At 39.9% G+C, this 72,089-nt stretch overlaps 1 protein-coding gene across 1 annotated transcript; it reads left to right on the forward strand.

Annotated features, from left to right (window-relative positions):
* Positions 1-22,457: 22,457 nt before the first annotated feature.
* Positions 22,458-35,368, forward strand: LOC121168425 (guanylate-binding protein 1-like). The gene is made up of 10 exons (XM_040998533.1): positions 22,458-22,647; positions 23,147-23,274; positions 24,081-24,190; positions 25,701-25,897; positions 27,619-27,861; positions 29,614-29,894; positions 31,392-31,604; positions 33,534-33,636; positions 33,959-34,152; positions 35,196-35,368. The coding sequence occupies exons 1-10, from the start codon at positions 22,458-22,460 to the stop codon at positions 35,307-35,309; spliced, it is 1,773 nt and encodes a 590-aa protein (XP_040854467.1). The 3' UTR covers positions 35,310-35,368.
* The last annotated feature ends 36,721 nt before the right edge of the window (positions 35,369-72,089 follow it).

Genomic DNA, 72,089 nt, shown 5'->3' on the forward strand with positions numbered 1-72,089 from the left:
CTGAATACCTATCTTGATAGGCAGGGCTCAAGTGTATAGATTCTGAGACCCAGGACCTGAGCCAAAAATCTAATCCCTTTTTTAAGATTTATTTTACTTATTGGAAAGGCAAACTTAAAGAGAGGATAAGCAAAGAGAAAGGTCTTCTATCCACTGGTTCAGTCCCCAACTGGCTGCAACAGCCAGAGCTGAGCCGATCTGAAACCAGGAGTTAGGATCATCTTCCAGGTCTCCCACATAGGTGCAGAGTTCAAAGGGTTGGGACCATCCTCTATTGCTTTCCCAGACTACAAGTGGGGAGCTGGATAGAACATGGAGCAGACGAGACATGAACCAGCATCCATGTGGGATACTTGCAGATACAAGGGAAGAATTTTTTGCCATGAGGCTATATCATACCAGGCCCAGAAGAGTAATTCCTGAAGAAGCTATATCCTATTTAGTCATATTGCATCTGATATCATAATTGAAGTTGGTTAACTTTTGGATTCTTTATTTTATATAAGAACAATGTAAATTGAGATTTTTCTAAAAGAACATATCCCATCCTAAACTGAAAAATGTTGTATGTGGAAGCATATGTTTCACACAATTTTGTCTGTGATGAGTTTTTAAAACTTCATAAAAAACATAATATGTAAAAATTGGTCAAATATTATTTGTGCATGCAAATAGAGCCATGTTAATTCATTACAATGTGTCTGAGAAGAACCTCCTTTAAAGATAATACAGCAGTCTGGAAAGAGTCCCCCAAAAAGCAAGATGATTTCTGTCAAATCAAATCTCCACATCAGTTTAATTAAAAGAAAATAATTTTTGTTTACACCCTAATTGAAGAGTACAGACTTCAAACAATAAGAATAACAGAAAACAGCATGGACATCCCAATTAGTGAAGCTTATGTACTTCTTAAATTCTTATTGAAAGTCCCTTAAGAAAACAAGATTGATAATGTGTTTCTGTGGGACAGAGGTTGACAAGTGTGTCAACACCCCTCGTAAATTGAGGGCTTTATGAGTTCCAAGAAAACTGAAAGGTGATAAGCTGGACTACTGTTGCCATAGAGCATACCAGAAAAACAAAGGAATGACAGCATTCCCAAGGGACTGATTGAGAGCCGTTTTCAGTGGAGAACAGACAGAATGGAACAGGGCCTCCATTGAACAGTGAGCAGAGGCACAGGGATGTTGCCGTCAGTTACTCCTGCATCTGAGCACTTGACTACATGCTGATGAGCTCCAGCTTTCCACAGCAAGAGAAAGCAGGCTTCCATGGCTCCTGACACAGGCAGCTCTGACTGAGGAAGAACTCCAAGGTATCCACTGGCTTCCAATTTGTCCTCAAGAGATGGCAGCGGTCTGGAAATCTAATTTGCTCTTTGGAGTAAGGACACATGCTTGTCCTCCCACCTCCATTCCACTCCCAACCCCCAACCACTCCCCACAACTCAACCTGCCAAAATGGAGCTATGAGTCCATTTCTTCACCCAAAAGGGATGAGGCTGTGAATATATCAGCCAGCTCCAATAACCCCCAACCCTTGCACCTCACTTAGCCAGAGATGCTCCACCATGCACAATCTGGAAGTTGTTCTGGTCTCTTCCTGCATCTCTGTCAGAGATCCCTGACTCCATCTAGTACATGTGCTGCTGGAACTAAGTATAAGCCTTTAGCACGCCACAAGTCCCAGAGACATATTTCTAGGAACGAAAGCCTTCAAAAGAGAAACAAAATACTGTTCTTATGAAGGTATAGGAAGAAGAGATTACTCACATGTTTGAAAAAAAAAGAAACATAAAACATGAACAATAAAGGGAAATTTTCTCCCCAAAAAGAACACAATAATTCAATAATACTGAGTAGTGAAGAAAAAAATACTGATGCAATGCCTGAAGAATATTTAAAAGCATTATTTAAAAACAGAGAAATTAGGAAATCAGTACATGACATAGACAAAACTTAAACTAAGAGATACTGAAGAAAACAAAAAGAAATAACAGAAATGAAATATTCAGTAACTCAAATGGAAAACATAATAGAAATCTTAATAACAGACTTACTGAGGCCAAAGGAAAAATATCCTATCCAGAAGACAGGATTTTTGGAAATAATTCAGCGCCCCCCACAAAAAAATTGAAATACTGAAAACAGCACTTGTAATCTATATATCATCAAGCGGCCAAATATGTAATTTCCTCAAACTTTTAAGACAGAAGTAATCCCAAATCTTCTTAAACTATCCAAAGCAAAATATTATGCCACTTAGATACATTTTTTGTTGGCTAAGAAAAGGAAATGACAATTTTTGAGTCTTAGTGTCCAATAAAATGCTCTTCTCATTATAAATATCTTAAGGCATTTGAAGCTAGCCACAGAACATACTGAACCAAGCATGTGCTGATCTCAGCACAGGGACTGTGCAAAAGACGTATCTGTATGTCCAGAATGCAAAACAAGCTTTAAATTTTTTCAACTCTAGCCCTTGATAAGCTTGGGTTGATTACACACTATAGTTTATGCCCTAATTGACTTTAATTCATGCAAGAATGTGTCTTTCCTGAGAAACACTTCTGCAGCGCTTTCTGAATAACATCTCTCTAAATTTTGCACTTGCATCCTAAACTAATTCATCTTGTAAGAATTCAGCCTCAATGAATTGTCATATAGGAAGACTTTAAGAAACAGGAACATCTAAGAGTGGCAGGTGCAAATTCTTCTATATATCCATATGCAGATGAGAAACAAACTACTGGCAACCCTGTAGAAGAACTAGAGCTCTATTATCTACCCTAAATCTTAGACATGCTTTGAGAAAAAGGAAATGATTCCCAGTGACAATTCCCTGTCTCAAGGTCTTGGTTGTCACACGATTGAAGACATGGGAGCTGAAATTTTTTGTTTGGGCCTGCAAATCCCTTTCCAGATGATTTTCTGGCACTTTGTTCGTATGAAGTAATAAATTTTTGTCACATGTGGGTTGTTTAAACACAAAACACTTCTGTTTTGGAAAAAAATACTTGATACATGTTCTACACGTGTTGGAATTTGGGATTCTGGGATTTTTTTTTCCCCTGTAGAATTATAAAAGGATATTAATCAAAAAGATACCTTGAAGGTAAAGAGGCTAGAGAATTTTCAAGAATTTTTTGTGCAAACTACAATTGTTGTGCCTGTAAACCTCCCTTTATCCAACCCTGTGTTGCTGTGTTAGGCTATTCTACACAAAGCATGGGGAATCCGTGTAAGTTTCTTTGAAATAGAATCAGTGCTGAGAAATCAGCTGCTTTTTCTTCTGAACAATGTCTGTTTTTATATCAGGAAACTGAAGCGTAGCTTCCTGGAATGATTGACGGTCTTTGTAAATGTTTATGAACTAAAGGAACTTCTTAGCTACCAAAACTATTTTACAGATTAAGTAAACCTATTGTCTGTAAATGAATTTAAGAATGTCAGTGAAGTAGGACATAATTTCAGGTATATTTAAGACGATTCCATTTTGGAATGTGTCTTTATATGAATTTTGCAAACACACACATACAGATAGAGATGATAGAGACAAATGCTTTAAAATTATTGGTATTATCTCATTGAATAAAATAATTTTTCCATTATTTTATATGGACATTGTTTTACATGAATTTCTTTTCAATAAACATAAAATATTTTTATCATCATGGAAACATATCACAGTGTAAAAAATTCTCATTTGAGGACAATTATTCATTTCAGTGAGTAATTTCTAAATAACTTATGTATTGGAAATTTCTTTTCAGCTGGTCATTTGTTGTTAGACACATGTTTTTCACAGCATTGGTTGTGAAGAAGGCACCATCATATTAAGGTTTTCTGGCACAGAGGAATGATTCATACAGGAAAAGTTCTTGGAAAGGGATTATACTGACCCTAGGATGGAACAGAAACTAGGTTTTGACAGAATTGCAGGAAACAAAAGAGGTACTTTCTCCTGCTGATACATCAAAAAAAAAAAAAAAAAGAACATAATGAAACAGCAAGAGCAGACTGGAACTGGGGCATTATTGCATTTGTTGTACTTTGCAAATTTCAGAATATTTCAGAGTGTGCCATGTATGTGTAGAGACTGACCCCAATTTACTACCACGAGGTGGTTGATAAGCTGAAGGATTGCCCTCAACTGGAATAATCATATGAAAAGCTTTCGCAAGAACAGGGTTGTCTGAGTGGATAACAAATCATTTGTTAGATGGCTTAAATGTTAGTAGAAAGAATACTAGATGGCTCAGGAAAAAGTGGATAGGTGTCACTGTTTTAATGGACAAGACATCAAAGCAGCAACCCCAGCAGTCCCTGTCAGGTGTGCTGTGTCTGGGGTAGAACCAGCTGTTCTTCTAGCCAAGGCAGATCGAATTCTGTCCTAATGTCACACTAAGACCAGTATTTCTGCCATAGCATGTCACCATGTCTCCTGCTTCAAGGACCAGGCCTCCCAAAGCATAGACAGTGGTTTAAAAGTTCTTATCCAGGCCAGCACTGTGACATATCAGACTAATCCTCTGCCAGCAGGGTCAGCATCCCATACTGCTGTTGGTTCTATCATATGCTGCTCCACTTCCAATTCAGCTCCCTGCAAATGGAACAAATGTTCAAGCTGCTGATTACCATTGCACCAAAATTACAAGCATGCATGGTCATGGATCTGCCTTCTTACCACACGATGAAAAGTGCACTTGAAGTACTGATTTACTTCAGTGAATTAACAAATATCTATTGATTGTCACACATGTGAGAGGTATCTAAACTTACAACAGATAATAATTGTTGATTGAACCTCAAAGTCTGAGCATTCTTGTACTCTATGGCATCCTCTACCTCAGTCTTGAACTTTTTCTGATATCTAAACATGTAAATAATTCCTTCCATCAGCTTCTTCTGTGACTCCATGAATGTCGCTTAGTTATATGTAAGGTGCTATTTGATATAAATATGTCCAGGAAGAAGGGACAGCTGTGTTATACCACAGCTCAAGACACTGTCTATATTGATGATATTTTTGGGAAGACATGATGCAGAAGAAAGATTCATCCTCTCTTACCAGATAATATGAGTATGCAATATGAGTATGCAATTTAAGGGAAACCAGAAGGTAACTGGGACTAGCTAAGATCCAGGGGTTTCAGCTGGGGAACTTGATTGTAACTGTGTACTGCTCACAACTCTAAAGTAAGACTATGCCCTGAAGGCTGTCTACACACTCTATACAAACTGTCCCCTTAGTTCCTACCATTTCCAATGAAAACTTGATCATCACGAGGGGGGGGAGGGGGAGGACATGGTTTTTTGTTTGATTGTTTGCTTGTTTTACAGCAATTAAAATATAGCAGAATATTCTAAAGTTCTTGTGAAGGTACCCACACATTTTTCAATTTTCAATTTGAATGAGAGAGATGAATTGGAAGACAGGATTAAAGAGCTCACCTTCACAAATTTACTTTCCAAATGTGTGGGAAAGCTAGGGCTGGGGCTGGGGCTTGGCCAGGCAGAACTAGGAGCCAGGATCTCAATCTTGATCTTTCAACCAATGGTGGGGATCTAAGTAATCCAGCCATCACTCTTTATAAAAGGCTGAATACATGTCCAATTTCACTGCATTTAATGTCAGGAGACAGGAATGACACAGTAAACTGAGTTGGATTCTCTGCTGGTCTGAGATACTTAAATTCAGCTTTATAAAATCCCATTGGAATGCCCTATGTGTATCAGAAATTAAACTTGCTTTCAAAAATTTGATACATACTGAAAATATATTTATATTTGTTTGTCTAATTTCTTCACCTACCAACTTTACTAACTTGCCTAATATAGAGATTTATATTGAATAACCCTTATTCTATTATGAAACCATCCTGTTCATAGAGCTTTCATGGCATTTCTCTACTCAAGTTGCAATCAATGAAATATGGTCCACCTTCCATCTTCCTTCAAATTCCATAAGCTTGTGAGATATTCATGACCACACCAGAAGAAAATTATTTTTTATCTCCCAACTTCCATTTTTTTTCTTCTTTTCCCATCATAAAACACCCTTTCTAATATCTAGGCAAATGATTAACAGGAAACTGGATCAGATGTGGATTTATCAGACCTGAACAACACTCATATGGAATGCTGGCATAGCAAGCAAAGCTTAATCCTCTGCACCACAACTCTAGCCCAAACATTTTACTATTTTTAACACTGACTCAATTCCTGCTTTTTGCTTTGGCTTTACTCATTGAAAAACTCTACCATTCTTTTCTACTTTTAATACTTAAAAAGGAATTTTTATTTATTTCTCCTTCTGCTTCTGAGATGGATTCCAATGACAATCTGCAGCAGACTGTCCTTCAGCATCCAATGTTAGTAAATTTAAGATAAATAATACAAGGTTCAAATGATCTCGGGGAGTGCTATACTCCCCCTTTTTTGTTTTAATAAGGTAATCCTTAATAGTATGGTTGGCACACTCCACAATACCTTGTCCTTGAGGATTATAAGGAATACCTGTAACTAGTTGTATATGTGGGGAGGCAGCAAAATCACAAAACTTACTACTAATATAGCAAGGGTCATTATCAGTTTTAATAACTTTGGGAGTTCCCAAAATGGAAAAACATGCATAGCAATGGACTAGAGTGTGCCTGACTTGTTCCCCTGTCTGATGAGTAGCTAGAATAAATCCAGAGCAAGTATTGACAGTAACATGCACATACTTTAGTGTCCCAAACTCTGGGATGTGTCATGTCCATTTGCAAATAATCTTACTATAATTCAATCAACTTGATTAACTGTCTCCACAAAAAAGGAGATAAGTCCATTGGCATTCTTGAAGCCTCAGAAGAATGCCAAGGGAAGCCCTAAAATTTGAAACTTTTGAATTTTTGGATGCTTTTTAAGGATGGTTAAAAACATCTGGACCATGAAAATTTGGGGGGGTTTAATACAATTCTGCAAAGTTCAAATTCCAAATAATTAAGCAGAGAAATAAGTTGTATTTTGTCTGGGGCTGTAGCTAATCCTGCCTCAACTGAAGGGAGAGACGCTGAAGTTGATCCTGTAAATCTTTCACAGCTGCGTCCAGGTTTAACAGCACCAATGGCACAGGTGGCGCAGAGGACTCTGTGCCCGGCCAAAAGAGATTTTGGCTCAGCACACACTCTATGGGCATATCCTCTATAGGTGGAGGATCCTCGGAAGACTCACTTCCAAGGAAGCCCTTCCTCCTCCTCAGAAGAGGACCCCGAACTTACTTTGCAGTTTCTCCAGACTTTGTCTGGTCTGGGGTTCCTTATCCTTTTTTATCCTGGTTTGGGGTCTCCAATGTCTTCCTACTCTGGCTTGGGGTTCTTTCTTTCTTACCCTGATTTGGGGTTCCTTCTTTCTTACCCTGGTTTGCAGTTCCCTTCCCCTTATTACGGATTATTTTTCAAGGAAGAGTTGCACCTCCACTTGAGGGGATGACAAAGTATTTTTTACCAAGTGCCAGAGGAAAAGGTGGCTACAAAAAGAGCAAACCATGGGAATATGTCACACACAGTTTGAACGAACTTCTGCGAGGCCTTAAGCTTAGTGTTGATGCCTTGTGGCTAGAGCAGATCCCTGATTCCCTTCCATCTGCACTTTATCAAGTTTCTGCCCCATGATAAATTTTATTTATGCCCCTGCAAAATTTTTAAACTTGCCTCCAGATTTCTGGGGTCCCTCAGATTATCCCTCATGCCACAGGATGGAGAGAAGGTCTGGGGATGAAATCATTAATGCCCCTCCAGAGTTCCAGGGGTCCCTCAGGTCATTCCTCATGCCCTAGGACTGGGAGAGGGTCTGGGGATGAAATCACTTATGCCCCTGCAAAATTTTTAAATTCTAAACTTACCTTCATAGGTCCAGTGGTCCCTTAGATTGTTCCACGTGCTGTGTCCTGCGTGAGTCACCATTTACTCCGGCCAGCAGAGCCAATAACGTGGACACGGAGAGGGTCTGGGGATGACGCACCGACAGGAGACCAGTGATGGTAGAAATCTCTGCAAAGTCTTGCTCTAATGCTCCTTCACCTCTCCTTATATACTCTTCCCCCCACACACACACATTCTAATTTAGCCAGGATATTGGATACAGATAAGTCCAATTAGTTTAGGTGTTTTTAGCCACAAGCCCAGTTCCTCTTCCTGCCCAGGTCAACAGCGCTAATCAACTCCTTAGCCCACAACAGGAAAGCAGTGGAGACAATGGTGTGGTGTTGCAGTGATCAGATAACCCAGTGGCATTCAGCAAGCAGCAATCTGAGCTCCAGCTGCAACTGAAGCTCCATCAGCAGTCAGATGGAAAGTGGAGTTCATCAGGAGCTCAGGAGGTGAACCCAGCCAATGTTGCCAAGAATTCTATTATCTTCTCAGTCCTATCACAGCTAGAAGATGTTCTAATCATGTAGCTAACACAAGCTAATACTCATCCTTTCAATGGTTATCTGGAATGGTGATAAAAGGATAAGGGTATATATTTTTACTTCATCCCAAAGATGTTACTATTGATTTGACATGAGGAAAGCTGCAACAGATTTACCAGCTAATAGGATACTTGAGAACTACATCATGAAGTATAATTATTTGTGTGGTATGCTGCTACCTCCCTGTGCTGGCTATGTGTTAGATGTGAGTACTCAACACATGATCACTCCTGAAGCTTCATTTGCTGTTTCCCAGGGTGGGCATTTTCAGAAAGCAGGAAACAGAGGTACAGCTTAGATTCCATCCAGGCACTCCAATTTGGGATGGGAAGATGGATGCTGTACCAAAAGTCCACAGCAAATGTGTACTCTGGATCTCTCATCAAACATATACACAGTTGACTTTCATTTGCTTATTTTCTTTTTCACATCTTAAACTCTGGTAACCACTGTTGAAATTTTTAAGTGTATAAATGTGTCATTTTTTTGTATTTCATGCATGATCAACATAATACAATGTTTTTCTTTATCTACTTCATTGCTTTGTTTCACACAGACATGTTTCAGCAAATAACAGGCTCTCCTTCATTTCTTAAACAAATAATATTCAATTGGGTATATATGCATCAAGTTTCTTATATATTCCTCAATTGGTGGAAGCCACAGTCTTCAAAAACCAGCTATTGTTAGTAATGCTGCAAGAAACATGAAAGAACAAGTATGTTTAGGATGCCAGAGGGATTAGTGGAAGATGTGACAGTCTACAGTCAATTTCTTAAGGATCTTCATGCTGTTTTTCATAATAACTGCACATTCCCACTAAAAACGTGAGTTTCACATTCTAAAAGGCTTTCTATCTCTTTTTTTGTAATGACTATCCTAATAGATGTGAGGTGGTATTTCACAGTGGGCTTGATTTGCATTTCCTGGTGAACAGTAACATTGAACATGTTTTTGTATACTTGTTTGTTTTTGTATCATTTTGGGGAGAAATGTCCATTTTCATTTTCTGCCCATTGCTATTGGATTGTTGGACTTCTAATATTTAGATATTAATCCCTTCTTATACATGACTGTATTTGTAGGTTATCCTTTTATTATGTTGTTTGCATTCTTTACATACTTTTTTCCTTTTGATATAGTCTATTTACTTTTTCTTTTTAGCCTGAGATTTTGGTGTGATATACAAGAAATCAATGACAAAGTCAATGTTGATGAGATTTCCCCAAAGTATTCTTACAGGAATCTTTCGCTTCAGGTTTACACTTAGCTCTTTTATCCAGTGTGAGCTTATGTCTGTATATTGTGTAACATAGAAATCTAATTTCATTAGGTTGCATTTGGAAATCTTCTGTTCAGCCACTGGTTCACACCCCAAGAGGCCACAACGGCCAGAACTGTGCCAATCCAAAGCCAGGAGCTTCTTTTAGGTCTCCCACATGACTGCAGCACCCCAATGCTTTGGACCATCCTTAATTGCTTTCCCAGGTCACAAGCAGGGAGATGGAAGAGAAGCAGGTCTGCCGGGACACGAACTGTCGCGCCTCTTTGGAGCAACACTAATATGATGAGAAATCTCGAGGGCCTGGAAAAACCGGAACCACTACCACAACTGGCACACACACACCGAATGAACGAACGAACACACACACAAACGAACGAACAAACGAGCGAACAAAAAGCCAAACAAAAAGGAGGGCAAATGAAAAAGGCTTTATTGCCAAAAGCGAGCTGCTTATTTACAGTTCTCCACCAATCACTTCTCCCCGTGGGTCCACTGGGCGCTACCTGATAGGCTGGTAGTAGCACTGACATAATCACAATGAGGGTATTAGCCTATCCCCGTGACTTCCTGTTTGCCTGCTGGCGGGACCAATCCCTCTTCCTGGCCCTCAGCCAGCTGCCATTTTGTGATTGCCTATCATACGCATGGGGTCAGCCACTCCCCACAACAAACCAGTGTCCATATGGATCCCAGTGCAACCAATCTGATTCCTAATCATAGCTATTGTAAGTTTAGCCATTATAAATATGACAATACGGATAATAGTTTTGTTGTCCTTGAGTAAATTCCCATGAGTGAAATGCCAGAGTTATATATCCATTTTCAAGTTGCTCATAAATCTCCATACTGTCTTAAATAATGTTTTGCTAATTTACATCCCCAGCAACAGTATTTTATGCTATTTTTTTTCCACATTTTCACTAGCATTTGTCATTGTCTTTTGGATGATAGTAATTTTAATTATGGCAAGGTAAATCACATTGTGATTTTTATTTGAATTTCGCTAATGCTGGTGAGCATCTTTCATGTGTCTGTTGGTCATTTGTATTTCATTCTTTTAAAAATGTCTGTTCATCTTTTTCCACATCTTAACTGGATTGTTTACTTCCTTGTTGTTGAATTTCTTGAGCTCCTCTTGTATTTTTGGATATTAATTGTGTATCATATGTATAACTTGTACATATTTTCTTCCATTCTGGTGATTACTTCTATACTGAGTGTTTCCTTTGGTATGCGGAAGCTTTTTGACTTAATGTAATGCTATTTATTTAAAATTGCCTTTTCTGCCTATGCTTCTGAGATCTTTTTCAAGAATGCTTTGCCTGCTAATGCATCACAGCATTTTCCCCATCATTATAATATACTGTGAGTTAATTTTTGCAGAAAGTGTAAGGTAGAGGTCTTGTTTCATGCTTGTGCTTGCAGATTCATTTATTGCAACACCATCTGCTGAAGAGACTGTCCTTTCTTCAGCAAGTGATTTTAGCTGTATAAGTTGTTTGTGGTTGCACAGATTTATTTCTAGTTTCTAATCTGTTCCAGTTTTGTGCCAGTATCAAGCCGTTCTGATTTTACTGACCTGATTACAAACTGTGATGTTTTCAGTTTTAGTTTTAGTGTTAAGGATTGCTTTAGTTATTTGGGATCTCTTATGATTCCATGTGAGAGAATCTTTGGTATTTTGATGAGGGCCAAATGAAAATGTGAATTGCTCTGGGTGGGTTGGACATTTTGATAACATTCATTCTTCCAATCCATGAACATGAATGATTTTTTTTCCATTTTTTTGTGTCTTCTATTTCATTATCATCATTATTTTCATTGTGGATTTTTCACGTCCTGGTAAAATTTATTCCATGGCATTGTAACTTATTGTAGCTGTTGTGATTGAGGCTGATTTTACATGTTCTTTCTCAGACAGAGCACTGTTTTTCTGTGCAAAGGCTATTGATTTTTGAGTAATAACTTTATGTTCTACAACTTTGTCAAGCTCTCAGGAATCTTAATAATCTTTTTTTCCTTTCTTATTTATTTATTTCATGATACAGTTCCATGGACTCAGAGATTTCTACTTCCACCCTCCCATCACCCCTTTCCCTCCACTAATTCCTCCTATATTATTGTAACAGTGTAGTCCTTCAGCAATAGTCACAAGTCCATCATTCTGCTATTTAAGTGTATTCTAACATTGTAGGTATAGACAATGGTAGAAAGCCCAGCATCCTATTATCAAGACCTTTTGGTTCCCCTTGGTATAGGATTATATCATCTGCAAACAGTGATAATTTGAGTTACTCCTTTTCCATCTGTATCATTTTGATTTTTGGTTTGCTTGCTTGATTTTGTTTTTCATTTTTTGTCTATTGAGAAGTAGGAGAGTGGCCATCCTTGTCTGGTTAGAAAGTTGGAAATGCTTCTAGCTTTTTCCTGTTTCATATGATTCTGGCCATAGATTTGTCATATATTGTGTTGATTCTGTTGAGGTATGTTCCCTGTTTAGAAAATTTGCTTAAGTTTTTTTTTTTATGATGAGAGGATATTATATTTTATCAAATGCTTTCTCTGCATCTGTTGAGATAATCATATTTTCATCCTTCAAATTGCTAATGTAATGGATTTAATTTTTTGATTTGCAGATGTTAAATCATCCCTACACAACAGGGATCAACCCCCAATTGGTACGGGTGAACAATCTTTATAATGTGTTGATGGATTTTATCAGCCAGTATTTTGTTGAGGATTTTTGCATTTATGTTCTGGTTTTAGAATTAGTGACGTGGGCCTCATAGAAGAAATTTGAGAGCACTCCCTTTCAACTGTTTTGAGTACTTTAAGAATTGGAATTCGTTCTTTAAAAGTTTGGTGGAATCCAGCAGTGAAGTTATCTGATACTGGGATTTTCTTTGTTGAGAGGGTCTTCATTACTAATTCAGTCTCCATCTGGGTGATTTGTCTATTTAGGTTTCAAATTGTTTGTTTGCTTGCTTGTTTTCTTTAAAAGACAGTTGTTCGTTGCATTTATCTATTGTATGATGTTTTTGTTTTAATTTTTGGTATTTCTTTTCTAGCTTTTACTGTTTCTTTCCTCCTAATTTGGGGTTTCGTTTATTCTTGCTTTTCTAGATCTTTGAGATGCATTGTTAGATGAATTGTTTGATGTCTTTCCAATTTCTTGATATAGGCCCTACAAACTTTTCTCTTAACACTACTTTTGTTGTGTTCCATGTTTTCACAAATTGTATTGCAATTTTCATTTATTTCTAGGAACTTTTTATTTACCTTTCCATTTATTTCATTTTATGGCATGTTGTTCTGTCTCCAAGTATTTGCATACCTTCTATATATTGTTTTTGAGGCCTGCTTAGTATAGGACAGTCCTACAAAAAGTTTCATGCCAGTGAAAAGAATGTATATTCTGAAGCTGTGGAATGAATTATCAGTCAACACCTAGACACATGGTAATAGTATGCAACAATGCAAATAAACATGGTACTCATCTTTTAGGAAAGAATAAGCAGTGGTTTTATAGATCTCTGTTACCCATAAGAGAGACTACTTAAACTCTCAGAGACAGATGAGCTCTAAGGTAAAAAATAGGCATTAAGTATTATTCCAAATGGGCAGGAATTGGGGAGGATAAATTCTGACAAGCATTACAAGATCCTTTTGCAGTTCCTGCTTACCATCCTTAAGGCCACATTCCATTTAGACTGAAATGGCTTCCACCCACAGGCTGTGCAGAAGCAGCAGCTGCTGAAGAGTGTCTGTGGGTGCCTTGCTGGCTGAACTGTCCACATGTTTTAGTGGTTGATTGCCTTCTGCATGACTGTGGAGTTCTCATGATGGATCAGAGCTGTCATAGTGTTCTCCAGGCAACGCATTGCTCCACAGATGGTAGAATTCAGTTAACTTCTCTCCCAGATTACCGAAACTTGATAGTAAGCCAAAAAAAGGGTGGGGGGAGGGGGAGGATAAATGTTACACTCTCATTTATTGTTTTGCTGGGTTTGTAGATCCCTCTTTGAAAACCTAAAAAATTCTATTTTGTAGTATTTTATTTTCTTATTCTATTTTTCATTCATATATTTCCTAATAATAGTGTTTTCTTTTGCTATTTGATGTTTCTGCCAAGATACCCCATTCTTAAATTATAATTTCATTACTAATTACATGCTGGAGATCATCTCCAGCTGAGTTCAGAGTTCAAGAAGGATGTGTGGAAAGAGCAGATGCTAATAGTAGACGCCAAATAAAATTGTCAGCTTTATTTACACCAAACCGTACCCAACCATGCATTGTTAAAAGATTCCAAATATCATGGTTAAAGGGAAACATTTTAAAAATACATTTCTCCTTCCCAGAAAATATCCATTTATTATCACAAGCCATTAACCTCAGACCCACAATTGCTGGGTTAGAATTACATAATCAATAATGGAATTACAAGGTAATAAACAGCTAACAGGGCATAGGTTACCCAGGTTTTTCCTCTTTGAAAATCCTTAAAACTCTTTTTGTAATATTTTATTTTATTTGATTATTTTTCATTCATTTATCTCCTAATAATAGTGTTTCTTTTTTTCCTATTCAGTGTTTCTGCTATGATACCCCATACTTAAATTATAATTTTATTACTACTTACACATAATAAGTTAGGGACTTCCTTGGGAAATGTTTCTCCTTTAAGAAAAAAATATGGATTCAATAGTTTAAATTATTTGCAAGGATAGCACTCAACAAAAGGAGTTGGAGTCTCCCATGTCCAGATGAGCTTGCACCATTATAGCTCTTTTCCTATAAATAACTGTAATGCAATCACATAGTTCCTCATTGGAAATCAGCCTTGTGGCCATTACTTCAGGTATGTGGTATCCATTTCTATCTAGAGCACAACATCAAGTGTTAACTACTTCAGCTGTATGTTCAAGTCCAGCCCTTCCTAAATCCTCATAGAGAGACAAGCCACTGGCTATAAACATTGCTGGTTGGGCTAGAACAGGAATCCTTGTTTCCAGGACTTCTCAAATAATTTCAGAAGTGAGGCAGAGATTGGCAATAAGGAAACTTATAAAGTTCACTGAGGGAATGTATCTGATGGGTCGGTTGGGCAGCTTGGCATAGACAGGTTTTTAATAAGTCTGGAACAAACATTTTCTAGAAGGATCAGATATGTTAGATCATATGGCTTGGGCAGAAACAGCACTGTTATTACAGTTATATGTGCTTACAAGATTAATTTTCCCTGGGTCCCATCAAATACAAATCTCTCCAATTCAAACAAGAAACAAGTTAGAGCATCGTATCCTGAATACATTGTGAGAATGTATTTATAGTAAAAGAGTCGGAATGCACTGGTAGGAGTACAATGTGCAACACCTTGTCTGTTATTTAGCGGATATAATCTGGCATTTTATAGATCAGGAGCCTCTGAATCTTCATGAGATTTTTCTCCTAATCTCTGGCATTCATGGTTTTTCTTAGACATCCAGAATATGTGATATCTCATGCTTAACAGATCCAATTAGTAAGATGATATTAATAGGGTGTGCCACCTGATGTTCTATAGAAAGTTCAGAAAATCAGTCTCTGTGCTCTAAATTGTATCAGAGATCAAAAAAAAAATTCACAATTAAGAGATTGAATATTGTTCCATAGAAACAAAGTGTTTTTATACACTTTGTTGTTACTAAAAACACTAACAGACTAGGTAAGTATTAGAGTAAAAAGAAAAGGTCCATAACAAGTTAGGTCAAGAGCAACCCAAACCTATTTTGAATGGAACCTGTGGGATACCAAGTCAGTATTATTTTTCAGTGCAACGCATTGAGTGCGTTCTCTCCTGTCTCAGCAGAAGTGCAGCTCACTGTTATCAGCCCCAGAGCTTTTGCCAAAGTAGTTAAAATGGCAGCTGATGTGGCACTGGTGGGGAATTGAGCCATAAAATCCACCCTGTTCTTACACTTGACTGCTTAGGCTCTACCACTCTGCTTCTGTTCATGATGTGATTTTAAACGCTCATAGGGACCCACAGTTTTGCATCTAGGTTCACCTCCCGAGTTCTCAGTGATCTCCCTTTCTTACCTGGACATCAGTGGGGCTCCACTCACCACTGGGGTAACTGTTCACTGCAGCACTGATCCACTCTATTGCTTCCCCGTGTCCACAAGTCTTCGGTGTCCCTCTGCCATCAGCCTGTCCTCTCCTACATCCCAGGATCATGCCCTCTCTGCTTCTCCTCAGCTAATCCCTCTTTATCTATTTTAACCTGTCCTTACCCTATTCTGCCAATTTGCTGAGCCCAAATACTTTGCAAGTTGTGGAAATGTGGCAATAGGAGAAGTTTCCTTAGAGTTTCTTTGGTGACCCTTCCCAATGTAGTGGAGAAAGCATCTGAAAGTTTTAAGGCAGACATGAGTGAGAACATCAGCCTGAGGTGATAAGATATGATTGGAGCCTCTTGATTCTTCCCACAGAGGTAACAGTGGCCATCAGTAGGGGGCAGATTTTGAGACAGCAGAAGGAGGATTCTGGGGATCCAGGTAGAAGTGTGTGGCCTCTGCAGCAGGCAGGCAGGGTACCAGGTTGGCATGCCAACAGACAGGGTCTGAGGACCTCTGCACAATAATACACAAGACCCAGAAAGGCAGGTTGAGCCCCAGGCCACATGCCACTCTGCCTAAAGAGCAAGTTCTGAAGACCAGGTTTGGGGACCAGCTTGTGAGCATGGGGGCCAAGAATTGTCCAATAAAGGGGTTAATGGAGATGTGTGGGAGGGAGAACTGCTGCAGCAGAACATTACAGGTGAGAAATGACTTCTGGGGGACTTCTACTGACCAGACCACTGCAATTGTGGACAAACAAGAGGACAGGGACTGGGTGGTTTGGAGGGAAACCCTAGGACCTCTCAGGATCAGACCAATGCATCTACCCTAATGGGAAGCTTTAATTGAGCCTGTTGTTATCTATCGCCACCTACTGGCACACATTAAAAGGTAAGGCTGTGGGACCTGCCTGGAAATGTGGCAACTATCCTACCCAATTCACTACCTACCAGTGACTGTCAAGGAATGGAGTGAACACATTTGGCTGGGCCATTACGCTAACCGGCCATGAAAGAATTACCTCTGAGATTCTGTGGGGGATTTGTGAGCTCACCCCTGTGGAACCAACAGTATCCATCAATTTGCTCAAGGGATGGAAGTGGTGACAGCTGAGCTATGCATGACTGTGGAACTTGCCAACACTCATCGGAACTGCAGTTGGGAACAATCCAGGCTGGTCCAGGTTGTAGCACCTGTAAGTGAACCTGTGAATTGGATGTAGAGTGAGCTGAGCTGAAACATCCACCACCACCAAACACGAAGGTCAAGACTTGGAGTTGGGGGAGGGGGGAGAGGAGGACAGACTATGCTGGGTAATGACTTGGTACCTACTGACACATATGCCCTCCAGGCCTGGGAGTGGAGTGGCTCGGTGGGTGAACTTGAGGAACTGCTATACTGGGCTGTAGCTTCTGCTGGTAAGCACAAGAGTTGGTCTGTGAAAGACCAGGCAAAGCTGTTCCATTTGTTGGCAGCTATGTGTGGACTAGCTTGAGAAGTGGATCAAGCAAGGTCAGGCCAAATCGTAGCACACCAGCATGCACAGGAGCCAGAAGGGAGTGTGGACCATACTGACTAGGCTATCACTCCCACTGATTTGCCTGAGGGCCTGGGGTAGGACAGGTTGGGCAGGCCTAGGCTGCAGCACCCACTGGCAAGAGTTGGGACTGAGGCTGGGCTGGGCCAGGCTAGCCTGAATCATTCAGTGACAATGGCCAAGATGAAGAATAGGCCATGCCAGGCTGGGTCAGAGAAAACATTGGCATGTGCAAGATCTGTGGCTTGGAGTGGTCCTGGTAAGGGATGCCCTGGCTGGGTTGCAGTTCACACCGATGAATGCAAGAACCAAGAATGGGGACAGACCAGACTGAAAATGGCTACAACATCCCTTAGCATGTGTGTGGGCTGGATCTCAGGATGTGCCAGACTAGGGTAGGCTCCAGCACCTGTTGACACTCGAAAGAGTCAGAGTAAGTGTGGGATGGGGTGAGCTAGGCCACAGCACCTGCAGATAAACATGAGAGCCAGGTCTGGGGGTAGACCAGGCAGGCCTGAGCTAAGGCACCCAGCAGTGAGAGCTAGAATGTGTGTGGGCAAGGCCACAGTAAATGCCATTGAATATCAGGACTGGAGGTGGACCAATCTTGGGTTACAATGTTACCGACTAGTTCTGTGATTTTAACAAGTTATTAAATCTTGCTATAACACTGGAGTAAAAATATGTGTGATAAGGAAAAGAAGGGAAAATTAATAGGACAAAATTATCATCAAGTCAATCAGAAGCGTAGGAAGTAGAAGCTAGCCTCATTATTGATTTATGATAAAACAGTAAATACCAGGATTTTGTTCAGGTTCTGAAAATTCAAAACTGTGTGATAAGACATTGACATTCAAACAGGGCACCTAAAGTTTTCAGTTCCAAGCATGAGTAAGGAGAAGTTCTCTCTGAATCTAACATTCAAGCCAAGCAGACAACGAGCTAGTTACTGATGAGGCTTTTTGACTCCCATGATTCAAAACAGAAGTTAACAAAAGTTAAATGAATGGCATTATTTTAAGAGACACTGTGAGCTATTCTTTTATAAAAATGAATTTATTTTTATTGGAAAGACACATTTACAGAGAAAAAGCCACAAAGAAAGATTTTTCACACATGGGTTCATTCCTTAAATGGCTGCAATGGCCAGAGCTAAGCTGATCCAAAGCCAGGAGCCAGTAGCTTATTCCAGGTCTCCCATGTGCGTTCAGGGTTCCAAGGCTTTGGACCATCCTCTTCTGTTTTCTGAGCCATAAGCAGGGAGTTGGAGCAGAACTGGAGCAGCCAGAACTGTACCGGAGTCCATACAATATCCTAGTTCTTATAGCAGGGGGATTAGTCAACTGAATCATCACAAATGACCCAAAGCTATTTTTTAAAAGATCTGAAAGATCTTTTCTGATACTAAAATTGGAAGGTTCTAGTTGAGATCTCATGTCAAACCCCCTCCCCACTTTAGGTCTTTCAGCGGTTCCTCTTTTGGGTGCGGAATCAAGGCTTTCCATACTTTCTGTTTCATATTCAACTGTTTTCTATTTTATCTTATTTTTCTCTAAATGCTTGATGTTTCATTTCACTGTTATTCATAGGGTTATAAAGTTTATCCAGAAAATTACATGGAATTAGAGAAATGAAAGTACAAAGTTTAGTAATATAAAAACTAAAAAGGAGTAGTACAGCCAAAATAAAAAGTGGAGGACATGTACCCATAATACTCTCTCGAAGCATTTTCTTCCCAACTCTGAAGAATCTCTGATCCAGGTAAGACTGGGCAGGGCTGGGACAAAGCTTAGAAGGGCCAGTACATTTTCGCTAGAAGGACCATGTCCAATTTTGGCTGCAGCTCATTCTGATGTAGTACACCAGTTCAGATAAATTTTTGGTATTATCAGGCGCAGCATGTTTCTCAATTTTCTACTCCCAATTGTTGAATTAGCCCTCAGCAGACATGGCATCTCTACAGAAAGATGAATATTTTAATATCATTTCCTTCTTGACAACATTTTAAATTACCTTTGTCTTTAATGGTATCTGTGTAATAGAATTCAGATCCCATCTCTTTCTTTGATGCCAACTTCTACAGCTTATGATAAATTACTTTAGCCCACAAAAGATCTGAAAATAGAAGTAGGTTATTGCAATTTGGGAGCTTGTAAAATCATCAGGCAAGCTTTTTTTCTGAGTTAGTCATAGACCACAAGAATTCCAGGGGTCTCTCTGGGATAGATTCTAATCATGGAAAATGAATGAATTTTTGCCATCTTCTACGGAAGATGTTTAAAAGTGAGTGAAGAACTCTTCTGCTAGATAAAAATCATCAGAGGCAATCAATCCTAGAGTGAAGGCAACTTGCTCCTTATTATAGGTTAAGAATGAAAACTTCATTGATCAAGGTCTATTTGCTTATAATCCCTAAAGTTTCACAACTGCTACTATCATGAGCACTTCAAATGACCAAAATTGAGGCACTGCGTTTAAACAAGCAGCCAATGTATGGCTGATAGGAAACATTTTACTGTTTTGACATTACAAATTATCCAATTATCAAGCCCTACTCAAAGAGAATAATGGCAACATTCATATATACAATACTTTACACAGGGCAGACTTGAGAGATAAAATAAGTCTTTGATGCAGACATTGTACACAATCATGAGGATGTACCCTGGCATGTACGAATCTCAAAGCGCTTGGTTCAAGTTCAAGCTCTGCTTTGAACTGTAGTTTCCTGCTAATGCTCATGCCAGGGCAACAGTTAACGGCTCAAGTACTTGGGGCCCTGACACCCACTTGGGAGACTATATGGAGTTCCCAGCTCATGATATAAAAGTAGTAGCTGTGGCATACAGTTGAAGAGTGTACAGAATAAGAAAAACATCTCTCTCTTTCAAATAAATGTATAAACAAAGCGAAAGAAGTTTTCTAACTGAAAACAAAAGTTCTTGTCAGTGCCCAGAAGGGAGCTCAGGAGTAGATATAGAGAATCATCAAAAGGGTTTTTAGCACACTTTTAAACAGGGGATCTTTCTGTAGTAATATATACTAGTAAGGTAAAAACTCTGAATCATTTTAAAAACAAATGCCAGAATCACTTTCTTTTGTGTAGATATGCTAATGAGGTGAAACTGATGTGCTGATCCTGAGGCATTCAGAGGTCAGAACTCAGAGAACAGTTGGAACCTTTGGCAAATGTTACCTCACCTGCTGATGCCAGTGACTGCATTATTGTACCGTGGGGCCACTTATCCACCTGTATCTGATTGCTTCTTTTGTCTTACCACTTTCCCTACAAAGAGGTGATGCTAACTGATGTTAGGTAAAGTGACTTTGACTGCTCTGGCTGTTTTAAGCTGGAGAAGGGCAATGTTGAGGGAGTACATTGAAGGCTTCTCCAAACGCCAGTCTAGAGATCCACAGAATAAAGTCTGCAGGTGATGGTCATTTGCATGATAATATGTAGTAGACTGATTGGATAAGAGAAAACAAAGTTGGCATTTTTGGAATACACTGGGGTTTTGTCTTCATTTATTACTATTATTAATACTATTATCATTATTATCATTTTATGATACAGTTCCATAGGCCCTGGGATTTCCCTTATCCCCTCCCCAATTCCCTCCCTCCTGAGTTCCCCTATATCATTATTATAGCATAGTTATTCATAAACATTCATAAGTTCATCATTGTGGGCATGGACAATGGCAGAATGTCCAGCATCCTCTTGTCAAGATATATTTGACAGTTTTTCCGGGACTCTATTTTTTTAATCTGAAAGTAGATATGTATACTGTATTGTATCTTCACATCTGGATATGATAGTCTCCATTGCACAGTTACTATATATCCCCTTAAATGAAAAGCCACAACACAAAATCAATGACAGTAAGAAAAATAGGAAATAACTATGCCATGAAGTTAAATAACACGCTACTGAATGACTAATGCATTGCTAAAGATATAAAAAATCAAGAACTCTCTTGAAGAAAAGTATGCTACTGTATAAGCTATGAATCAATGAAAATTTAATATGAGAATAAAAGCTGTTTTGAAGAAAGAAAACTGAAATTAAAATCATCAACATCCATGAGATATAGTTTCTTCTGTTTTTTCTTGGTGAGATGTGTCCCCTGTAGGCAACATATAATGGGTTTTATGTTTTTATAACAAGTGTTTCTGAATTCTTTATTTGCCATTTTCTCAATTCCTTCCTCAGTGAACTCTGAGGTTGGCAAAGGATTTTGCTCCTTTGCAGGGGCGTCTTCAGCAATATTCACTGTGTCTCTGTCTCTTCTTTTGCTCTTGGTCATTGTATATCTGCTTAGCAGATTCTTCTCCTTAGGGAGACCAAAACTGCATGAAAGTGTAATTAGATTATATCAGCATTGTACAAAAGGGTCCTAAGAAATAGACTTAGAAAAAAAGAGATGAACTGTGTTTTTATAGTACAAAAATATAACAACATCCTAATCAAGTAGCAAAAGTTACAGGCATAACATCAAAAATTCCATGTCAATATCACTTCTCTGTTGTTCTTGCCAAAAAAATGTGAAAGTTCAACCTCATAATGAAGAAGCATCAGAAATACCCAAGTTGATGGAGTCTACAAATTATAGGCCAGTACTCTTTGGAACTTTAAAATCAAGAAATATAGGACACAATAAACAGTCATAAGAGATGAGAGGGCTCTGAGGGAGAATAGTAACTAAATGCAATGAATCCTGGACCGATGGGGCAGCAGAAAAAGGACATTAACTGTTTATTGTGAAGACAGGGTGTGAAGGTTCGTTAAAGCTGTGTTAAAATGATGGCTTGGTAATTGTTTTAGAGTTTTGTTAGACAATCACATTTGGAAAACTTGAAAAATGTTTCTAAAATCTTCATAGCAATTTTGAAAATTATCTGTAAATATATAGTAAAGTTATGTTAAAAGAAAAATCATTGGTCACTCTATAGGACTGCCAATAAGGACATTTAAAAATGCATGGGAGCAAAGTGCAAGGATCGAAAACAAAAGTTTAATTCAGTTGTGCAATTCCTGTCAGCTGACTAGACATTGCTTTCTTTCAGACAAGGGAACATGGAGTCAGAAATCCACATGCCAAGTCCCATGTGCCTCATTGAGAACACTGATGGGCAACTGAGAGCCAACCAGGGAGCTTTGCAGATCCTGTCTGCCATTACACAGCCTGTGGTGGTGGTGGCTATCGTGGGGCTCTACCGCACGGGCAAGTCCTACCTGATGAATAAGCTGGCTGGGAAGGAAAAGGGTGAGTGACACCAGCTGAGCTCTGCGGGGTCTCCTCTGTCCACCCAAACTGTCATCACTCAGTGGGGAGAAGTAAAGAGAAAAGGACAGGGAGAGAATGGACATTGAGAGTTAACTTAGCCTGTTCCTGGATTCCTTGTAGTCTATTTGGAGCATGAAAGAAAACTCATTCTTTCATCCCATTGGCCTTTATTTTAAAGGTATAAATGTACTTACATGAAAGAAATAAAATATTGAGAAAATTGCATGAGAGTTTTAAATCACTTACTATAATTTTTCTGTAGTAATGGCAAACATCTACTAAAGTATTGGGTAAAATAAATGTTTTAGTGTGTGTTGATGTTTTAATTTCCCTTGTTCTAGTATTATAATTAATATAAATGCTTGTGTTGCAGTCTTTTTTAACTCCCTCCATACATTATGCTAATTTTCTCTCCATTTCACAGACTGCCTGCCTCTAACCTTCCAACTTCCACTCTGATACCTTGTCTCCTCTGCAGGTTTTTCTCTGGGATACACGGTGCAATCTCACACCAAAGGCATCTGGATGTGGTGCATACCCCACCCTAAGAAGTCAGACCACACTCTCATTCTGCTTGACACCGAAGGCATGGGAGATGTAGAGAAGGTAGAAGAGAATTCCCAATTCTTACACGAGAACAATGACCCTCTTGTTCTTTTACTGTCCCTCTGATTTATGCTAATCATGCAAATTATTATTCTTTTACTAACCTTAGGACAAGAATTGAGAGTGGGCCATGAATTCAACTAATTATTTATAAGCCAACTTGTAAAATAATTGATAATCCAATAGCATTTCTGATCCTTTTCTCATATCAGAGAAAAATATTCTGATGAGGATAATAAAAGCACTTCTGTACTTTACATGAGTTTTAAAACTTTTTGCAGAAAATTAGATTTGCTTTTGAAGAATGATTTTCAACATACTAAAGTGCTTTTCCCGCCATTGATTTAATCCCCAGCCTGTAACAACCCAAAGAAAGGAGTTGGGCCCAAAAGCAAGAGTTGGGAACTCAACCCAGCACAAACATTAGCAGGGCAAGGGCCCAAGCATTTGATTTGGTATTCAGCATTTTCTGCATTCCACGGTGCGCATTAACAGGAGATTCAGAAGCAGAGATGTGACTCAAACCCAGCACTTCCACATGGAATCAGGCATCTTAACCACTGCACCAGAAACCTTGTTCAAACTTACCACTTAATTTCATAGCCTATGAACATTTTAAAGTACCCTCACAATAGCATGCATTGAATTTTCATAAATTCTTTATACAAATGGAAAAAACACATGGGGAAGTGGATTGCTCAAATTTCTACATGTAACAAGAGTGAAAGCTGAAGTTCAGTCTTTGCGTAACTGAGTTTCTAGCACATTCTCTTGACCTCTCATGTGACTCTCACACTGACTTACAGGGGAACAAACAGAATGACTGTTGGATCTTTGCCCTGGCGATCCTCCTGAGCAGCACCTTCGTATATAATAGCATTGGAACCATCAATCAGCAGGCCATGGACCAACTGCAGTATCCTTTCAGAGGTTCTGACAGCACTACATCAAGTACTCCAGGTCACATGCACCTTTCACCAGTCATCTGCACGAAGTTGTGTACACTCCCTGTCTGACTTACTCTTCTGCTCAGTCCACATGCTCAATATACCTTGCAGTCTGTGCTTTCACTTTATGAAATCGCTATACCCTTATTATCATCTCAATATATTTTAATTTTAATATTTTATATTTTACAATTTTATATTTTATAATTATTTATATTATTAATAACTCTAAATATTATATGAAATTATGTTTTATAACATAATATTTGTATAACTTATGCTATATCAAAATATAATTATAATGGTCATTACTATTATTAGCATAGATTCCTCACTCTACACTATAATGTAAATAACCCGTCTTACATACTATCTCCTCCTAAGCACCTGTGTTGTGATTATCTTTAATAGAACATATTGAATATCATAGGTCGCAGAGATGAGTTATTCAGCATCCATGCTCCTTATTACTGTTTTTGAAGATCCTATCGTTACTCTGCCATGCCATTGAGGTGTATGTCCATTTAGGCTACCATGGCCATTACACTTATTTGTTGCAGTCCTCTTCCAACTACCCAGCAATAACACATCCTTCATTTGTTAAAGATCTCAGCTTTTCATGTCTTCTTAGTAGCAATTAACATTCTGATCTCAATTCTACAGCTTCTCATATCTTCATTCTCCACCACCTGCTTTAACTGTTTTAGATCCATAGCTATGCCATCACTTTCATAAATTACATTTGCTAAATTCTCTTTCAAAGTTCACTTAATTTACCTTTATCAAGGTCATTACCACACTGTTCTCTCTTTATGGAAAGTCTCATTGTATTTTATGTCACAGCAACATTTGAGTAAATCAATCTAAATTTTCTTTCAGAAACATACCTGATGTTTTCTCTGATGCGCACTCGTACTCTGGTCCCTAACTCTTAGTTATTGTGCCACTTTTCACATTTTCTCCTCCTGTTCATAGGTGATCTCATCGGTACCAAGGCTTTCCAGTAACAAGTTCAAATTCCATATCCAGCAGATGCTGTAACATCTCCATTTAGATGCATAGGAAAGAGCCCACATTTAAAATGCAAGAATCACAATGCTCAATTTCTCTGTCCCAAGCTACTCCTGCCCCAGTCTTTCCCATTATAGTAAATCCCCATACCATTCACAGATGATGTCCTTCACCATTGGTAGAATGTAAGCTTTGTGACAATGACATTACCTCATTCATTAAGGTTTTCTTAGATCTTAGGCATAAGAACCTAGTCCTTAGTTCTTAATACCTCGCATACTAAGTACTGAGACAACATTTGTGAATGAATGAGTTCTATGAATGGGTATCTATTAAGGGATGAGTTAATAAAGAAAAGTGAGTTATTTTAGGTAAGCCCAAGCAGTAAATATATAAATATGCATTACAAATATTTATATATATAAAACAATGGCACGTTGCTGAAACTTCCTTAATCTGGGTTCACAGTTTTGTGACAGAGTTGACACAGCGAATCAGGGCAAGATCTTCAACTACTGACAGTAAAGTGGAAGACTCAGCTAATTTTGTGGGCTTCTTTCCAAACTTCGTGTGGACTCTGAGAGATTTCTCCCTGGCACTGGAAGCAGATGGGAAACCCATTACAGCTGATGAGTATTTGGAGAATTCGCTGAAGCTAAGACAAGGTTACTGGGCCTGGTGGTTGTTGGGGAACACAGGAAAAAGGATATCAGAATAAGTATTTCTTTTTTAAATTGTTTTTACTTCTTTTAAAAATATATATATTTGTTTTATTGCAAAGTCAGATATACAGAGAGGAGGAGAGACAGAGAGGAAGATCTTCCGTCCAATGATTCACTCCCCAAGTGACTGCAATGGCTGGTGCTGCACTGATCTGAAGCCAGGAGCCTGGAACTTCTTCCAGGTCTCCCACGCAGGTGCAGGGTCCCAAGGTTTTGGGCTGTCCTCGACTGCTTTCCCAGGCCACAAGCAGGGAGTTGCATGGGAAGTGGAACCGCCGGGATTAGAACTGACACCCATATGGGATCCCGGTGCGTGCAAGGCAAGGATTTTAGACATTAGGCTATTGTGCTGGGCCCAAATTGTTTTTACTTTTTAAAATTCATAAAAGGAAGCAATTGCTGTATCTCATATATGCAGTTTTAAGAACATAGTGATATTTCAAGCTCTTCCCTCCTTGCTATTCTCCTTTTCTAGTTTTTCTTTTAAATTCCATAATGACATACTTTCATTTGCTTTATATTCACAAGTTCAATCCTCGATCAAATACAGATTTCAACAGTAATAAGATGAAAACTGCTATTCAAGAGAATAGACAAGGACTATAAATAATCAAATAACAAAATGGCAATTTTGCTCATATATATTGCTTTTTAAAGTTTCCATATTAGTTACCACAAATCAGGAAAATCATATATTATTTGTCCCTTTGGAACTGATCTATTTCGCTCAGCCTCCCCATAGAAGAGCAACTGCATTTCCATAGGCAGCAGTGTACCTGCTAGAGGTGTGACAGTGCTCTACCTTGAGGGCAGGTGTCTAGATAGAGTGAAGGAAGGGAAGTGCTCTGTGGGCCCAACTGGCGTGTGCAACCCACCGAGCCCCCCAGTCCAGATTCAGTCAGTGGGGACCTTGGATACATCACTCTAGTAGAATGTCCCAAGCACCCATGTGCCTCAGCAGCCTCTTCTTGCCGTATTAACGTGGTGTTTCCTCCCTTCTGGTCATGAGATCCCTTTGTGAGAGGAGCAGAGGAACAAAATCTTCTGCTCCTTCATGGGGTTAGGTGGGTGCCTGGCCTTCCGCTAGCTCTTTGGACCAAACACCAGTGCAATGGGCTGCTGCAGGTTCATCTCACCTCAATCCAAGATGATGTCCCCTCCAGCCAGTGGCTGTGGGAGTTGCCAGCAGTGTCTCATTTGCTGTTGCCTGCAAATACCATCCCTGCTACTTGGCAGCATCCGTAGAATTTCCACTGGAAACTTCTCGCCAGTTGTACCCTGGGAATGCGCTTCCTCCCTTTTTTATATTATCTTCTTGTTTTCAGAATCAGTATATCATTTTCCTCTCATTCATCTTGGATATCTCTATATAAAACATTTCTGTGTGGATGTTGGAGAGGATCACTTTATAACTGTTGATCATAACTGCTCTATTTGAGGAAATGAAAACGCTGCTTGACTAAAATAATTGTGATACATTTTACATTGCTTTTCTACATGTTTTTGGAGAAAAACTTTCTTTTCTTTAATTATTTGATTTCCTTTTTTCCTCAATTATCATTTTAAGTTTTCTTCCTATACTATGTTTATGAGAATTTTATGGTTGAAAGACACTTACCTAAACTGCTTTCAACTTGTATTCTCTCTAATTTTCATTCTGGCAGGTACTGATGAAAAAACAGAAAACTTTAATGAGCCTCGGCTATGCATCCGAAAGTTTTTCCCCAATAAAAAGTGCTTCATCTTCGACCGTCCTGCTCAGAGGAAGTTCCTTATCCACCTGGAGCATGTAAAAGAGGAAAATATGAACCCTGAATTCCTAGAACAAGAGGCTGAATTCTGTTCCTACATCTTCAACAATTCTGAAGCCAAGACCCTGTCAGGTGGCATCACAGTCAACGGGCCTCGTGAGTCGCCTCCCTCTACCCTCTCCTAAAACAGACTTTCCTTTTGCTCATTATACAAATTTTGAAAGGGAGATATAAAAATCACTTCTGACAAATTAGTAATCAAGGACACCAAGGAAAACACAACACAAACACATTTTAATCTTACATAGTAGCTAATCTTTGCTGTATTATTTCATAGTCACAGTAAAAAGAAGGAAAAAATGAAATAACTAGAATCCAACTCTGCCTTAGCAACGCTTTCCATGAACTCCTCAGGTCCTCATTTATAAAACGGCCTATTGCAAGTCACATAAACAGAGTAACAAATTCAAATAAATGTCATATTTAAATGACACTTTGCTACTTATTATAGTGCCATTTTCTTGTTCTTGTACATACAGCTTGGTATTTAGATTTAAATACGATTGTTTATAACCCTATTCTAGTATGTTGGTGGGAGAATATGGTTTATGAAAAGCACAAAATTTCATAACATGCAAATCAATATTAGGCTGCTTTGAATGTGTAAAAGGCATGGGATAATGAGACATCATTTAAACTGAGAGAAATTATTTATATAGGAAAGAGAATTTTGAAAATAGGAGTGAATGGGGTCAGCAACACAGCATAGGAGGCTAAACCTCTACCTGTGGCGTCTGCGTCCCATGTGGGTTCTGGCTAATACTCCCACTACTTCATTTCCAATCCAGCTCCTTGCTTTTGGCCTGGGAAAGAAAGCAGTGAAGGATGGTTCACGTCCTTGGCTCCCTGAACCAATGAAGGAGACCCAGAAGAAGCTCCTGGTCCTGACTTCAGATCAGCCCATCTCTGACCTTTTGGCCATTTGGGGAGTAAACCAACAGATTGGAAGAGCTCCCTCTGTTTCTCCTGCTTTCTGTAACACTGCCTTTCAAAACAATGAAATAAAGCTTTAGAAATAGCAGTTATCTAGAAAGGTAGCTAGGAATAACTTCACATATAAATAATGGCATGTAGAGACAACCAAGAAGCAAGGAAATCTGCAACCTCATGAAAGTGGGAGATAAGGAGAAATGGAGGGAAGAGAGAAGGAGGGAAGAGGGAGTCAGATAACTTATTCCGTGGCCTTTTTAGTAAACAGTGCAGAGGGAAAAAATAGAAAAGAAATTAGGAAAGGACAATATAGGTAAGAAAAGTCCTAAACTTACAATATTGGTCCCAAAATGTCGTTTCATCCTTATCCATCAGCCTAATACCTACTTTTACTAAATTAAAGAAGGAAGAAAAGAAGATTTTGATTTCCTCTGTATCTAGAAGTAAACAAAAGATTCCATCACAATTCTTCCTCAGAAAACCTTTAAAACTATTATGACACTTATTTAAAAGTATACAGAATACTCTGTCTATAAGTCAATAGTCATTAATTTTTTTAAAGATTTATTCATTTATTGGAAATTCAGATAAACAGAGAGGAGGAGAGACAGAGAGGAAGATCTTCCGTTCAATGATTCACTCCCCAAGTGACTGCAACGGCCAATGCTATGCCGATCTGAAGCCAGGATCCAGGAACTTCTTCCAGATCTCCCACCTGGGTGCAGGGTCCCAAAGCTTTGGGCCGTCCTCGACTGCTTTCCCAGGCCACAGGCAGGGAGTTGCATGGGAAGTGGAGCTGCTGGGATTAGAACCGGCGCCCATAAGGGATCCCGGTGCGTTCAAGGCGAGGACTTTCGCCGCTAGGCCAAGCCACCGGGCCCAATAGTCATTAATTTTTTAAAAATTCTCGATTTGTAGGTCTACGGAACCTGGTACTGACATACGTCAATGCCATCAGCAGTGGAGATCTGCCCTGCATGGAGAACGCAGTGTTGGCCTTGGCCCAGATAGAGAACTCAGCTGCAGTGCAAAAGGCCATTGCCCACTATGACCAGCAGATGAGCCAGAAGGTGAAGCTGCCCACAGACACCCTCCAGGAGCTGCTGGACCTGCACAGGATCACTGAGAGAGAAGCCATTGATGTCTTCATGAAGAATTCCTTTCGGGATGTGGATCAACATTTCCAGAAGGAATTAGCGGTATATTTTCTGTTATGAGTTATGAGAGTTAGAAAAACACAGGCTCTCAGTGAGAAGAGAAATTCTTCAGATCTCAAAAGAATAGCACTGAGTTACGTGTATATGTTTACTAACATTATTAAATAATAGAATATGCTTAATCTTATATGTTAAAATGAAACCATAACCATCTTTCTCACAAAATGCATTTCAATTCATTCCCTCTCTATAGATACCATGTGATGGGGTTCTTTTAGATTTGTTTATTTTTATTGAGAAGGCGGATTTGCAGAGAGAAAGCAACAGATGTCCCATCCACCGGTACACTCTACAAATGTCCACAGTCTGCGCTGAACCAATCTGAAGCCAGGAGCCAGGAGTGTCTTCCAGGTTTCCCACATGGCTATAGGGGATCAATGCTTGAGCGATCCATGGCTGCTTTCCCAGGCCATAAGCAGGGAGCCTGATGGAAATGAAACAGCTGGGAATCAAACCAACACCACAGGGGGAGACTTAGCACCAACACCACCAGCTGCATCTACATAGGACTACTTCAATTTCTTTTTCTTTTAAAATTAAAATGTGCAGCTTTTATATTCCCTGATGGAATCCATTGGATTTTTATACATCCATGGAAAAATTCAGAAAATTGGAGAAATCAACTGTATTGAACATGTCCTTAAGCCCACCTTCTTTTGAATTAAAGCAGAACTATTCCATATCAAGTGGCCCTGAAATTCTTCCCCAGAAGGAAGACAGCATAGCGTAAGGGATCATTGCTGCCTTCGAAGGTTCTGGAAAGCAGGATGTGTCTGGTTGGTTTACAGCTGCCACTGTTCCAACCTCAGCACACACACACACAAAAAGGCCTTGATATTTATCTGGAGTGATTTAACACAGCAAAGTGTGATATTCTATAATATTCAAAATTCTGAAAATATTTGTGGTGCAAATTGTATCATTTTTGTTAGCCCTCTGTTGACATAATACAGAAATATAATCTCACATTAAATAAATACTAATCAATTCCTTACTACTTTTAAAGGGCTTTTGGAAAAACCTTTGGATCTAATTCCACATCACGTCACACAGTCCTGATGAGCCTGTGAGACAGGGCATAAGTGTAATTCTTCATGTCCTACAGATATGGACTCTGTGTCCAGAATGTGAGCCTCTCAGACTCCAAAGTGGATCCAGAGCTCCACCTGCTTGCCTAACATGTGTGATCTAACTAGTTCTGAAATTAGAAACCTGGAAAATTTCATGTGAATTAGTGCTGTCCCTTGAGAGGTATGCTCTGAAACTGAAAAAGAAAAAAGGAAAGGAAAAAAAAAGGAAGGGAGTTTCAGGGAATCGCAGAGAATTAGATAAATTCTATAATGCGCCTTCTCACAAGGTGAGAATGACTGTAGCCAACAGCACAGTCTCCCAACAGCCTAGTCTGTGTACAGTTGACATCTCACTCGTGGCTTCACTGCACCATTTATGCTTTTTTATTTATTTTTTGTCACTTCATAGGCCGAGCTGGATGTAAAACGAAATAACTTTTGTGAGAAGAATGAGAAAGAATCATCAGATCGTTGCACAGCTTTACTTCAGGATATTTTTGGTCCTCTAGAAAAAGAGGTGAAGCAGGGCATTTATTCTAAACCAGGAGGCTACCGACTCTTTTATCAGAAGAACAAAGAGCTGAAGGAAAAGTACTACCAGGAGCCTGGGAAGGGGATCCAGGTAAACTATGCAGTAGGTGACGCTTTTATGGACTTGTTGGGGAGACACTTCCAAATCCCACTGTGATGGGTTCATGGTACATTTGCCACTCACTCACTGATTTATTCACTAAGAGACACCTCCATGATACAGATAGATTATATCATGGAGGTTCAGATAGAGCTCTTAAAATATTTACAGAATGAAATTCACCCCTTCTTCAATTCAAGCTAATCTTATACAAGGCATTTGATATGTTGTCAGTCACAAAGCAGCTGAAATAAATGGACAAAAAAAAAACCCTCTAACAAAATATCTACAGCTAAAATTATATCAGCCAAACCATTACAAGAAAAAGTTGACACATCTATACTGTTCACAGTGTTCCACAAAAGGGATGAAGAGCATAAATCACTTAATTCTCACAGAAATCTTATGAACTGTGTGTCTTTTAAAGAATGAAGAAAGTCAAGGCATAGAGAAGCCCAAGAGCTCAGCCAAGACCACAGAAGTACGGAGTGATACAGCTTGAGTGCAAATCCAGTTTGCATAATCTATGCTCTAACCAATTCTATTCTGGCACACTCAGATTCTATAAACTACTATTAAGTTTGATTGCATATTACTTACATTGAAAATTATACAGACTTTTAAAAAATGTGGACACAGATCAGGAAAGTAAAACTCAGATGTGACAAGGTGACGTCTGGACCCTTCCTTTGATCTGCCCTAACTCTTTTGATACCTGTCTCCACATTCAAAGTCAGTTTATATGCTAAGAAAGCTCTTAGAGATTCAGCATTTTCAGTTCCATATCCTAAATGGAAAGAAAAAAAGATGAACAAACAGAATAATAAGAGTTTCTTAGTCATGTCCCTTTAAGATTTGCAGGAAGCAGCTTACAATGCCTGTCACTGTTTTTGGTTAAAATTGAAGGCATTCCAGTTGTGTGGCATGAAGAAATACAATATTTTATCTTAATTTGCCATATCTTTCTAGGAAAATACAAAGTTCTGTTAAAAAGAACAAAGTGGAGAATTGAGATTAGAATGCCTCCTGTTGTCATAGTCCAATGACAAAAAGTGCTCTCAAGAAAAGGAAATTCATCATAAGTATAGCAAAGAAAAAAACATAATCTCACATGCGTATATGAAGTTTTTTTTTCTTCAAAACAGATTTACATGGAGGGGATCACACCCCCTCCATTCCTTCCTATATCCCCTCCTATTATTTGTCCCAAGTTATTAAATGAAAAAGTCATTCTTTTGACTGCTACAGGATTAACTTTTTGACTTATGAATGCATCACGACATGACAAATGTGGGGAAAGGTAGAAAACAAAGCAATATAACATACTGTATTTTGACACTAAACCCAACACAACCAACTAGTGATTATACTCATATATGGGATAAAATGGGGGAAAGACATCAAAGATAAGAGTTATACAAAGTTTGCTAATCAGGGAAATTGCAGTGTACTGGCATTTGGGACACTCTCATTCCATCATGCCTTGTTTGAATCCCAGTTCTTTTGTTATAAATTCAACTCCTGAAGCACCACATGATGGCTCGAGTGTCTGGGACATTTCTACCAACAAGCCAGACCTTGATGGAGTTCTGGTCTCCTGGTTTTGGCTAGGCCCCAACCTGGTTGATGGGAGCTTTTGAGGAGTGAACTAACACTTGGAAGTTTCCTCTCTCTTTCTCCCTCTTCGTTTCATACTTTTTCAATCATAAGTTTGGGATCATTGCAAACGAATGGATTTGAGAGAGAGATCCAGATTTGGGTTTTAGATATATTAAATTTCAAATGTCATTTGAGGCACAAAGTTAATTGTTATATGAGAAGTAAAAATCAATCAACAGATTTATTACAGAACATTTAGTCTCTGTTTCCTAACTCTTAATTTTTTTTGTTTCCCAATTCTAATGTCTTCCATGTTAATAGGCAGATGAGATATTGAAAAGATATTTAGATTCCAAGGAGGATGTTACTCAAGCTCTTCTACTGACAGATCAGTCACTCACAGAAAAGGAAAAAGATATTGAAGGTGAGAACAGTTGAAAATAATCTACCTAGTTGAAAAGCCCTGAAAATGATGGTTAATAGTATTTCTCCATGCAGAATCTCTATTGAAGAGAAAAAGTTTGTTAGTCATTGTTCCATGGTTCTTTTTCTTAAGATCACATGTCTTTTAGTTACTCAGTACAAAAAGTATTCCCCAAGAATTTTCCCAATTATTCAAGAATAAATTATTAAAAGGATAAATTATTTATTATTATTATTTATAATTATTATTAATTATAAAAAGAATGAATTATTAAAAGCAAGAAGAGCACACACAATTTAATCTTCTTATTTCTCTTCCACAGTTGAACGTATAAAGGCAGAAGCTGCAGAAAAAGCCAAAGAAATGTTACAGGAATACCAAAAGAGAAATGAACAAATATTGCAAGAGAAAGCCAAAAGTTATGAGGAATTTTTGAAACAAGCGATGGTGAAGATGGAGAAGGATCGGGCAGAGTTAATGGCAGAGCACCAGAGGATGCTTACTTTTAAACTTCTGGTATTTAATCAATCTCAGTTTTCTCTTCTAATGCCCCAAATCAAAATTCAACTGTAACCAAATAATATGAAGCCTAAAATCTGTATTTCATCTTCTTTTTCTTTGATTCCTTGCCATCACTGGTTACTAAAGGCTATCTAACTGCTGTACAAAATTCCATATAATCCTTTTACATCATATCACTAATAAACAGAAGTTATTGATTGTTAGGCAAGGACAAGAAATTAACAGACATGCCATAATCAAATCTTGTATTACAATCCCAGGATTATCTTATCAAATGATAAGTGGAAAGTTTAACTTCATGTGAAATCATTTCTACATCAGACCACGGATGAAATAGTCAATCTGTTTCTCCTAGCGAGTGGAATCCAAACTGATTTTTATTCTCCCATACCTGATAGTCCAGCACCTTAAAGACCAGGAAGATCTCCCAAACCCTACCCATTTAAGTACACTGCCTATGTACCCGTGTTGTCAGTATTTTTCCAGTTTTATTCTGTAGCTTTCCTGAATCTGGCCCAAAAATTCCCCATGTGAAACAAGCTCCTGATCTGCCCCATTATTTTTCTTATTTCTGCACATAAAGTTTTAAAAGTATTACCAATTTGTAGGCTCAAATATCTTCCTTGACTATGAATCATTTATTTAGCTTTCTCTTAGAGCTTATCTACTTTGATCTCCCTAGATAAATACTTGAATCTGTACTTACAGATCAGAAATGGAGGGGAAAACAGATTATTTTCTTTGCAGAAAGATGACATTGTACATGATTGAAGATTTTCAAAGATAATATCCTATGTTGCCAATATTTTAGAAACTGTGTTTATATTTCTGAAGTATAAACTGGTACAGGGGAGATAGAGGGGAAAAGAAAGGGAGAGAGAGAGAGATTAAGGGAGGAGAGGATTTCAAGGGAAAATTTTGGAACAATTTGTATACAATCCATGAGAGACAACAGTAATTACCAAAAGGGAAATTAATTTCACAAGTACAGGATATGTGTTACATTGTACAGATTCACTCTCTACTCTTCCTTTTAGGAACAACAAAAACTTCTCAATGAGGGATTTAAGGAAGAGAGTCAGAAACTTGCAAAAGAGATCCAGTATATCAAAGAAAATGCAAAAAAATCATCGGGCTGCAATATCCTCTAAAAAACCAAGCAAAGATATTTCTATCCATCTCCATATTCTCAGAGAGTAATTTGAAGTGACAGCTTCAAAATGTCTTAAGTTAACTTGAAATCATGAAGTTTGCACTATTGTTTGGCTGTAAAATTTGCAAAGTGGAACTTAATTGTGATGGTCATGTGTTACTTACAGAGGGATTAAATTTGTGTTTTTTTTCATGGTACTCTTCTTAGTGTGGCCTTTGACTGAATTTTTTATTTGAAATCATGGACAGAGCTCTGAAAAGTCTGTTGTATACCTTGGGTGCATTTTACTTTGGGAAGATATGCAGGTTCCATTCAGCGTAGACCTTTCCCACCCATATGTAACATCTTTCTAGGTAATTTCAGATCAATGCTATTATTCTAAGATACGGTTTCGTCTTGAGGGAAAACCTAATGAAACTGAACAAAACTGGAACACAGTTACGCATCACTTCTGTCTGTGGTATTTGGATGACATCATTATTTAGAATACCCAGGACATTTGTCAGTGTATAATTCAGTGTACACCTGTCACACAAAGCAGGTGTGTCCCTCTGGTTAGAATGTTTAAAATTTTGAGGTCACCAGCTCTCTTATCTCTTTTTCTTAGTATTCTCATTCAGAGAATGAAGCTTTAATTCAAACTCAAATTAAGTTCCTTTCCATTCCTCTGGGGAACATGACTAAAACCTTACAAAACCTAACACCTGGCCTCATTTTTCTCTCTGCCCCTCTGTTAGATAACATCACTCAGCACAAAATGCATAGCTAAGAAGGAAAAATTGAGTCATTCATTTGCAATAATTACTGATTGTCATAATTACATCAGAATGTATTATTTTGTATCCTGCATGGTTAATAATTCACAATTGTCAACTTTGGTAAAAAGTGGTTTTATTATTAAGACCGTTGGCACACAGAAACTTGAGGCTAATGAGGCAGTCAAACTGTACCACTACCACACCATGTACTGAAGGATACACAAGAAAATAGTTATCACAACCTAGCTTCATCATGTCCAGATGAAATGCCAAAAGCTCTCCAAGGGCAGAGAGAAGTAAATGGAGGTCCCCACTTAAACACTTGCAATAAGCAATACCTTATAGAATGTTGCATCTTCAGCTTGCTCACAAATGTGTTAGAAAAAAGAGTGTGCCTAGTGGAATCTAAATTTCACAGCTTCCTACTAGACAGTCCGGGAATTCTCTATCTCCTACTTTGGAAAACAGTCCTAAAATCTATGGAATGTTTCTCCATAATCAGTCAACCAGTTGTGCCATAAGTTTCTCTCAAAATGTAGATTACACTCGGAACAAGATAGCAACATTTTTCCAGACATCACAAACAACACTCTTCCTATCTTTTCCTGCTTTATTTTGATATTTCTTCTGGTTTTCTGCTGCTGCTCTACACTGTTACAGCATTCTTTAAACTATTTCTATGGTTTTAAACTATTTTTAACGGTTTTAACAATGATACTTCACAGCATCTATTCAAAAGTCTCCCAAAAACCACCAGGAAAAACACAACATTGGTACTTCAAGAAACTTGTGTGAAAATAAACTCAAAGACAAAATTATTTTAGTTTAAAAAATTGGAATCTGTACATATGCTAGATCTTCAAAAATATAATGGAAATGCATGTTATAAGAAACCTATGCATGAATTTCAAGTGTGTTAAATATTTATCTATTTAAAAGATAGCCTAGGGTGGGTCTCAGGATGGGGCATCTCATGCCAGGATCCCGGACAGCCGCCCTGTGCATATGGTGAGCTGTTCCCGGGTGGCCAGTGCGCCATTTAGTCCAGGCTCTGCCTGCTGGCTGCCCAGCCGGGAAGCTCTGGGGATTTGGTTCTTTGAGTCGCTGCTTAATTAGCTCCAGGTTGAACCCGTTGTGCTTCTTGGACCTGAAACAGGCAGTAACTCTTCCTTTGTAAAACTTGTAATCACTAATAATGCTGAGCACCAAATACCAGTCCATGCAGAAGCTATGGCTTGGGGCTTGTCCTGCAAAAGTAGCTCCAACAGCTGGCTAATGTGTCAACTGGTAATGCAACAAAGTAGATCAGGCATGACTGAGCAATCCTTAGCCCACAAGTAAAATTAGAAACCAGGAGGGAGCAGAAGTCATGCCGAGCTAGGATCTTGTACCTACTGGTCTGTGGGAGCCAGGAACACTAAGCCACAGTGTCTATGGCAGCGTTCGGGACAGGGGAAGGGCTGTGCCAAGCTGAGTCAGAGCATCCATTGGCAGGCAAGTGATCTATGGCTGGGAACAGACCCGGTTGGGGAGCAACAACCCTAGCTGGGCTGAGGTTCCCACCAAGAGGCACGTGGCCTGGAAGGGGGGCTGTGTTCTGATCTGGAAACAGTTGTAGTCTCCCTTGGCACAAGTGTGGACTGGGATTGGATGCACCGAACCGGGCCAGACCCCAACACCCCCTGGTGTTCTGGAGGACCAGGGCAGGTGTGCAATGGGCTAGGCAAGGTCTCAAACTTTTACTGAGCCATATGTGAGCCATACGTGGGTATGGACAAACCATGGCTGGGCTGGAACATCCAACAACAAGAACCAGATTGGGTGGAAGGCCAATCAGGAAAAGCCACTGTTCCTGCTAGGACAGGAGGTAGACTGAGTAGGGTTGGCTCATGGGCCCACTGGTAAGCGTGAAACCTGGCATTGGGAGAGGTTCTGATGGAGGAGCCTGAGCAACTCCTCTGGCAGGACACAGACCCGGCAGGTCAGTGCAAGAAACATGATAGGAAACAGCCCAGAAAAGGCCATGGAAAGCTACACACTGGCATAAAATTGGCTGACGTGGGGGCAAGACCAGGCTGAATCTGTCCACGTCATCCACTGGCAAATCCAGGCACCAGTGTGGGTCGAACCAGGTTTGGTCGCAACAAAGACTAGTGCACATTATGGAATGCCGAGGTGAGGTTGCCTGTACCGGAAGGGACCGCAGCGCCCAACCAACCTGAGAACAAGAAAGGAAGTGGGCAGAGCCGGCAGGGGAATAAGGGAGGGTTCCTTTGCTGGACAGCTATTTCCGCAGGAGAGCATAGGCTGGGATGGGGGCAGACCAGACTAGGCAGAGCTACCACACCTGTTCGCCTCATGTGGACTAGATCAGGGAAAAGCCGGGCTGGGCAGATTATTCCTACTGGTGCAAACAAAATTAAAGTGGGCGAGGGTTGTTCGGGCTTAGACGCAGCATCAGCTGGAATCTGGGAGTGGGAGAGGCCTGGGAGGGAAATAGTGGGCTCATCCCTCTTGGGGTACCACTTCCACAGGAGGACATAAAACTAAGATAGCGGCTGGGGTGGAATGGGGTGTGGGACAGACTGGACTACTGCTACACTTACTGGCAAACCAGGGTAGGGGGTGGGCCTGGTGGGGGTTATTGTGGGTCGCTCCAACTAGGCTGCAGCTCCCACTGGTTTAGGTGAGGGCCAAGTATGTGCAGGGCAGAACCAGGCTGGACTGCAACACCCATTGGTTCCAGTGGAAGATGGGAGTGAAAACAGAACCAACCCAGCAATTGCAACCACCAGCTGATTGGGGTGATGGACGGTGCCAGGCCCTGTACTTGTTAGCACATACAAGAAGTTTCTTTGGAGATCTTCCTAATCTAAATGCTGGACTCAGAACCCTAACAAAGAAAAGAGAGAAGACAGAACAGGTCAACCAATCATCTCAGCTATGATGGACTATGTCAATCATTGGATTTTTCGAAGACCTCATAGTGCTTGGAGTGGCAAGATTGACAGCGATTCATAACTGTTGCAATATCAAAACCACTTGAGCAAGAACCTCAGGGACCTGGGGAGGGTGGGAAATTGGGTGGGCCTTCTCCCTTCATACCCCTCTTTAAACATGAAGGTAACAATATGGAAAACATGCTAGTCTTATCCACTTTTCTGTAGCCCTTGAACCTTCTTACCCTTCTTACCCTAATTAACTATGTAAAGAATGTCAAAATAAAAATTTAAAAAAAAAGAAAAAATAATAATATTGACCCGAAAAAAAAAATAAATAAAATAAATAAAATAAAATAAATAAAATAAAATAAAAGATAGCCTAGCAGACGATGAAAGGCAAAGAAAGAATCATAGGATTGCTCTCCAAATACCTGCAAGATGGCGGGTTGGACCAGATCCGCCTGGTCACCCAAATGAGTAGCAGGACTGCAAGCACCTGAGTCATCATCTGTTATTTTTCAGGATGCATTAGCTAACAGGAAGAAATTGGAATTGTACTAATTGAGACGCAAATAGGTATTTCAAAATGGGATGTGGACATTCCAAACAAATTAACCCATTGCACTACAGCAATAGCCTCTCAAATTTTTGAAACAAACAAAAAAATCTTGCAGTTTCATTCGAATCGAAATTGTAGTAATTGAGGCTGAAACAGGTATTTCAAAAGGGGATGTGGAAATCCCAAACAGCAAGTTAACCCATTGCAATACATCAATACCCCTGCAAATTTTTGAAACAGAAAAATATTTTTGTAGGAGTCATTTTCCATGATCTTTTTAAAGTACCACCCTATAAAATGATAGTTATATGACCAATAAGCAGTGATCAGTAGTAAAAACTTCTCTAAAGCATTATTGGTGTTAAAAAGGAACAGAACTTAAACATAATTTGACTCTTCTTTTCTAACCCACATATTCATCATTTTAACCAAGCCCAGGACATTATGGCATTAAAAATTGGTACAAAAAGACATTTAAAGTCTTTAAGCTATATAGATTATAATACCTACATCATAAGTTCATACAAAAGAATTGATTAAATTGCATTAATAAAGAATTTAACACAATGTTTGTCATGTAGTATGTACAAAATGTAGTATTCACATATAAACTAGTCCAAATTTCAATAACACAATAACCCTCAGGTGTTACAAAGATGCAAATATGCTAAAAAGTTACTCTATGAAAATATACTCCATCTTAGTAATATTAAAAAATGTTCTGCAACATTCAAGTGTCCACCTTATATTTACTTAAGATGAAAAAGCATTACTCCACCCATTGGGGAAACTCTAAAGGAATTCAGGTTTTCACGCATACTTAGAAGAGTGGAAGGGTTTCCTGACACTTTCTGTTTTTAAGAATATTATCTGTGGCCCTAATTACTCACTTCCAGTTTCATTCATTCAATCAAAACACAGATTGAAGAATTCATTCTGGCTTACAACTGGGAACTCATCAGTACATAAACATGTTCTTTCCTTCGTTTTTTGCATCCCAAAACCAATTTCACTATGAGAATGTCTAATATTTCAGATAATTAAACCTAACAACACACTGTTTCCTTGTGCATGACCCTTCAAAAAACTGAAGCTTGAAGTTAGACTGTATTTCAAATGGTGCAAAAGATTGTATGAAAACCACAATTGGTATCTAAGAATAGATGCAAAAATAACATTTAAATATGCTGATCTAGAAAAACAAGACGGCAGAATAGGGTAAGGACACAGTTAAACAGAGAATCATTATCCAGGGTGAAGCAATGAGGGTGTGATCCCGGGATATAGATCACAGCCAATGGTAGAAGGACACCTGGAGACCTATGCACTTGAGGAAGCAGTGGAAACAATGGAGCAATGTGTCAACAATCAGAGACCCTAACATTGATCAGCAATCAGAACTCCACCAGGGACAATGTGGGAAGGGAGGCTCACCAGGAGCTGAAGGATGAACCCAAGCATAGAACTGCCTGTCTTCGTGATTTGCTTGATTCATCCATGAGCAAAAGCAGAATGGCAGAACCCAAGCAAGTGGATGAAGGAGCAGGATAGATTTCATATTTCAGTGCCACATCGAATATCATTTTGCATACTGAGGAGAAAAAGGCTGTGGGAGTTGGAAGAACAACAGGAAGTTTTGCATGTGCTAAGCCAGGAGCCAGTGCATTTCCATCTCAATCTATTCACGGGTACCACAGGGACAAGAGTACTAATTTGGCGCCCTACAACTTGTACCCAAGATAGGTCAAGATGGCCCCCAGACCTAACAAATAGAAATCCCAGACTTCCACCAGTGCCACATCAAGTGCCATTTTGTATACTAAGTAAAAGGCTGTGGAGCTGAAGGGGAAAAAAAAAAAAAGAGTTTGTAAGTGCTGAGCCAGCAGAGAACTCACTTCCAGTGCAATGGATTGCACTGGTCCAAAAGACAAAACAGTACTGATCCAGCATCCTACAGGTTTCACCAAAATATTCCCAGATGCCTCTCAGACCTAACGGCCAGCAAGTTTCAGAAAGACCAGCCCCACTGAAAACACACTGAAATAAGACAACAGGTGTCTTTCTAATCCTAGGCATTGCTCGAACTGGACCAGGAAAAAGGCTGTGGAGGGCTTTCTCAGTGTAACCACAGCACAGGATCACGGGAGTGGAAGGTGGTGAGCCAGAAGCAGGGGCCAGAGAGACACAAAGCCTGAGAATGAAATTCTCAGGATGGAATTAGAAGTCATGGTAAATGAAAAACTAGGTATCAAATGTAACCAATAAAAATGACTAGAGGCCAGTGGGCACCACAGTTTAGGAATTGGCACTGAGAAGAATCTGCTAACAAGAAGTGCAATGACCAAAAGAGCAAAGACACATGCACAATGAACATTACCAATGCCTCCCCAACGAAGGAGTAAAAGCCTTTGTAAACTCAGGGTTAGCTGGGGAAGACATCGAGGAATTGTGGGATAAAGAATCTTTTTTGTTGTTGTTATAAAGCTTCTTAACAACAAGAAGCTCATATAGAATTCCAAGAAATCTAAGGAATATGTTATACAGGAAATAGCAGCAATGAATCAAATGAAAGCTGATCTATTAGAAACGAAGAATACAATGAAGCAAATTTAAAAATCAGTGGAAACCCACAATAACAGAATGAGTCTGGCAGGACAAAGAATATCAGAATTGAAAGATATCTCCAAAAATAATGACTAAACAATCGAAAAGCTGGAAGTGGAACTGAGTTAAGCTAAGAAAAGTATTCAAGAAGGGACACCATTAAAAAGCCAAACATAAGAGTTATAGGAGTTTCAGAAGGCAAAGAAAGAGAAATTGGGTTTAAAAATATATTCAAAGAAATAGTAAAGAAAAATTTTCATAATTTGGAGAAAGAATTGGGAAACAAAATACAGGAAGAGTACAAAAAATACCCAATAGGGTTGGTCAAAAACTATCTTCCCCAGGACACATAATAATCAAGCTCTCAACAGCTGAATACAAGAAAAACGTTCTTAAATATGCACATGAAAAATATATTATCATATAGAGGAACCCAAATAGACTCACAGTTGTCCTCTCAGAGAAAACTCTACAGGCTGGAAGAGAATGAGTGACATATTCCAGGTTCTAAAAGGAAAAAATTGTCAGCCCAGAATAATTTACCCAGCAAAGCTTTCCTTTTTGTCTTTGAAAATAAAATAAACTTCTTCCACAGTAAAGAAAAGTTCAAGGAATTTGCCTCTTCTATACTACCCTACAAGTGATACTTAAAGATGTTCTCTTGACAAAGCAAAGGAATAGTTCCTGCCTAAACCACAGGCAAGGGCTCAACACAATAGTGGCTAAATCCTCATCTTGGCAACCAACAGGATCCAACATGGCCAGCTGTTTATATCCCAGCTGTTTCACTTAGCACCAGCACCCTGCTTGTGGCCTGGAAAAGCAGTAGATCCTACACCCCTGTGGGAGACCTAGAAGAAGCTCCTAGCTCCTGGCTTCAGATCAGCTCAGCTTTGGCTATTTCAGCCACTTGAACACTTTCTTTCTGTTTCTCCTGCTCTTTCTAAATCTGGCTTTCCACAGCACCCCAACAAAAATATGCAGAAACTGAAAGTGAAAGGATGGAGAAAGATATTAGAGGATAATGGAAAGGAAAAGCAAGTGGCAGAGCCATTCTTACATCAGAGAATGTAAACTGCGATGTGAAAAACATTAAGCAAAGATGAAGAATTACAAAATGTCATGATCAAGGCAACCATTCAGCAAGAAAAGAACACCATATAAACGTGTATGCACTAAGTGTCAGGACACCTAGCTACATGAAACAAATATTAATGGTTTTTAGGGAGACATAGTCTCCAATATATAATGGACAAATGAGACAAAAACTCATAAAGGAAACAACTGAGCTCACCCAAACACTACAGCAAATGGACTTAAGTGATAGCTACAGAACCTTTCATCCTACAGAGAATACACATTTTTTCATCAGTACATGGAACTTCCTCCAAGACTAATTTTATCATAAGCCACGAAACTAGTCTTAGGAAATTTAAAAAATCAAAATTCCACCATGTATCTTCTCAGACCATCATGGAATGAAACTAGAGACAAACAAATCAACATGCCCCCCCCGAAGATGCCTTAAATTACCTTGAGACTGAATAATATGATGGTAAATGTACAGAGGATTACAAAGGAAATTAAAGGGGAAATTTAAAAATTGCTTGAAACAATCTCACCAAGTGAAATATCAAACTATGGATTATGATCAAGGCAGTGTTAGGAGGAAAGCACATCTCAAACAATGCTGACATCAAAAAATTAGAAAAGCACCAAGTAAATGAGCTAACCATACATCTGAAGGGGCTCAAGGACAAACAGCAAAGCGATACCAACATAGGTAGGAAAAAATAAATAACCAAAATAAGAGAGGAAGTAAATCAAGTATAGACCAAAAGAAGAGTGCATAAGATCAAGAAATCAAAGAGATGATTCTTTGAAAAAAATCAACAAAATAGATTCCCCACTAGCTCAACTAATAAATAAAAAAGGGAGAAGATAGGAATCAATAGGATCAGAGATTTTTTAAAAAGGAAATAAAACAGTGGATACCTCGAAAATACATAGAATAATGATCAGGAACTATTATTATAATCAAGCAATTATATGCCAACAAATCAGAAGATCTAGAAGAAATGGAGAGATTTTTGGACACATACAATCTACCAAAACTGAATCATGAGGCATTTAATAATCTAAACAGACCCATAACAAGGATGGACATGGAATCAGTAATTAAATGCCTCCCAATTGGGCCCAGCACAGTAGCCTACCAGCTGAAATTCTCGCCTTGCACATTCCTAGATACTATATGGACACAGGTTCTAATCCCAGTTATCTGCTTTCCATCCAGCTCCCTGCCTATGGCCTGGGAAAGCAGTCAATGACAGACCAAAGCCTTGGGACTCTGAACCCATGTGGACCACCCAGAAGAAACTCTTGGCTCCTGGTTTTGGATTGGCTCAGTGCAGGCTGTTATGGCCATTTGGGGAGTGAATCATTGGACAGATCTTCCTCTCTGTCTCTCCTCCTCTCTGTATGCCTGACTTTCCAATAAAAATAAATAAAATTTTTAAATACATAAATAAATAAATAAGTCCCTCTCAACCAAGAAAAGCCCTGGACCAGATGGCTTTACTGCTGAATTCTAACAGCTGCTGTTTCAAAAAAAAAAAAAAAAACTGACCCTCAAATATCCAGAAATTATTCCAAACAACAGAAAGGGAAGTATCCTTCTAACTCTTTCTGTGAAGACAATATTACGTTAATACCAAAGCCAGATTTAGGCACAACAGAAAAAGAACTGCAGACCAACATCCGTGATGGACACAAATGCAACAATCCTCAACAAAGTACTAGCCAACAGAATCCAACAGTACATCAGGAAGATCTTTCTTCTGGACCAGAATTTATTACCAGCATGCAGAAATGGCTTAACATTTGCAAATCAATACATATGATACACCACACCAATAAATTAAAAAATAAAAACCATATAATCATCTCCATAGATGTAGAGAAGCCATTTGATAAAACCCAACAACTTCATGCCAAAAGCCCTAAGCAAGATAGGCATAGAAGGAATATTCTATAACACAATCAAAGTAATATACTAATCTGCTGCTCAAGAAATGAAAAAGAAAATCAAGAACCTGCTTGAAGAAAATGATGCTACTGTATGATCTATGAGTCATTGAATAAGTTAATCTGAAGAAACTGTTTTGAAGAGAAACATTCATTCATTCAGTAGCATGCTGTTTAACCTCATGGTGTTGTTAATTTCTTTTTTCTTCCTGTTGTTCTGTTTTGTGGCTTTTCATTTAAGGGGATGTATAGTAGCTGTGATGGAGACTATCATATCTAGTAACATGTTATTTAACTTCATGGCATTGTAAATTTTTATTTTTCTTCCTATTGTTGTTTTTGTATTGTGACTTTTCATTTGAGGGGATGTACAGTAACTGTGAAATGGAGACTAACATATCCAGACGTGAGAATACAATATAGTGTACATCTCCACTTCCAGACAAAGATGGACTTACAATGAAACTGTTTACTATATCTTGACAATAGGATGCTGGACTCTCTGCCATTACCCATGTCCGCAATGATGGACATATGACTGTGTATGAAGAACTATACTTTAGTAATGAAATAGGGGAACTTGGTGGAGGTGGGGTCTTATGGAGGGGATAAGGGAAATGCCATGCAACTGTATCATAAAATGATAATACTAATAAATAAAGATTTTTTTAAAAGCAGTTTTTGAAAAACCCAATGCCAGCATCACACTAAATGGGGAAAGACTAGAAGCTTTTCCACTAAGATATGGATTCAGACAAGGATGTTCACTTTCACCTCTGCTATTCGATGCAATATTAGGAAGTGCTTCCCTGAGCTATTAGACAAGAAAAACAAATTAAAGGAATTCAAACCAGAAATGAGGAATTAAAATTGTCCCTGTTTGCCTATGATATGATTCTCTGCATCAGCGAACCAAAAGAAACAATCAAGAGACTGTTGGAACTCGTAAGAGAGTTTGGCAGGGTAACAGGATACAAAATCAATGAACATAAATCAATGACACTAGTATATACAAATAACTTTATGGCAGAGAAAAAAACTTGTAAGTACAGTTCTCTTTACAAGAATATGGATGAATCTAAAACACTTTGGAATTAACCTAACCAAAGATGTGGAAGACCTCTATGATGAAAATGTAAAGAAAGAATGAGAAGACATTAAAGATGGAGAAACTTACATGGATTGGCAGGACCAATGCCATCAAAATGTCCATATTACTGAAAGTAATATACAGTTTCAATGCAATCCCGGTCAAAATCCCAACAACATTCTTCTCAGAAATAGAAAAGAAGATATAGAAGTTCATCTGGAAACACAAGAGACCACAAATAGCCAAAGCTATCTTAAAGATTTAAAGTAAAGCTGGAAGAATCACAATTCCAGACATCAATAAATACTACAGGGTAGTGGTTATCAAAACAGTCAAATACTAGTACAGAAACAGAGAAAATAAATGGAACAGAACAGAAACTCCAGAAGGGAGTCCACCCATGTACAGCAACTAATCTTCAGCAACAACTGAAAATAACCAAGGGAAAAGTTTGGTCTATTCAACAAATGCTGTTGACACAATAGCATAGTAGCCTGCAGAGGTATGAAACAAGACCCCCATCTGTCACTTAACACAAAAATCAGCTCTAAATAGATCAAAAAAATAAACCTGTACCCAGAAACCATCAAACTATTAGAGAAAGACACAGGAAGCACTCTGTAAGACATAGAGATTGGTAAAGACTTCCTAGAAAAGTCACCAACAGCACAGGCAGTCAAAACCGAAATAAACAAATGAGACTACATCAAACTAAGAAGCTCTGCACAGCAAAGAAAATAATAAAGTGAAGAAGTAATTAACAGAGTTGGAGAAAATCTTTGCACGCTACAAAACCAATTAAAGGACTATTATCTAGGCTTAACAAAGCGCTTCAGAAACTCAACAGCACCAAAACAAACAATGCTGTGCAGAAATAGGCAAAGGAAATGAGCAGGAATTTTTCAAGTCTGTTTTCAGGATTCCTGCAGGTCACAGGCAAGAAGGAAGCATGCATGGGGTATACAACCTTGTTGCATCCGCAGTGTACTCCCTCACTGTGAATTTCAGGGTAAACCTAGTCCCACAGGTTGGGAGTTTGAGAGATACCTCAAACTAAAGAGAGATGAAAGCTGAGGGACATTTTTTAAATTATTTTATCATCTCAATAAAGAGGATAAACAAGACATCTACAGTTGCCATGCCTTTTGAAAACATTCTCAAACATTGAGATTCTCTGACTCCCAGAGCCTTAAAAAAATTGTTTTTTTGAATCATTGCCTAACCTGGCTATGAACCAGAGGATGGAACCTAAAAATATTTTTTTTCTTTTTTTTTTTTTATTGTTTGATACAATTTAATTGGCAATGGGCTCATTCCCCCTCTCCCCCAAATTCCCTCTCTTCCACTCTGTTCTCCCCTCTAGGTTCATAATATTTGTCCATCATGAATTTTCCCAAGTCCATCATGCTTCCTCTGGAGTGTCTCCCAGCCATGTAGGAAAATAACTTTTCGTTGTAGGTTAATTCTTGTATCCTGAGGCCCTATGTAAATACAGTGAGGATTAAGTTTCATTTTTTATGGTCAGTACCAATAACAGTGATAGAGGGGACACTGACTCTCTCAGGTGGTTATAAACAATCAACCTCTTGTGGGTGGTTGATTAATAAATTACATAACAAGTTCTTGTTACATTAGGTACAGGTAAGTATGAAGTAATATTGGTTAACATTGAGTAAGATTCACGTATGCTATCTCTAGATTTGACATCATGTTATATAAGAGCAAACATATAATATCTGATCTTTTGGGATTGGCTCATTTCCTTTAGCATAATGGTCTCTAGTTTGGCACATTTGGTCACAAAGAAATGCATTCCATTTTTTTTTAATCGCTGAATAGAATCCCGTGGAGTAAATGAACCACAGTTTCTTTATCCAGTCCTCTGTTGATGGGCATTTAGGCCGCTTCCATGTTCTTGCGATTGTTGATCGGGGTGGATGTTGCTTTGTCAACACCTGCTGGTGAGGTTGCGGAGAAAAGGGAACCCTACTCCACTGCTGGTGGGAATGCAGGCTAGTGCAGCCACTATGGAAGTCAGTATGGAACTGAGATTTTTACACAGCCTCTAAAACTGCTTTCTGTCACGGTATGTTGTCATCTCAGATCACTGCCTATGGGATAACTTATCAGTTTTTGAATCTAAATTCCTTCTGTTTATGTGTAAGGGCCTAAAGGGTTAAAGCCCACTCTCCCCCACCTCCTAAGTCATCCTGGCTTGTAAGCTCAGTTCCATTCATAATAGCTGCAAAAATTTAACTACTTTGGAATAAATTTCACAAAGGATGTGCTGGATCTTTATGATGAAAATTACAGAACATTAAAGAAACAGAAATAGGGAAAAAAGCCAAAACATGAAAGAACCACCATGGATAGACAAAATTAAGATTGTCAAAATGTTCAGGCTACAGAGAGCAATATATGGATTCAAAGCAATTCCAATCAAAATGTCTATGACATTCTTCTCAGATCTAGGGGGAAAAAAGGATGCTAAACTTCATATGGAAACACAACGAAAACAAAGCTGGAGGCACCACAATACCAGACTTCATGATGTAATGCAGGGCAGTTGTAGGCAGACTTCTTGGAAAGGACCACAGAAGCAAAACACACAAATGGTATTGTATAAAACTAAAAAGCTTCCTATCCACAAAGGAAATCATCAACAAAGTGAAGAAGCCACATAGGCCTAAAAGTGAAAGGTGCTTATATAAAGTATTTCAAAATGCTGTGAGGTGAATTAAGTGCTTCTGTTTGTGTGTGTGCCAATTAATAAGTTTTAAAATTCTTAATTTGTAATACAGCTTTTTCAGGCTGTCACCGACAATTCTGTATTCTTTTCTGATAACAAATGTTTTAAACTATGGATTTCCAGATGGCCCTGAGCTTAGTGGACTAGGTAAGAAGCTGGAAAACTGAAAATACAGGAAAAGCTGTTTATGGAAATTAACCAAGAATTAATTACTAACAGCCAGATACACTTTTAAAAAAGCATATATGCCCACATCTTTTATTCAAAATACTGTTGGTTCCATAACTAATATTCAATCTTGTAGATTCCAAAGGACCTTTCATTTCTTGTGACTTCTATTGGACAGCTTTGTAAACAATTAAAAATGTTTACCTTTCCCTTTGCTTAATTTCTCCGAAAGCCAAAACTTTTCTGAAGAATTTAAGATTGTTATGGCAATGTGATTGTGTTTACATGCTTAAGTAAAAATCTTCTCTCCTCATAATAAGATATGGTTAAAAGTAGTGATATGATCTTGCAGCAGGAAGAGTCTTGGCAGAGTTCAGCCAGGGGGCTGGGGCGAAAAGAGCCTTTTGCAGTGTGGCAGCTGGGAAAGGTGCCCAAGCCAGGTAGGACCCAATGCTTGGGACTCAGCCCAAGAACCGTCACCACACAGTGAGTGAGTCCTAGGCTGTTGGGTGCCTGGTGGTGAGCTCTAAGGTTTTAAGGGTATAAAAATTGCTGCCTAAGGACATTCATGGATAAGGCCAGTGTGAGTGAAGGTGAGGGATGAATTCTGTGTGACTTCAAGCATTGGGGTTACAGAACTTGCTTGCAAGTGCGCAGACTGAGATCTAGTGCTTTAGAGGGGAGAGTCTATAAGATGTATTTGGGCCAGACTGATTCGCCAGCCAAATTAAGAATCCTGAGTTGGGCTGTTAGTGTAGAGCATCACTGACTGCCACACATCAGTCCACACAAAAACTGTGGCTGTCGGGCAGTGCTAGGTACCAGTACCTGGCTGAGTGGTGGAACAGGGGACAGGTCACACTTAGCAGGGTCAAGACACTAACCAGCACGTGAGAGAACCAGGTCCGGGGATAGATTCTGTGGGGGAAGTTGGGCCCAACCCTTTGGAAATACAAGTCCCACAGGTTAGCTCGCAAGCTAGGGTGGTGATGGGCTAAGCTAGGGGTGACTATGGCACCTGCCATCGCTTACGGGTAAAGGAACCAATGGCAATCTGGACAGGTCAAGGCAGCACCACCTGAATGTGCATCTGAAAACAGGATATGGGGTGGGTCAAGCTGCAACTGGAAGGGGATGAACCAGATAGGGCCAAGCAAGCCTTAACTCACAAGGAATTGCAGAAATCAGGATGGAGTACAGGTCATGCCGAGCTAGGCTCTTACACAGACTGATCCACATGAGCCAGGAATATTAGGCGATAGCATCAAAGGCAAAGGCTGAGACAGGTGAGGGGCTAAGCCAAGCTGGCTCAGAGCAACCACTGACTGGCGCGCACACAATCTAGAGCTGGGAATAGGCCTGATTGGGAAGCTGTGAGAGTATACCTTGCTGGGCTGAGGTTTCCACTGATGAGTGCAGGGGCCAGAGTGGGGGCTGCGTTCTAGTTGGGATATAGCTGCAGTCTCCATTGGCACAAGTATGAACAGGGGCTGGGCAAACCAAGTTGGGCTAGACTCCAACACCATCTGGTGCTCTGCAGAACCAGGATAGATGTAGAATGGACTAGGCTAGGCCTTTGCCCCTACTGAGCCATGTGTGAGCAATGTCTGGGAATGGACCAGCCTTGGCTGGGCTGAAACATCCAACAGCAAGAACCAGAATGGGTTGAAAGCTGGTAAGGAAAGGCCACTGCTATTGCCAGGACAGGAGGTGGACTAAGTAGGCCTGGCCCATGAACCCACCAGTATGTGCAAGACCTAGCATAGGGAGAGGATCTGATGGAGGAGCTTGGGAAACTCCTCTGTCAGGACACAGTCCCTGCAGGTGAGTGCAAGAACCACAACAGAGAGCAACCCAGACCACGCCAGAAAAAGCTACCCACCAGCATACATTTGGCAAAGGTTGGGGGCAAACCAGTCTGAACCAGTTCACATCACCCACAAGCAAATCTCAGCAGCAGAACAGAGTTTGAGTCAAGCCAGATTCAGTTGCAACACATACCAGTGCACATTACAGCTGGGATTGAATCCCTGCTGGGCTGTGCTAGGCTGTAACCCCCACCAACATCAGCTGGAATTCGGGGTGGGCCAGCCTGGGCCAGGCTAAAACACCCACTGGCAAATGCCAAGATGAGGTGGGCCATACCAGATGTGGCCGCAGCTCCCAAACAGCACATGTGAGAACCAAGGAGGGAGGGGCAAAGCCGGCAGGGGGAACGTGGGCTCCCCTGCTAGACAGCCCCTTCCACTGGAAAGCATGAATTGGGATGGGGACAGACCAGACCAGGCAGGGTTATCAACACCTGTGAGCCTCATGTGAGCTATATCAGGGAAGAGCCAGGCTCGGCTGATTGTTCTGGCTGGTACACGCATAAATCAGAGCAGGTGAGGGTTGGTTGGCCTTTGACGCAACATCAGCTGGCAGAGGCTGGCACTGGGAGCTTAATCAGTCAAGTTAAACTGAGAACCACCTGGAGAGTGCATAATCTGGGAGTGGGAGTGGCCTAGTAGGAAACAGTGGGCTCCTCCCTCTTGGGTTACCACTCCCATGGGGGGGCATGAAAACTAGGACAGGGGCTGGGTTGGTTAGACTGAGAGACATCCAACAACATCTATGAGGACTGGCTAATTGACCTGGTTAGATGGAACTAGGCTTTAGTACCCATTGACATGTATGAGAGCTAAATAGGATGTGGGACAGACTGGACTAGTCTGCCACACATACTTGCAAACCAGGGCAGGGGGCGGGCCAGGTGGGGGTTATTGTGGGTCACTCTGACTAGGCTGCAGCTCCCACTTATTTATGTGAGGGCCAAGTATGTGCTGGGCAGAACCAGGATGGACTGCAACTCCCAATGGGTCCAGTGGAAGACAGGGCTGGAAACAGAACCAACCCAGCAATTGCAACCAACAGCTGATCGGGGTGTTGGACTGTGCTGGGCCCTGTACTTGCTAGCACATACAAGAATATGGTCTGGAAACACCTCAGACAGTTTCTTTGGGGATCCTCCCAATTGAACTGCCAGATTCAGAACCCTAACAGTGAAAAGACAGAGGACAGAACAAGTCAATCAACCACCTCAGCTATGGGTTGGCAGTGAACAACTGGGCAAATGGAGACTCTGTTGACAGACTATGTCAATCAGTGGATTTTTCAACAACCTTTTCATGCTTGCAGTGGTGAGACTGGCAGCAATTCATAACTGGTGAAGTATCAAACCACTTGAGCAAGACCCTCGGTGGGGTCTTGCCCCACATCAGGGACCTGGGGTGGGTGGGAGACTGGGTGGGGCTTCTCCCTTAAAACCCCCCTTTACCTCAGATACATGAAGGAAACAATATGGAACTAATAGTCTTACCCATTTTCCTGTAACCCTTCAACCTTTTTTACCCTAATTAACTATGTATAGATTGTGAAAAACATAATTAAAAATGGAAAAAAAATCAAGTCATGATTCTTCCATTGCAAGCATATACCATGCATAGAGTCCAGCCTCTTATTGTCCAGATAGATTCAGCAGATTCTTGGGGAGACCATCTCTGGTCTGAAAGCAGAGCTGGCAGAGAATTATCCCATCCAATGTAAAGCCACAACATAGTGTTAACAACAATTTACATCATTAAAGGGTTAATTGCCATGGTTTTGAGTGACTGATATGTTAGACAATGCAAGTTCTTAACCATAACCTGTGATTATTTCATTGACAATTCAATTTTTAGTTTATACACATCCGGCTGCTATACACCTTAAAATGGTTATAAGGTACTGTTTCAGCTGTCTCGGGTCTGTTTTCATTTTATATTTAACAGCTTGCAGTATTGAAGCATGATTTAACTGAACTTGGCGTGTTTTAGGGTAGCCCAAATGGGCTTATCACTCTAACAAGGCATTTGTTAACAATAAAGGTACAGAGCAGTTTTTTAGGTGGGGTGTGCAGAGAAATCTTCACCTTCCCAGTGAGGAGTGACCTGCCTAGTTAGGTATATGTGATCCAAGCTGGCCTATTCTTGTCTGCTCTAAGCTTACTTTATTGGTCTCTGTCTATTTAATCTGATTTATTTGGGAGGGGTGGAGTGGAGTGGGGTCCTCCACAGCAATCCTGATGGTCATTGCAAGAGAAGGTGGGGATCCAAAGTTGGAACTAAGTAAGGACCAAAGAAAGCTCCCCTCCTGGGATCCGAAGGAGGTTTCTTCTGTTTCTGAGGACTGCTCAGGACTCCCAGTTGTTAGTCCAACGTCTGGGCTTCTTCCACCCCATGTGGGAGATGTGATAGGGAATGGATGACCTCAGAGTTCTTGGCCCACGAGGGCACTCCAATTCCCCGTGGTCTTCTTGGCTGTTGGGACACAGTCATTGGTGGAGAGACAGATTTTTAAAAAACTAAAAGACAAAGAAATAAGAAACAGGGCCCGGCGGCATGGCCTAGCGGCTAAAGTCCTCACCTTGAATGCCCTGGGATCCCATATGGGCACCGGTTCTAATCCCAGCAGCTCCACTTCCCATCCAGCTCCCTGCTTGTGGCCCGGGAAAGCAGTCGAGGATGGCCCAAAGCCTTGGGACCCTGCATCCGGAAGGGATATCCAGAAGAAGTTCCTGGCTCCTGGCTTCGGATCGGCATAGCACCAGCCATTGCACTCACTTGGGGAGTGAATCATCAGATGGAAGCTCTTCCTCTCTCTCTTCCTCTCTGTATATCTGACTTTCCAATAAATAAATAAATCTTTGAAAAAAAAGAAAGAAACAGACCTCTGATGTTCAAAATTCTGCAGAATTATCAATTGATATGTATTCTCAATATAAACTCCCAATATTCAAACCTTGATGGACCCCTCCTTTGAGTGCCCCTGCTGGATAACACAACTATTGCTTCTCAGTTCTCTGTAATTATCTCAATAAAGCTTTCACCTTTTTCCACCTTCATTGTCTGCATCATAATTTATCATTATGAGACAAAGAACCTACTCAAAAGTCCTATAACAGTACCAGTCTCTCCTATCTCTATGAACTTCATTCATTAAAAATCAAATAATACAATTTTAATATTTTCAGTGCATGGGGTCTATGATATGTGTATTCATCCAAAAAATTCACTGAGTCTGTTAAAACTTTATATACAAAAGTAGGCAGACACGTCCTGTGTGCCAGGCTATGTTGATCTGGTTAGGTAAACAAAGGGTTATCTTCACTCTCAGGATCACCAACCTGCAGTCAGGATTCAATCCAGAATCCTAATCTAAACGTCAATTTCTAGACTCATTTGAGTTGAATGTCATGTAAAAACTGTTAGTTTTAGAAGGAGTGTGTTCACTCCGTTTATACGGATATCGTTCAGGAGTGCCTCCCTGAGTTCCTGGGCCACACATTCACATGTCCTCAGTCCCACACTATGGCACTACAGGCAGCTCTTGAATAAGCCAAGGAGAGATAGGTGGTGATAGAACGGAGTCAGACGTAGAGTGAAGAGGCTGGTTTAGTAGGGGAGACCTGCTCATTCCTGCAGGCTCCTATGAGTGAGCAAGGACGCCTGGCATTGAGTGCATGGCATTGTGTATCCAACTAGCCTGACTGGAGTAGGCAGTGGTGAGGGTTTAAAGGAAGGAATTCACAGGTGTATTTCTGACCTAAAAGACAGTCATTCCACCCTAAACCACAATATAGTCTTTATAAATGCACAGTTAATATTATATCTAAGATAAGAGCTTATAGGTACTGCCACCAAGTGGTAACTCAAAATCATAATTTCTACTCAATAATATATAAATGATTGTATTTTCTTGTGGTTTATTGACTGCTTATATTACATAAACTTTATTAATATTAGATATAACCTATAAACTTTCAATAAATTATAATCATGTTATAGTAAAATGTAGATTATTATTTAGATTATATTTGAGGGTCAGCATTTAGTGTATCAGTTAAAATGCCAGTTGGGATACTTGCATTCTATATCAGCGTTGATTCAACTCCTGCCTCTAGTTCCAACTCAATCTCCCTGGAATGTAGGCAGTGATGATACTGTTAGAGTGTGGGTAAAATGCTATTATTGGACAGTGTGGGGTTCCTTTGTGTAGAGAAAACTGCTACTTTGCTAGGCCAGGAGGCACCTAGAGTTCGGGAGGATTCCGCTTTAGTGATAAATCTGTTCTCTGCTATCCTGCAACTTTGTGAACCCAGGTGCAGCAGGGCAAGGGCACAATTCTTCTCCAGTCCCAGGAACAGGAGGAAGATAAGGGTGTGAGGATGGGATGAGCCATGCAGATAATGGGTATGGGAACAGAACAGGCTGCCTGTGTCTGAAGGCCATAAAAATGAACATGTCTAAGGTTGTTACTTTTGATGTATTTCCCAGCCCAAAAGGGCCTACATAAGCTTCTGTCTTGGGCTGTTCGGGGTCTGACCGCCCGGCTTGGCTGGCCTGTGTGCCCCAAGTGCGGTCTGGCCCCAGCATGCTGGTGCAATAAACTCTGTTTGCTGTTTGCATTACCAGCGAGACTGTTTGTCGTTCTCTGGGGGTTGACTAGCTCGCACCCTGATGTCCAGGGGCTTTAGCCCGGACTCTAACATTACAAGTATTTGGTTTCATGTCACACACACGAGAGACCCAGATATTATGGGCTTCTGGCTTCAACCTGGTCCAGGTCAACCTGTTTACAAGCATTTAGGGACTGAAACTTTTGTCTGTCTGTGTCTGTCTCCAACAATAAATTGCATTTTAATTATACTAATATTAGTCTACATTAATAAATTTTAAATATGAGCATGTGTTGTAAATATACTATTCATTAAATATTTATTTTGTATTATAAATAAATGTGTTATATTTTTACAATAAACATAAATCACTGTTTAAATGATAATGAGATATAAACCAGGATTTAAGTTGTAGTAAAATATAATCACAAAATATATTTTTAATTAAATTAAAGCAAAAATCCAAATATATAATTACATGTGATACACACAGTGATAATGCTGCCTTTACATGTTTCCTAATGTAAATTTTGGTTATAATACAGATTCTTTAGCCATTGAAATGATGAGAGAGTTGATATCTTAAATTCCTTTAAAAATAAGTGCTTTCATTTTGCTTTTTCGTCCAAGAATAAGCGACTTCGGTACCTGAGTTTTATGGAGGAAAAGTTAACAGGATGCCAGAGGAAGAGATGGCATCAATTTCCAGTGTAAAGTGGGAACCCGACAGGTTAAGCATAACATTACAATTGCTTTTATTTAATGTTCTTTGACAATCCAAGGATTGGAACCTTTACTTTTGGAGACATTATGAAGTAAGGGGTGAGAAGTTAAGGGTTGGAACTACCCCAAAGTTCTGAGTCTAGTAGCAGACCACCTTTAGACGTTAGCAGACTACATCAATAATTCTTAGTATGTGCTATGCACAGACATTGATCAGAATGATCTTTTTTTCTTTAAGATTTATTTATGTTTATTGGAAAGGCAGATATATAGAGAGAAAGTGCATCCATCCACTGATTCACTCCCCAAGTCACCACCATGGCCGAAGCTGAGCTGATCTGCAGGAGTCAGGAACTTCCTTCGGATCTTCTAAGCAGGTGCAGGGTCCCAAGGCTTTGCACCATCCTCCGCTGCTTTCCTAGGCCACCAGCAAGGAGCTGGATGAGAAGTGGAGCAGCTGGGACATGAACAGGCACCCTTATGGTATCGTGGCAAATGAAAGGCGTGGATTTAGCTGCTAGGCTATCGTGCCAGGCCCAGTCAGAATGCTCTTTAAAATGATTCTCATATTTGAGCTTTAGATTCATCACTAATGACAAAGATTTAATACATTTGGAATCATGACTAAGCATAAGGTATTTTTTTTAACTCTCTCCTCCCCTAGGAGATTCAAAAACCCTAAACAGCTATAGCAAATATTTAAAGCAAGTGTTTGAACTGGAACTAGCAAGATGAGGCTATTTTGAATAATTTCAGTGGTTCCAGGACATAGGAACTGGCTTTGCTTGTTTGGCACCAAGTCTCAAATAGGGTGATAAGGGCAGGTAGAAATTAGAATCAGATTAGAATCAGATTTAATCAGAGTATTCAAGCCCATTTGGGAAACTGTTGGGGGGTGGCCTTTGAAACTGGTTGGTTTTCTTATGAAAAGCATAAATTTGCAGAGGCATTCTTTACTGTCCATATCAACTGACATGAAAAAGACATTGTGCAACGCTTGAGGCTGCCCATATACCATACTCCAGCACCCAGTTTATTATTTTGCTATTTTTATTTTTAAACAGCCATAAGTCCATCATTGCGGGTATGGGCAATGGCAGAATCCAGCAACCTATTGTCAAGATATAGTTAATAATTTCATTGGGCGTCCCTCTTTGATCTGGAAGCAGAGATGCATACTGCATTGTATCCTCACATCTGGATGCAATACACAATAGGGAAAAGATGGATCGCTGTCTTGCACCATACACAGTAGTAATTTGAAAAGCTTAAATATAAGACCTGAAACTACAATCCGTGGAAGAAAACACAGAAGAAACGTTTCTTGATATTTGTTTTGCTATGACTTTTCTTTTCTTTCCTAAGATTTATTTTTTTTATTACAAAATCAAATATACACAGAGGAGGAGAGACAGAGACGAAAATCTTCCGTCCGATGATTCACTCCCCAACCGGCCACAACGGCCAATGCTATGCCGATCCAAAGCCAGGAGCCAGGAACTTCCTCCAGGTCTCCCACATGGGTGCAGGGTCCCAAGGCTTTGGGCCATCCTCGACTGCTTTCCCGGGCCACAAGCAGGGAGCTGGATGGGAAGTGGAGCTGCCAGGATAAGAACTAGTGCCCATATGGAATCCCAGCATGTGCAAGGTGAGAACTTTAGCCTCTAGGCTACCGCGCCAGGCCCCAGTATGCCTTTCCTGACTCTGCTAATATGCACCTTACTGGTAACGTGGGTAGTTGGTCCCCGCCACCGACATCGGAGCCTTAGACTATATTCCCATCTCCTTAGCAACTGGGGAATGAGCTGGTGGATGGAGGTTCTCTGTACATCACGTCCCGTTTGCCTTTTAAAGTAAATAAAATTAATGTTAACAGTAAATACATACACCTACTTTACAGTTTAAGCCCTGGGTTGTTGGAGTAGAGAAGAGAAGAGGCCCAAGTTGCCCAAGTAACTCCATGGTGCCCACAATAAATGTCAATCCAGATACCAGAGAAAGACCAGCTGGTCCCACCGAGCGATGTTCCAACAGAGAGCAGCTCTTCCCTCTGTCGCCAGCAGTCAACTCTCCCTGGAAAGAAGCCTCGTGTGTCTCCATGAAGAAAATGCACTTTCCCTTTGCACTCCAAAGCTTGAGACCAATACGAAAAGAAAGGAGAAAAATGCCCACATGCTACTAGCAAAGGAAAGCTAGCCTAGTCCGCCAAATTACAGCAACTAATCAGTGTGCGGTGGCGTGAGGAGTTAGCGTTCAAGGAGCCCCTGAAGAGGTAAGTGATAATTCTACCAGTTTCCTGTTAGCTATTCTTCCAGCCTGAGATTCCACCAGCTTTGAAAAGTAGGACTGCTAAATTTATTATTTTCACTCTGTTGTGGACGGTGCTCACTGGCTCTGTATTTTAGGGCTATATAATGGAAGTGTAGCGGAGACTGATACGTTCGGATATGGAGACAAACTGCTGTATGTCGCTATACATACAGACCAAAGATGGACTCCCAGCGGAAGAACTGAAAATATCCTAAGAGTAAGATGAGGGACTCTCTGATATTGTCCATGCCTACATCGTTGGGAAACACTTCAGTAACAGAATGAGGGACTTCCATTGTAAAACTAGAGGGGAAAACAATGCGGGGAGGGACCTGGGGGAAGGGTACGAGCAACCCCGGAGCCTATGGAACTGTATCATAAAACAAAATAAACTATTGTTAAAAGGGGGGGGGGGGGATTGCTTCTCAACAAATATCCACAAGAGGGCAGTAGAGGTTTCTTAAAGCCTCAACACTGAGCTAGAGCGGTGGAGGAAACATGCAAAGAGAAAGTTGAAAGTTAAAAGGCAGCTATGTTTACATGCTGCTCTATTTGTGGGACTATTGGACCTCTAAGAACCAATAGACGGTGCTTCCAGGATTGAAAGTTCTTGAATAAAGGAAATAATGTGTGGAAGATCTTGCATTTATGAGAAAAGATTAAATTTGGATAAACCAACGGTGGTAGAACAGACAGAAAAAAAAATCGGAATTCCTCACAATCTGAATATTACTAAGGGAGAGAAGCCAATTTGAGAAGGCTACATACTGTGTGATTCCAACCGACAGAACATTCTGGAAAGAGCTGAATCGTGAAGACAATAGGAGGTTGGAGGCTGTTAGGGGTTGAGAAGGGAGAATGAGGAGAGCACAGGTTGCTTTTAGCACAGTTACCCTCAGTGTAATGCTACACTCATCATGTGTCCCATTGCAGGGGTGGATGCAACAGCAAGAATGAACCCAGATGTGAACTTTGTACTTGGGATGATCACAATGTCTCCACGTAGCTTTGTCAATTGTTACACGTGGGCTAGTGCAGGGCAGTGTGTGGATGGTAGGAGAGGTTGCACTTGGATGGGAGCCAAGACTTTGCAGAAAAATCTTCATACCTTCTGCTCAGCTTTGCTGCGAGTCTAAAACCAGAATGTGTTAAGAAGAAACCAAGTCAAGATGATTTTCTTACTGCCACATGCTGCAGAAGCAAAGGAAATGCTCTCACCACCCAGTAAGCCACCTCTTTGCATGTCAGCTTATGTGTTCTAATCCGTCTTTTCTTTGAAACCCTTCTTTATCTTTCCTCTACCCTTACAACCATAATTGTCCTCCAGTTCCCCAATTTCATCTGTCTCATATAATAGGATTCTTTGGAATCAATGTTAAGTGAGTCTGGTAATGTATGGATTTATGTGTTTTTAATCTTCTCTGTTTTTTAATTAATTAATTAATTTGCAAAGCACAGGGAGAGAAAGGAGAGAGAGATCTTCCATTCACTGGTTCATTCTCTAAATGGCTGCAATAGCTCGAGCTGGACAGCCTCAAGCCAGCGGCCCCTAACTCCATGTGAATCTTCCACATAGGCGACAAGAACGCAAGCTCCTGGGCTGTCAGTCACTGTCTTCTCAGAGACAACAGCAAGAAGCTGCATCAGAAACATGGGGCAGCCAAGACACGGTTGGCTGTTCCGAACTGTATTACAATCATCCCAAGGATGGCATAATACCCGCCCTTTATGATTAACAAGCATGGTCTTTAATCTCCTGTAAATCAGAAGGCTTTCCCTACTCCCAATGCGGTCTGTTCTACACAACCTTCCTGACTGAGGGGTCTCTTGGCAGTCTCCGATGATGAACCTAATCCCAGCATCAGTCTGTTGGTATTATCACTCAACAAAACTTAATTCTACACTTACTGCCTATTGGCCATCGTGCTACTTGCTAGAAAGTCAGACAAGACATTGTTTTTGCCTTTGAGGAAGTTCCAGATCATTAGGACGGGACAGAGCAGCAGTCATTTATCGCACCAATTAACTTTCTGAAACTTTCACCATAGCAGTCAGTGCATGTCCAAAATTCCGCTGCAAAGGATGATTGTTTTCTCTGTGAACCATGATTAGAAACGCATTCTTGTCATACTCAGGACACTTTTGAAATGGTTGCACGTTTCCCTAATCACACACATACAGCTTTGTTAATGATTCCTCCTCACCCCCACCTACTCTGAGGGCAGCCTGGGACAGCAGAGTTCTGAAAAACACTTTCCAAAGCCCGAGCTGAACTCAGCATGACCTTGGTTTTGTTTTTCCCATTGGCTCTTCCCAACTCCAATGCAGCCTTGGAAAATTTAGTCCACTTGGCAGGAACTAGGAGCTGACGTATCGTTGACATAAACTTTTGTACAAAGCTTAAGTTCAGTCAGTTCAGGAGAAGTCAACTGGAACAACTGTCATGATCCTTAGAGTTAATCCACCATAGTAGTCAAGTGATGCTTCTCTTTACTTACTGATTTGGCTCTTTGGCTGCTGGTAATGTCTCAAAAAGGCCAAATAAAGCCCATATCTACTAGGCAAATAAGAATATTTTATGGGAAGTTACAATCCGCTTGGTCAAATCCAAGAAATTGAATTTTGAAGATCCCATAGATAGAGGGTCCTTGGGGTGGATATGTGTTGGTGGACCTCACAGCCTATAAAGGGCCTTGTGCTGCTCCCAGGTGTCTTCTCACAAGTGCACTGGAGGTCACTAGAGGCAATCTAAGGACAGTACTAGAGAGAGAGCATTTGTTCTGCACAAACAGAATGTGCGTTGAAGTTTAGGGGTTTCAAAGGGACCAATGCTCAGCTGGAAATCCTCTTCCTTTTGTTAGAGGCATGTGCAAATGTCACTGGTAGAAGCACATGAAGATAACCTGAGTACTTCTATCTTGGTCGGGATGAGCTATCAGTAACTTCCTTAGAGTCAACAAACAAGGGCAGAAAATAACAAGAACATTCGACAAGTGGGAGATTATGAAGTAGGAACCAGGCATGGTCCTATGTGGGAGGATGCAGTCAGTGAAAAACTTTACCACACCAAACCTACTTGAAATATAGCAATGTGTCCTCTTGCTGGTCCCTTCCCACAGCTGCATCTGCAAAATGTTTCTTCTTAGAGATAGAAATCTACTTTAATGTGATAGTGAAAGAGTTTGTGTCCATATTGTATAATCATGGCACCGTAGTGAAATCAGTGCTCAAACCAGAATTACACAATCCAAGAAACAGTTCACTTAGCCTTTTGCTTCTGGATTAAGGCTTTGGGCCAAGAAATACTTCAATAAGAATTTAGTAATCCACAGGGCTTGGATGCAATGGGAAAGGTCAGAGACCACAGGGTCTGAAGTTGGGTGCTTGCATTTACACTTGTGTCTGCACATGAAAGCGTTTTGCACACCATCATGTGTTGTATAAATGTTATGACTTTGCAGTCATAGAAATATTCACATAGCAATGAACCTTTTGTCATATTTTTAGGTTGAGAAAAAAACCTTAATATATACTTCAAATTTATTGCCCAATGCTTCCATATAAATGTGCTGTGTGTCCATGTGTAATTTGTGGTAAATGATGAGAATGGCTCCCTAGCACATTCACACAATATAATCTATACTTCACAAAGTGCCAAGAATCAAGAATTACATATATCATTTCCACTGAATTCAGGCCAAAATTATGATCGGACACTTAGGAGGCCTCTGTAAATTTAGGATGTGGGAAAACGAAGGTTCACAAACAACTCAACTTGTTCTTTTCAGTATAGAAAAGAGGAAATCTCTGCCTGCTACAAAATAAGGTGTATTACAAGTCCACAGTGCCCTTTAGAAGCACATGGCTCGGGGGTAGATATTTGGCACAGCAACTAAGATGTAGTTTGGGGTCCCAGCACAATAGGTCAATGGCTAAATCTTGTATTGCATGCCCCAGAATCCCATAAGGATGCCAGTTCATGTCCCAGCTGCTCTGCTTCTCTTCCAGCTCCCTGCTTGTGGCCTGGGGAAACAGTAGGAAGTTCCCCCAAAGCCTTGGGACCCTGTAACTGCATGGGAAACTAGGAAGAAGCTCTTGGCTCCTGGCTTCAGCTTTAGCCATTGCAGTCCCTTGGGGAGTGAATAGGTGAACAGAAAATCTTTCCCTCTGTTTCTCCTTCTCTCTGTGTACTTGCCATTCCAATAAAAATAAATAAATCTTAAAAAAAAAAAAAAGTGGGGCGTGGCACAATCGCCTAGTGGCTAAAGTCCTCACCTTGCATGCGCCAGGATGCCATATGGCCACCAGTTCTAATCCCAGAAAACCCACTTCCCATCCAGCTCCCTGCTTGTTGCCTGGGAAAGCAGTCCAGGACGGCCCAAAGCCTTGGGACCCTGCACCTGTGTGGGAAACCGAGAAGAGGTTCCTGGCTCCTGGCTTCGGACTGGCTCAGCTTCAGCTGTTGTGGCCGCTTGGGGAGTGAACCATCGGTTCACTGCCTCTGTCTCTCCTTCTCTCTGTATATCTGACTTTCCAATAAAAAATAAATAAATCTTAGGGAAAAAAGATGTAGCTTGGGACTCCACATTCTAAGAGCTGACTTGAGTCCCAGCTCTTCTGGGATGAAGTAGATGATAACTCAATTACTTGGCTTCTGTCTCCCATGTGAGAGACCCAGACGGGAGGTTCTGGATTCCTAGCTTTTCCTTAGTCTAACACCGGCTATTGCAGACATGTGAAGATTCTATACCGCTCTGAATTTCATGTATTCTATGAAACTTGCTTGTAGTCTGAAAAATAAGTGAAGCTATCAAAACGAGTTTATTCTTTCCCTCCCAGTTTTCCATCATCTGTCAGTGACCACTGTGGTTCCTGTGGTAGACTGGCAAAGAGCCCCAGGCTAGGTCCTCATGGTAACCTCCAAAACCTCTGAAAGTTGTCTTTTATAGCAGATGGAACTAGGCAGAGGTGACCATGCCACAATGGGAGAATCCTGAACTGTCCTGGTGGGCCCACTCTAATCCCAAGGAGACATATAAGGAGACATGAGCAGAGTCCGAGAAGAGTAACAGCTGTGGTCGTGAACCCTGAGGCAGCAGTGAGGCCACAAGGAGCCCTGAGCTCCAGATGACCTCTGGAAGCTAGGAAGGGCAAGTACATGGATTCCCCCATGGAGCCACCAGAAGAAACCAATGCCTCTATTTCAATCCCACAGAGCCCCCAGAACTGTACAAGAATTAATATGTATGGTTTTAAAGCAGTGCATGGTTGTTTGTTGAAAGCCATAGAAAATTAATGCAGAAATATATGAAACTCACTGTAGGATCTTTGCATCAGAAGAGGGGCAGATAATTTCCAACAAGGCACAGCACTAGTTAACAGCAGATGTGACATTAGACTCTGGAGCTCTTGATGCTGAGTGCCAGACAATTTCAATTACACCTTGCAGCCAACACAGGCAAGTCTCTGGAATAACAGCAGCTGGGACTTGGACGCCAAGTGAAATGTAGACATCAGAAGTGAGTGAATCATTTTACAGAGCTTTGCCAGCAGGTAAACCAAATAGTTCCTTTGGTTCTGTGAGAAAATAGCCTAAAACATATGAAGAAATTTTTATATGCCTAAACCGCCTACAAGACAGAAAACTCAGGTTTCATTCAACTACTTTGGAAATGTTACTTGTGTGTCCTAATTGTCCTTTGAAAATCACTTCACAAGACAAGAAAAGGAGTAGATAATTGTCTTACGGACATTGCTGTTGTGAGGCAGGTGTTAGGCATAAGGCCAGAGTTGAATTCAACTTTCTACTCTGCCATTAGTGCTGTTACTTGAAAAAGCCCATTCACCTATCTGGGTCCAATTTTTCATGTATAAAACAACCTACATAGTTCTTTCTGGCTCCCCCATGCTAGATGGAATTAGTTGATTTAATGTCTTTAAGCTTTCATTCCCTCTTCTCTAAGACCTCCATTACAATTCCTTTCCCAAAATCATATTGAGCATTAGAAATGTAGTCTCAGACCATATTTGCAAGTATTTAAGAATACTCTAATGGGATCAGGTTTTCAACCTAACTTTAGGATGGCCATATCCTGTTTCAGAGCACCTGGGTTTAGGTGCCAGCTCTATTCCTGATTCTAGCTTCCTGCTGGTGTGCACTCTAGGATATAGATGATGATGGCTCAAGTCCCAGCGCTTGGCCTCAAACTTGCCTAGTGCCAGCTACGCAATGAAGGCTTTTTCTCCCTCTCCCTCTCTCTTTATTTCTGTTTTTCCATTACATTAAAAAGCATCAATCATTGCAAACACTACACAGTTGAAGGAGTGGTTCATTGTCCTTTGAATAATGGCCAACTGGTTCCTCCAATTTAACTTCTTTAGAGATTTGAATAGAGCTGTCATAAAGTGGATACTGAAATACCTCCATGAAACACATTTCTGTAATGATGATCACAGGCCCAGGGCCCAATCAACAGGTACGTCCTATTGTGAAGAGAAGAGCACCACCCCAGCGGCTTTCAGAAAGAGCTCGGATAAATTCTCAGATTCTCAGCAGCATCACGGAGGGCTACAGCTAGGCCGTGAACCAGTGTTGAAAGCACAAGACCATGTTGCTGCATTTAAGTGCTAGAGAAGAATCTGTTTTCCAAGAATGAAGTTCTACGTAATACCAAATCTGCCCTGGGAAAGATAAATTCTTTCCAGATGCAACTGTCAGAAAATGTTCTGTTTCAGGACAGGTCGTACAATCACTGTCATGCTGTCAAAGATACTCTGTGGCCAACAGCCCTATCAGCACCAAGGAGATGCAGCCCTGTCAGCAAGTCCTTGTGCTCGGATGGACCATCATGTGGAGTCTCATGAAGTGTCAGCTGGCTTTCCCTCATGAGATGAACTCAGTCTATGGAATTACAACACTTTCTCTCTGAGCAACTGGATTACTGTTCTCCCACTTTGCAGAATCACATTCTGACACTCAGGATTGACTCTCCACTTGCTTAATAATAACCTGCCACTCTGCCTCAAGCTAGCACACGCTTTTATTTTTCAGTCACAGTTGACGGAATCCTGTTTGATCACTTTATTTCGGCTTGTACCATGGCTGTTGAAAGGGGAAAGAGGCCCCTTTCATGTGATTGTCCGCATGCTGCCACGGAGCCAACGCTGAGTGCAGTTAATGCTGAAGTCATTATAGTTTCTCCACCATGCAGAGTACCTGGAATTGTTGTTAATTTCAAAATCTTAACAACTACCCTCCCCCCAAAAAACAATTATCCAAAGTCTTTTTCTTTAATGATAGATTTAATACTTGGAGTATCTTTTTTTTTTTTTACTAAAATTATGTTTTACTTTGTGAATCAGCTAATTTCAAATAAATCTACAAGAAGCTGCTGAAGAATCACAGATGTTACATTCTATAATCATTTATTTATTTATTTGAAAGAGTCCCAGAGAGAGAGAACGAGACAGAGAAAAATTATTTGCAAATCACTCATCAAGCAAAGGATTACAGTCCATAATTTGTCAACAAATTTTAAAAAGTCAGTAAAAAGCCCAATCAATTCATTTAAGAACTGGGCAAAACACTGAGAAGGAATACAAATGGCCAAGTGAGGTGGTAGTCCGCGCCCATGGGAATGTCACTGCTTGAAGATTAGCCAGTTGAGCCATTGCACCAGCCTCTGTTATATTTTTTAATCTTTTGCCTCACCTCATCTACTCATCTACTGTCATGTTCACAAATTCCTTCTTGAACCATAACAGAAAGTGTATTAATCTGCTCTCAAGGCATTGAATGAGACCCTAATTTGAGTGACTTTATTTTTTAATTATAGTTTCCAAGTGTTTCTTTTTTCACAATTCTTGTGATAATGTAAATACAATACAGTTTACCCTTTTAAATCATTTTTTAGGTGCACAGTTCATTGAATTGGTATATTGACACTGGGCAGACCTCACCTAAAGTATCCAGAAAATTTCATCTTCCCAAGTAGGAGATCCATTGTCACTATAACCATGACTTCCCATTCCCCTTCCACTCACCATTTAGCAGTCCCCACTCCACTTTTTGTCTCTATGAGGGTGGCCATTTTATGTATTATAAAAATGGAATTATGTCATACTCTTTTGTGATTGATTTACTTTATTTAACATAGCATCTTCAAAGTCTATTCATGTCATAGCATAAACCAGAAGACCCTTTTCCTTTAGAGATGCTTGTGTTTTTTAAGAAATTGAGATTTACTTTTCTTCAGACCTTTAAAAACATGTTAATAACATATGTTTAGAAGTTCATATTTGAAATCCATTATTTGCATCTCCTGTGTGTGTACGTCATTTGATGCTTATCTTCCTCATCAATATACTGTATTAGTTTTGATGGAGTACTGGATATTAGAATTTATAGCAATTGTTAGAGTCTTGGTTGTCATTCTAACAGACAGGACTGACAGTTCTAGATACCTATTTGGTGTTTTGACATCTGTTGCCTCTTGGAAGCATTGGCAGGAAGCTACATAAGAAGCAGAGAAATGGACTTACTAGACATTCTGACATGGACTATGGCATCCTGTGCCACAACACCTGCCCCTATCATATTTCCATTATCCATTCATCCATCATTGACACTCAAGTTGACTTCATAAACTCTATTTCAATAAACATGGGAATACAGATATCTTTTTCCTCAGATATCACTTGGGATTTTAAAGATAATTGTTTATGAGGAATACATTAACATGTGCTAAATTTGGATGCCGTATTTTGTACAAGAAAAGTGAACATATAATTGGAATTCTGTTTTTTCAGATGTTTAACAAGTTTGTTACAAACTAGGCAATATGCTTTTCTTTGTTAAAAATAGTTATTTATCTGACAAAGTGAGAGAAATCTAGCTTCTCTTTTCACAGTCACTCCCCAAGTGCCTACAATGGCTGGATCAGGGCCAGTCTGGAAGTCAGTAGGAAGGTGAATATACAAGCCAGAACCTGGAATCAGATACTACAGTATAGGATGCAGGTGTTTAGCCACTAAACCAAACAGAATGAAAGTGCCAGTCAAGGAGAGCTATGCAATCTCTTTACCCTTGTCCTTGCTGGTGCTCTTTACTGAGAGAGTTGAAAGGCAGAAGAAGCAAGCTGGAAGGCATCTAGGGACAATAGGGGCAGGAGAATAAAAGGAGGTGTTGCCTTTGAGTGAAGACTGAGGTTTAGACTAAGTGCTCTACTTTCTGAACCAACACAAAACAACTGTAGGATTTTCTGTCAATCAGCTCCCTTGAGCTTTCATCCAGCAGCAGGGAAAACATTAATCCTGCTCGGTAGCCTTTCAAGGGACAGTGGGAGGCCAAATAAAATTGCTTTTTCATATTACATTGCTCAAACCATGCTTATTCAATAACTATCCATATTTACATTAATGAAAATCTTATTCAGGTTAGCATAAAAGTAAAACCAAGAATTTAAGTGGAACAAATCATTGTTAGCAAGGAAAAAAATAGGATTATAAATAACTACAATGCTTTACTTCTAAAAAGCTTCTTACAAAAAAAAAAGCTTGAAAGTCACATTCACATCTATTTTTCATTACCTCTACAATATTTTGCAGTAGTCATGGAATTTGCTGTTAATTTAAGCACCACATCAAGACATTCATTTACACAAAGCTGACTGTACATTTAACATGGACTAATCAAATTTCCTAAGCGCCCTTGGTGAGCTACATAGATATGCCCGCCTAGAGTCACAGGCAGTGGGTCCAAGTCCTCCTGAGCAGCTAACTCAGCCGCCAGGCTGTCCTAGCCCCACATCCCAGAGCTCCACACTCTTTCTTTCATTCTCAGTTTGACTCTGGCTCAAGGTCCCAGCTGTTATCTCTGGAACTTACAACTGATTTCTGCCCATCCCCAAACTCTTAATGACTTGGCTATACTCCAGTTCCTTCTCATAACATTTATATGTCGCTTCTGTCGGCCTGAAAGCCTGTCGTAAACATCAGCCACACAAACTGAGTCTTCATAAATCTTCCTCGAGTCTTCATTAAGGTGTCTTGCCAAAACTGCAGAACTCTCTGATACTTCATTATCAGTCCTGCTAACAGTTGTTTCCTCAGTTGTACAGACTATAGTCTTTAAATATTCTGATTGCTTGCTTACCTACACTTCTACTCCTCCCCATAAATGCAGTGAATTACTTTGGAAGTTCATTGCCAGGTCAATGCCCTTCTACAAATTGCAATAGTGCTGAGTTAATATTTATTATCATCTCACTGAGTTCTTCGGTTTTCATAACCCTATAAGGTAGATATTTACCACCTTTTGCAAATGTAGATATTAAAGCATGCACTAGTTTTGGAACTTGCCCAATATTAACCATAGTAGAGAGTAAGACTTGATGTATCCATCTACAGTTTTTCAGCACAACTCCTAACTTGATGCATATACCTTCATCAAGAAAAAATAAATATATGTATATAATTGATCCAAGAAATGACATTGAAAAACTTTGGATGAATGGTAACTAAATTTTAGAAAAAGAAAATACAGATGAAAATAAACTGCTTTAAAGCTACTTAAACATAGATGAGAAGAGTTCTGGGGGAAAAAAAAAACTCAAGTCGAATATGCTGAGCTGGCAAATGGACAAAAATCAGGGAAAGACACAGAGGAAAAGACTGGTTTCCGTGGAAGAACTTTGGTTTCCAAAACCTACAGAATGAGAGTCGTGGAAACTCCATTTGAACTAAGAGCTGGAACTGTCCCAGGTGTAATGGATCTGAGGGCTTTATCTCTCTTTCCGAGAGGGTTTTCCATTAACTCAGGGGTACAAGAATCTTAACTTTGAGGATGTCTACTTATCTTTCTCACTTCTCTCAGCTCTAAGATGGGAACATTAGTGTCTGCTCTGCAAGATTATATGCAGCACCACAGTACTCACCACAACAAATAATTAACACCAGTACCATTAAAATCTGTGAGGAAAAATTAGAACAGATGATCATCATGTCAAGAAAATGATTGTGGGTAGTCTATCAGTAGCCTCATTTTTCACTTTTAATTGTTGTCCTCCTAACTGTTAATAGATTTCCTGACTCATGGGAGATAATCAACAAATACTCTTGAATTAATAAATAAAACAATAAATAAATAAATACTAGTTGCCTGCATCTTAAGAATCAGTATATGGCTACCTGCATCGAAGAAGGCGTCAGTATACACACTTGATACATCATCAAAGTTCTGTTATTCTCTGTGTCTTTGGGGGCTGCTGGGTCTGATAGGCTCTGAGGCATAATCCATGCCTATTGCCTAGGTGAACATTGCACTTTAATGCTTTTCAAATGGAACAGGCTTGATTCGTTCAAAGGAACACATCAATATGTGTCAGCATCATAATGTGTCTAAGGATTATGAAGGTTGAATGGATCAAGAAAAAGATTCACCAATTATTCCATAGCTTTAGTCACTTGGCTAACTCTTTGGTCTGTGTTCAGTAATTACATGAACTAGTGATAAAAGGCATTATTTGAATAGGGAAACAACAAAGTTTTGAAGAGAAATTAAAGTTGTAGAGAAGCAGAATCAGTGCAGGAATAGAAAAGGTAAATGAAAGAAAAGCTGGTGATTAATGAAATAACACAAGAACAATGTTAGCACATATCTTTTACCAAATTCTGAGAAATTGGCTATGTATACTCCATGTATAAATGAAATAAAGTATGGCATGATAATAGGCCAGAGAGTTTCAGTGCTGTGACCCTCTCATAAACAACAGAACAAAGAACTGTATACACTGATGGCACTTGAAGAGTATTTGGGACTAGTGACCATTGCCAACTGTCACTGTAAGTAATAAAACATCCATGACCAGTGGTATAGAAAGGGAAAACAGATGCTTTCAGGGATCCACCCTTTGAGTGAGGGTTGAATCCCCAGTGCAGAGTTGACTGCTAATGAAGACAAACGACAAACAAAACAGATGACCGCAGCCATCATATGACAGTTGGTTCAGTTCCAACTCGAACATCAAACCAACTCATGACACTCTAAATCTTTGTACGGCCTGGCACCAGGCAAAAAAAAATAGGCCATCTGTATTGCTGGGGATAGCACCAATGAGAACAGTAAGCTATCCACAAAAAGACAGGCTTCAATGGCTGCAATGATCCTGTATTTCACATAGTTGACACTCATAAAAACTGAGCATTTAATATGCCATTAGGCCAGTAACTGGTACAATGAATAGTTTTCTTCATGCACGATAAATTTTCAGTGGGATTCAAGAGACTAAGTCTCCTAAAGGCACATAAATTGTTTTACCTAAAGCTAGCTGTGTAGAAAAAAAAAAATGATTTTACATGTAGAAGCATCAAAGTTCATCCCTTTGAATTCAAAAAATACTTATAATTATTTCTTTCTAAGTGAAGTCATTTTAAGCTGCATTTTTATGGTTGATAAAATATTTTTAAAATATGAATTTTGGAGCCATACAGATGTGTATTCTACTCTTTCCAGTACTAGCTCTATACCAGGTTCCTTTGATGCTCTCTGGCCTTCTTCGTGTTGAAACAAATTCAACTGAAAAAACTGTTCTGAAGATAGACAAGACACAGAGAGAGCAAGTACTTAACAAGGAGTAGTCTAGGAAAATTAAGTATTTAATAAATAAAGTATTAAGTAATTAACACTTTGTTAGGCAATTATTTATTTATTAAGCATTTAATAAATTAGGTGTTTAATAAATAGTAGTTGCTTGTGCTTATTTCTTCTCTATGCTCAATATGCCAAGAGACTAAAATATGATATTTGTTTCGTAGTAGTATTAATAGTAGAAAGTCAGATACAAAGAGAAGGAGAGACAGAAAGATCTTCCATCTGCTGGTTTACTCCCTAAGGGGCCGCAATAGCCAGAGCTGAGCCTATCTGAAGCCAGGAGCTTCTTCTGAGTTTTCCACACAGGTGCAGGTTCCCAAGTCTTTGGGCCGTCCTCTTCTGCTTTTCCAGGCCACAAGCAGGGAGCTGGATGGGAAGTGGAGCAGCTGGGATACAAACTGGTGCTCATATGAGATCCTGGCTCACGCAAGGTGAGGATTTAGCCAGTAGGTTGTCATGCCAGGCCCAAAACATATTTCTAAACTTTAAAAAATAATTTGAGCTAAGCTTATCACTCTATCATAACAAATGTGTAAGTCTTTCCAGATGAACTAACAAAGATATCCCTAATAATAATGTGCAAATTAACTTTGAAAGCTCGTTATTAATAATGGCATATAAATGAAATCACAATATCAGGGAATACTGTGGACAGGGTTTTGAGACTGTCTCATTTCATATTGCAGTGCCTGGTTTGAGTCCCAAAGCACTGCAAAAGTGCACC

This window comes from Ochotona curzoniae, unplaced genomic scaffold (genome assembly GCF_017591425.1).
Source record: "Ochotona curzoniae isolate NIBS_2020 unplaced genomic scaffold, NIBS_Ocur_1.0 scaffold_1037, whole genome shotgun sequence".
NCBI lineage: Eukaryota > Metazoa > Chordata > Mammalia > Lagomorpha > Ochotonidae > Ochotona > Ochotona curzoniae.

Bases quoted from the DNA above. Each gene is read 5' to 3' on its own strand.
- LOC121168425 (XM_040998533.1), top strand. From the start codon at position 22,458: ATGGAGTCAGAAATCCACATGCCAAGTCCCATGTGCCTCATTGAGAAC. The intron at 24,191-25,700 runs GTATCCTTTCAG...CTGGGTTCACAG, and splicing joins CAGGCCATGGACCAACTGCA to TTTTGTGACAGAGTTGACAC. The intron at 25,898-27,618 runs GTTACTGGGCCT...TCATTCTGGCAG, and splicing joins TTCGCTGAAGCTAAGACAAG to GTACTGATGAAAAAACAGAA.